The sequence below is a fragment of the Bradysia coprophila genome, unplaced genomic scaffold, assembly GCF_014529535.1.
Source record: "Bradysia coprophila strain Holo2 unplaced genomic scaffold, BU_Bcop_v1 contig_93, whole genome shotgun sequence".
Lineage (NCBI taxonomy): Eukaryota > Metazoa > Arthropoda > Insecta > Diptera > Sciaridae > Bradysia > Bradysia coprophila.
In genome coordinates this window covers 468,012-533,968 of record NW_023504021.1, presented here as the reverse complement: position 1 = coordinate 533,968, position 65,957 = coordinate 468,012, and the positions used below count along the sequence as shown (strand labels likewise).

Genomic DNA, 65,957 nt, shown 5'->3' with positions numbered 1-65,957 from the left:
TCCGTCCGTCCGTCCGTCCGTCCGTCCGTCCGTCCGTCCATCCGTCCGTCCGTCCGTCCATCCGTCCGTCCGTCCGTCCGTCCGTCCGTCCGTCCGTCCGTCCGTCCGTCCGTCCGTCCGTCCGTCCGTCCGTCCATCCGTCCGTCCGTCCGTCCGTCCGTCCGTCCGTCGTCCGGTCCGTCCGTCCGGTCCGTCCGTCCGTCCGTCCGTCCGTGACCCTCTAGCTTGAGTAAATCACAGCCTTTTCCAAAATTCTTTTTTTCCCCGATTGGTATCGACAAAAGTAAGGTCAAGTTCGAAAATGGGCATGGTAGGGTCGGCCCTCCAGAGCTAGGGCCCTATAGGTGTTTTTCAGTCTTTCGACGATATCTACCGAAATACGCACGCAATAGCTACTTGTGATATATCAAGTGAAAGGTATTGACGAGTAGAACAAAGTTGCTGAACATTGTTTTTGGGTAAGATGCAACGTGGGCTTGTTGGGAGGGCTCAAAGGTCGTTACTCGGCCCTAAGTGTTTTTTGCACATAAATCGAGTAAATCTCATCCGATTTTGCTAGATTTAGTTTTTTATAGAAGATAATTGAATACCGAAAAGAACGTGGCAAAAAAAGTTTCAAATTTGGGCCCTTGGACTAAGGCCGCTACTCGGCCCTAAGTGTTTTTTGCACATAAATCGAGTAAATCTCATCCGATTTTGCTAGATTTAGTATTTTATGGAAGGTAATTGAATACCGAAAAGAACATGGCGAAAAAAGTTTAAAATTTGGGCCCTTGGACTAAGGCCGCTACTCGGCCCTAAGTGTTTTTTGCACATAAATCGAGTAAATCTCATCCGATTTTGCTAGTTTTTGTTTCATTTGAGAGATAATTGAATGCCGAATAGAATGATGGCAAAAAAAGTTTCAAATTTGGGCCCTTGCACTAAGGCCGCTACTCGGCCCTAAGTGTTTTTTGCACATAAATCGAGTAAATCTCATCCGATTTTGCTAGTTTTTGTTTCATTTGAGAGATAATTGAATGCCGAATAGAATGATGGCAAAAAAAGTTTCAAATTTGGGCCCTTGCACTAAGGCCGCTACTCGGTCCTAAGTGTTTTTTGCACATAAATCGAGTAAATCTCATCCGATTTTGCTAGATTTAGTATTTTATGGAAGGTAATTGAATACCGAAAAGAACATGGCGAAAAAAGTTTAAAATTTGGGCCCTTGGACTAAGGCCGCTACTCGGCCCTAAGTGTTTTTTGCACATAAATCGAGTAAATCTCATCCGATTTTGCTAGATTTAGTTTTTTATGGAAGGTAATTGAATACCGAAAAGAACGTGGCGAAAAAAGTTTAAAATTTGGGCCCTTGGACTAAGGCCGCTACTCGGCCCTAAGTGTTTTTTGCACATAAATCGAGTAAATCTCATCCGATTTTGCTAGTTTTTGTTTCATTTGAGAGATAACTGAATGCCGAATAGAATGATGGCAAAAAAAGTTTCAAATTTGGGCCCTTGCACTAAGGCCGCTACTCGGCCTAAGTGCTCTTTGCACATAAATCGAGTAAATCTCGACCGATTTTGCTAGTTTTTGTTTCATTTGAGAGGTAATTGAATACCCAATGGAAAGTTGGCAAAAAATTGAGGGTTTCTAAAATAATGTCGTAAATTGTTGGTTTTATTTGAAAGGTACTTCGTACGGGCTTTCGTAATTGCGCTATGCGCAATTTTAAAAATGAACAGTTTCAGTAAATTTGACAATGCCCAACTTGACTTGCATTTTGGTAACAGACGCATTAGAGGGTTGTAGACGTATTAGGGTTCCGGGCTTATTAGGGCTATGGACGTATTATGGTTGCGGACGAAATAGGATTACGGGTTGTACGGGGCTAAGTCGCAGCAAACGCTCCGACTGTTCTGATGCCTTGTTTTTATTGCGGATTCGTCATCTATGAACATAACCAAATGCTTTGCCCTTACTGTCTGCTTCCAATTCGACGTGTTACAAACGGCATATTAATCTTATAAGCCCCCAGTACTTCGTACGGGGCTAAAAATGTCCGTCCGTCCGTCCGTCCGTCCGTCCGTGACCCCTCTAGCTAGAGTAAATCACAACCTTTTTTCAAAATTCTTTTTTTCCCCGATTGGTATCGACAAAAGTAAGGTCAAGTTCGAAAATGGGCATGGTAGGGTCGGCCCTTCCAGAGCTAGGGCCCTATAGGTGTTTTTCAGTCTTTCGACGATATCTACCGAAATACGCACGCAATAGCTGCTTGTGATATATCAAATGAAAGGTATTGACGAGTAGAACAAAGCTGCTGAACATTGTTTTTGGGTAAGATGCAACGTGGGCTTGTTGGGAGGGCTCAAAGGTCGTTACTCGGCCCTAAGTGTTTTTTGCACATAAATCGAGTAAATCTCATCCGATTTTGCTAGTTTTAGTTTTTTATGGAAGGTAATTGAATACCGAAAAGAACGTGGCGAAAAAAGTTTCAAATTAGGGCCCTTGGACTAAGGCCGCTACTCGGCCCTAAGTGTTTTTTGCACATAAATCGAGTAAATCTCATCCGATTTTGCTAGTTTTTGTTTCATTTGAGAGATAATTGAATGCCGAATAGAATGATGGCGAAAAAAGTTTCAAATTTGGGCCCTTGGACTAAGGCCGCTACTCGGCCCTAAGTGTTTTTTGCACATAAATCGAGTAAATCTCATCCGATTTTGCTAGATTTAGTTTTTTATGGAAGGTAATTGAATACCGAAAAGAACGTGGCGAAAAAAGTTTCAAATTTGGGCCCTTGGACTAAGGCCGCTACTCGGCCCTAAGTGTTTTTTGCACATAAATCGAGTAAATCTCATCCGATTTTGCTAGATTTAGTTTTTTATGGAAGGTAATTGAATACCGAAAAGAACGTGGCGAAAAAAGTTTCAAATTAGGGCCCTTGGACTAAGGCCGCTACTCGGCCCTAAGTGTTTTTTGCACATAAATCGAGTAAATCTCATCCGATTTTGCTAGTTTTTGTTTCATTTGCGAGATAATTGAATGACGAATAGAATGATGGCAGAAAAAGTTTCAAATTTGGGCCCTTGCACTAAGGCCGCTACTCGGCCCTAAGTGCTTTTTGCACATAAATCGAGTAAATCTCAACCGATTTTGATAGTTTTTGTTTCATTTGAGAGGTAATTGAATACCCTATGGAAAGTTGGCAAAAAATTTTGGGTTTCTAAAATAATATCGTAAATTGTTGGTTTTATTTGAAAGGTACTTCGTACGGGCTTTCGTAATTGCGCTATGCGCAATTTAAAAAATGAACGGTTTCAGTAAATTTCACAATGCGCAACTTGACTTGCATTTTGGTAACAGACGCATTAGAGGGTTGTAGACGTATTAGGGTTCCGGGCTTATTAGGGCTACGGACGTATAATGGTTGCGGACGAAATAGGATTACGGGTTGTACGGGGCTAAGTCGCAGCAAACGCTCCGACTGTTCTGATGCCTTGTTTTGGTAAAATTTTGGTTGTTTCCAGTCAAATTTTTTTTTTGTAAAAATTATTTGGCAGATGATGAGAAAAACTAAGCCAGCTTGTTTGAACTAAAATTGGGTGTAAAATTTAATTTTTGCGTAACGAAGCTGAAAGCGTCAACTCTAGCGATATCATTCATTTTAGAAATTGTATTTCAAAGACTGCGTCACCCTTTTCTCGAAGAGATTTTTGTTGGGATAGACCTGAAGTGTAATTTTTGAATTAAACTTCTAGGTAAGTAATTTTGACATCCGAACACCGAGGTGCAGCACAATGACAAAATGAAACATGAAAATGATGACGAAGTCGGTAGACTATAATCACGTTCTATGGCTCTAGACTACGGGACCCATAATGAAAGCTATGCATATCAACCTGTCTGTGGTGGAAATAGAATTCGTTTCACTTTTACAATCGAAAATGGTAAAAGGGTTTTGTGGCTTAGGCTAAATAATTAGAGTGTGCTGCTCTGTTCTGCCAAGTAGACTACAAACAAATGTTAAATTCATACGAAAAAGTGGTACTCTAAATAGAGTATTGAAACTGGACTGTGTCTCATACACATTTTGACACTGTAAAAAATGTGGAAGAAGTGTTCATACAAAATAGTACTCCGAATGGCAGCTGTCACTCGAAGCACTTTTGCTTCAAGTGCGTTAACGAAAGTCATTAAAGAAACAAGAAAAACGGCCAATATTGCCGTTGTAAGTAACCGAATCAAAGATTGCTCTACAGCTACTGAAAGTGAGCCATTTGTGAGTTTGTTTCATTGAACTTTATAACGAGATAATGTCCTTTTCACAACGCAGGATAGAAATTTGTCGTTTTCTCCCCTCCGCTGATACTTGGAAGCCTTTGCTGTGAAAAACCGTTGTTTCCTGTGAAAAAAGTTGGAAATTGCATTTTATTGGGTGATTTGTGACCCTCGCTACGCTCTGGCGACAAATACCACCACCGAAATGCAATTTACAACTCAGTGAGTTTTGTTGACGACTCTCTTCCCGCACAATTCACGTGTTTATCCGAAGAATAGTGGAACTGCATCGAGAGAGGAAATTTTACAGATGAAACAATGGAAATACAATGACAACGGCTCTCTACACGTACAATTCACTTACATAGTGTACAAGTATAGTTTTGGTAAAACAATTGAAATTAGTGAAAGAAAATGTTGGTTCTTCCGAAAACAATTCGAAGTAGAAGCTCAACTGTAGTTGTGCTTTTGTGAAAAGTGTTTTTTTTTTAACAACAATATATATTGAAAATCAAAGTTGTTGCGAAAGACCACTTTCATTGTTGGTTTTGTGAACAACAACAGAAGGTATACGATTGCAGGTCTGAAACGCCAATAGGAAACATCTTTTGCTGTTGTTTCGGTGTATATACCACACCGCACCCTATCTTGCTTTAGTTTTTAATTCTGTATTGGGTAAGGAACGGAGCCGCGGCTTATCGAAAAACAATCTGACCTAGAACCAGCCGTCGTTTGGGGGGCTAATTTTAAAACAGATAGAATTTAAACAGAACCAACAGTTCTGTACTGTTGGATAGATGTTTTCATACAATTAGTGGGAAATTATCGGTTTTCCAGCAAAAGACGCTAAAAAATGACAGCTCCGTGTGTATGTGTGTGAAAAGGGCCGTAGATTCAGGGCCTTTTATAACATACAAGCTCGGAGGAAAATCCACCCCAGTCCCACATCGTTCCACCCCACTTTTTATAAATCCACCCCAGTGCATATTTTGTGAAAAAGTGCTCGCTGCGCGGCATAAATTCTAGAATTTTATTTCAGTATTAGGTACTTCTATGCTTTTGAGAGCTGTTATGATGTGTTCATCGATAGATAATCTGATTCTGAACCGGAAAATAATCGCAATTAACTTAGTAAGTTTTTAACATCTATTTTTTATTGATGCAGAACGGTTTTCTGATAAAGAATTATACTACGGCGTGCCTCAAAAATATTTTTCAAATAATAATGAAATGAAATCAACGATAGTTATTTACGTATTTGTTGTGGACGGTTTATATTAGGCAATTTCGCGAGTGAAAGTGCCTAAGATAAACCGTCCACAACAGATGCGTACACAACTTTTCATGCTGAGGGCCTAAATTACGAGAAAAATTCCGTAATTTATTGCCAAGGTATGAAAGGGTGTTGACCTTGTCGTGTATTAGCCCCAATTATTACAGAAAATGTTGTTTCTGATTCATAGTTCCCGAATACAGATCTGTGTGTTTGGAAAAATATGGTCTAAGATCTTCACTAATCTCCACAGAAAAGAATTTTTTTTTTGAAAAAATTCGATTTTTTATACATTTTTCATAGTTGGGAACGGTTGTGACCTCTTGGGAAGTACAAAGTACATCTTGAGTGATCATTTATTGACTGCAAATGAATGGCGAACGGTTCTGTTCATTGTATAAAGTCAATTTAATGAGGTTTTCCACCTTCTACGAAGTAGGACGAAAGCTACATTTTCAAGGCCAATGATGGGATCGGACCGTTTTGGGCTAACATGTAATTTTGACCTTACATTTTCATCGCTTAACTCCTGTTTCACGACCAAAAATAAGTTGAAAGCACTGAAAAATATGGGTCTACTGGTCAGAAATTTTACTTCGACTACATTTTTGACTTGCACCACAATTTATTTGGGGTGTATTATACATCGAACGAAAGAGGCTAAGTCGAGCTACACTTCCATGGAAAAGCCAGCAGGAATGTCCAAACGTTTACCATATTTTGAGTCAAAAGTCTAGAACGGGCTGCGACGCTTACCGATGGTTATACTTTTAATGAAGGTTTACTAGAGGCCTATGTTCCTACAACATTTCAACTTTTAGAAACATTTCTATCTCGAGCTATCACAAAGAAACTGTTTTCGCGATCCCTTGACATGTTACTACTTTTCACGTGTTCACTCTGAAAATGGGAAACTAACACAAAAAGTAAAAAATACCTATTTCTTAGAATTGAAAGTCGATTCAAACGAGCCCGGATCGCCGAACCATTGTACCCGATTTTCACCGAAATTGGTTGAAGGCGATAGGCGATAGGTTTTTTCCAAGGTGAAATGAAATGTGAAACCGTCATCCATAGAGCCATAACCTCAACACTATTAACAATGTAATTGTCAAAATAACAAAGAAAAATAAGTTGTGGTTATTGTTCTATGGGTGACATCGGTTCGTGTTCTGTTCATTTTGTTCGGCTTAACCGTTGCTTGGAAGAAACCTATATCATTCTTAATAGTAGATTATTCACCTTTGTCCTCATTTTTGTTTAGACACTTGGGGAGTTATTGCATGAGCCGAAGGCGAATGTTATAACCCCAAGTGTCTAAACACACATGTGGACAGATCTAGTGGATCAATCGTGTGGAATGAAAAAAACAAGCAGAAGCGAACAGCGTTATGGAAAGATGTATCGAATTTCTACACATTTAACAACGAGTCGGAATCCGGATTATTTAACTTGATCCCAAAGATTACTCCTGATCACATTAACCCAACACGACGTAAAATGAAAGTCAGTCTTGCTACGCAGGTGTTCAGTGCAACGTGTGGAAGAAACATGTAATTGTGTGCGAAGCGAAAACAGTTCAAGAACGACTGTATCGGAACTGCTGCTATTTTGATCTTATTCAACGCGCTTTTTGATACTGTGTCAAATTGAAGCCTGTCTAAATTCTCGCTCATTATGTTCAATTAGCGATGACTTAAATGATTTGAACTATCTAACACCCGGTCATTTCATTTTTGGAGAAGCTCCAATCACTGTGCCCGAACCTTGCTTGATCCATGGCAATGTCAACCGTCTCAAACGTTGGAAGTTGGTCCAAAGAATGTATCAACAGTTTCGGAATTATTGGTCCAAGGATTATCTATCAAAGCTACAACAAAGACCGAAGTGGGAACAACAACAACAAAACGTAAAAGTTGGTCAACTCGCACTTTATCGTCCGTACCTCAATGAAGTACTTATAGTTTGAAAGAAACAATTACAATAACATAAATAGTTGTTGCTGTTATTCAGCTTATTAAACTTCTAAACCGGCAGTAGATTTTAAAAGTAGATGTAAAAGACAATTAATTGGTTTGCAGATTGCTAAAATTGGAAAATATGAGACCAAGTCGAAGTTGCTAGTTCTAAACTTATAATTGCTTTATCATTCTGGAAGGTTTATTGCAAGCTCCTCTAATTTTTCGGTTCTTTTTTTGCGAAAAGAAAAATTCGATGTAAATAATCTCTGCAAAAATTTTCTAACTATTTTGTAAACAAGGCATCAGAACAGTCGGAGCGTTTGCTGCGACTTAGCCCCGTACAACCCGTAATCCTATTTCGTCCGCAACCATAATACGTCCGTAGCCCTAATAAGCCCGGAACCCTAATACGTCTACAACCCTCTAATCCGTCTGTTACCAAAATGCAAGTCAAGTTGGGCATTGTCAAATTTACTGAAAGTGTTCATTTTTAAAATTGCGCATAGCGCAATTACGAAAGCCCGTACGAAGTACCTCTCAAATAAAACCAACAATTTACGACATTATTTTAGAAACCCAAAATTTTTTGCCAACTTTCCATTAGGCATTCAATTACCTCTCAAATAAAACAAAAATTAGCAAAATTGGATGATATTTACTCGATTTATGTGCAAAAAACACTTAGGGCCGAGTAGCGGCCTTAATCCAAGGGCCCAAATTTAAAACTTTTTTTGCCACCATTCTATTCGGCATTCAATTATCTCTCAAATGAAACAAAAACTAGCAAAATCGGATGAGATTTGCTCGATTTATGTGCAAAAAACACTTAGGACCGAGTAGCGGCCTTAATCCAAGGGCCCAAATTTAAAACTTTTTTTGCCACCATTCTATTCGGCATTCAATTATCTCTCAAATGAAACAAAAATTAGCAAAATTGGATGATATTTACTCGATTTATGTGCAAAAAACACTTAGGGCCGAGTAGCGGCCTTAGTCCAAGGGCCCAAATTTAAAACTTTTTTTGCCACCATTCTATTCGGCATTCAATTATCTCTCAAATGAAACAAAAATTAGCAAAATTGGATGATATTTACTCGATTTATGTGCAAAAAACACTTAGGGCCGAGTAGCGGCCTTAGTCCAAGGGCCCAAATTTAAAACTTTTTTGCCACCATTCTATTCGGCATTCAATTATCTCTCAAATGAAACAAAAACTAGCAAAATCGGATGAGATTTATTCGATTTATGTGCAAAAACGACTTAGGGCCGAGTAGCGACCTTAGTCCAAGGGCCCGAATTTGAAACTTTTTTCCCCACGTTCTTTTCGGTATTCAATTACCTTTCATAAAAAACTAAATCTAGCAAAATCGGATGAGATTTACTCGATTTATGTGCAAAAAACACTTAGGGCCGAGTAACGACCTTTGAGCCATCCCAACAAGCCCACATTGCATCTTACCCAAAAACAATGTTCAGCAACTTTGTTCTACTCGTCAATACCTTTCATTTGATATATCACAAGCAGGTATTGCGAGCGTATTTCGGTAGATATAGGCGAAAGACTTGTGATGCCTTGGCATCACACTCAATACACGCTATGAATTATTAGCGTTTGAGTCGCTCGTGAAGAACAATTTCGTCACAAATTGTATCGATATTGGCAACGATACATTCCAATAAAATATTGAAATTATAAACATAGCTTGGTCAGGAACTTAAGTGTGTCGCACAAGCGACTGAAAATGCTTAAAATGCAATTCTGCATTACAAGCATATTCAGCCGCTCGATAAGTGGGACATTTGGGTTCGTCGCCAAGTTGATGTCTTAGCGTTATGAGCAAAAATTCAGTCAGTCTTTTTGGAACCGCGATTGAGATTAGTTCTTCTTTTGGAAACGACAGTAAGTCTAGTTTTGGTATTTAATAACAGCGACGGTAGTGAAGTAGTGAAACTAAATTTGGTGAATTACCGCGAGATTAGTAAAAGAGAGAAATTATTGTGAAGAGTTAAGAAATCAAACCAAAATAAAGTTTTGCGTTTATGTTAAGAGTATTACCGTGAAAGTAGTACAAGAGAGAAATTATTGTGAGAAGTTAAGAAATTAAGTCAATGTAAAGTTGTGTCTTTATGTTAAAATAGCCAAAGTTGCAGAATCAAGTTCAGTATCGTATAATATCTGTAGTAAATCTTATAAATCATAAAATCGTATCAAATAAATGTTCAACCGATAAACCAGTGACTTTGAATTAGAAATCTTAATAACATCTTGGCACACCTTTGGATTAGAGGACATAGAAATTTGTCTCCCGCCGGACCCGGGGTACGACAGTGGCATCCCTTGTGATCTTTATCCAAAGATAAAGGTAAGTTTTTGAAAATAAAAATTAATTTTTTCGTTGTTGAAAAATAACTTTGTCGTTGAAAATAAGTAAAATTGTCTTGAATTAAGCGAGTCGTAAAACCAGTGTAAAAGCGTAAAGGGGTAAAGTGTGAAAGTGTGAAAGTAAAAGCGGTTTCGCTATTGTCAAGAAGAGTATCATTGAAGAAAGGTCGTTTGTGAACTGGTTCCACCAAAGTTTTATGAAAACGAGGTGATAATTGAGCCTTTTCACATTCAAAAATCCTAACTGATTTGAAAATTTCTCTTCCGCGAAGAGCGAGTGTCGGACAATTAGTCGACACACGAAACAGAAAAATCATTGAATAAAAATTAGTGAGACACAGTAGCAAGGAAAATTTCCTCTTTCGAAGCCAGAAGAGACAAAATTGCAAAAAGTAATAAAAACAGCGTTACTGACTAGTAGAAGGGGGTTCAATAAACCTCGCTGTAAATAATTACAGACTGCAATTTTGGAGTGCTCAGAAAAAAAAAATAGAAAAATTGTGAAAGTAGTTGAAGCAGCGCTACTAACAAGTAGAAGGAGGTTCAATAAACCTCGCTGTGTCAACCACTGGCTACAATTTTTGAACGAATTCAAACTTGAGAAAATTGACTTCCCTGAAAAAGAGCTTGAAATAAGGAAATTGTGAAAGCGTCCGTTTCAGCGCTATTAGGAAAATAGAAGGGAGTTCAATAAACTCCGCTGAAACGGAATACTGGCTACAATTACACCAAGCTAAGGCAAGATAAATACTCGGTTGACCTGGCAAAAAGAAAGAATTGAACTGTGCAAAGAAAGAGGTGAAATTGGAAACGATTGAGCGGTAAAAAGTTGGATTAGATTATTACAGAAATCTGTGGAAAAGCTAGATAAGAGTGTGTCACAAAAAAGCGAATTAATGAAAACGGGAAGTGTAAAAAGTTACGTTCAAAAATTTGGGGGGCTACGATTGTGATATCTCGGATATCACAATTTCTCTTGAATTAGCGCGAAGTGAAGAGCTACAACTTTTGCATGAACTTAAGGTAAAGTCCCGTTAAAATTTGAATAAAATGGTGTAGATCAGCGCTAAAATTGGGAAATGGAAGTTTTGTTCAAGTTCATGAGGTTTTAAGGGAAAATGCGAAAAGTTAATTGTGGAATATTTGGTTAAGTTCTTAATTTGGATTTAGACGGTTTCATAAGCGACATAGCCAGTCATTGCCGAAGTGAATGGGTTTCTGGAACGTTCCAAATATTTGTATCCGTTTTGGTTGGGGGAATATGGGACAATGACCAGGTTGAAAGATGAAAACTTGGCGGAAAATTCAAGAAAATCTGAGAATTTTGAAGTTGTTCACGACAAAATTGATGAAGATAGTTTGAAGCTATGCAGGAAAGAAGTTGTAATTGGTACGAAAATCATAAAGAAAATTAACAAGTCAAAATTGGAAAAGAAGGGAATGGCAATCCTGAAAAACTGCATGAAATTAGTTGAATCCATTAGAGTTGTTTTGAAGCAGAATTTTCTTGACGGAAGTGAGGTGACAAAAGTGCATAATTTTGGCTCACCGAGCAAAATGATTGTATCCAAGTTGTTGAAACGACGAATTGTGTCAGGCATTCCGAGAAAGAGAGTTAAGCTTCGACATTGTGTCTCAGTCAGCCTCTCAATCTGAAGAAAATTAGAGAAATCAAAATTTCCGCAAAATAATGACGACATTTGCAAAAAATTATGACTTTCTATTTGAGTTAGCTTATGCACAATCGTAGAATAAGAAAAGTTAATATTTAGATTTATTTTTGAATTGAAGTCGACGATTTTTTTTTGGTTCCAAATCTGGCTAATGACCTTTTTCAAGCACATAGTAATTTTTTCATCAGTTGAGGGACGATTTCATGATGGATCGACGACAAAGATCGAACTTTGATTTTGAACGGTAGACAGCTTAGACAGTAGACAGAGCGATTTCGATGATGTGAAATTTCCTTGAATTTTTCGAGTTTTAGAAACTTTAGAGATTTTAGATGAAAGGTGACGAGTTGGGGGACGAGTTGTTGCCAATGAATTGTCAAGGGGAAAGCCGTAATTCGTTGTATCGTCACTAGGAGTGAGGAGTCCGTAAGTCGGGAGGTAATCGAGTGTTGAGAATGACAGCCAGAGGATGGCAGTCCTGGGTAATTCGTAGTATCGTCATGCCAGGGGGCATGATGTATCCGTAAAACCGCAGGAAATGCCACCGAGATCTGTTTACGTATACGTTGCATCGTCAGACCCGGATGAATCCGTAAGTCGGAACTGATCGTCGCTGTTATTGGGCTAGGATGTGTGATTGGTTCTGAAAATGGTGGCCGTCTTAGTTCGTTTGGACGCAGATGAACAAAGAGGAAACACAAGGCATATTGGACGCAAATTGCCTGATAAACCACCATTGGAAAGTTCTTGCTACATATCAAAGGTCGCTGACTGCCGGGTCATAGTGTTAGTTGTTTTGAGTGAGCGACCTAGCCCGGGGGGAAGAAATATTGGCAACACGTCATATTTGTTTTGAGATAATATGAAATTACCGTGAATTGTATAAGCTCTAGAGATTTTAGAGTTTTATAGGTTTTTAGAAATTTTGCAATTTTAGAAGATTTTAGAGTTTTTAGAGGTTTTACAGATTTTAGAGTTTTTAGAGATTTTACAGTTTTAGAGTTTTTAGAGATATCAAAGTTTTAGAAGATTTTAGTTTTTTTATTTTTTTGAAAGATTTTAGAGTTTTGGGCGCTGAAGTTCTAGAAGGTTGGAGAGATTTTTGAAGATCTATGAATCGGTTTCTCAGGCTGATGAAATTGTGCGAGAAAGTTTTATGAAGTAAAAATTAGTATATGCACTCTGAGTTTTATTACGACCTCAGAACTCCTGGGGGCCTATGAGTGTGATGTTATGACATCACACCTTTTGAGAGATGAAAAGGTTTAGCAAGACATGGTGTGAGAATTAAAAAGAAATAACATGAAATTGATTACATTTTTTTTTAGCACATTACACGCACAGTATATTCACGGTCGGCACATGCACCACCGCACTTTTTACGTTAAAATTTTTGTTTATGTAGCTTTAGGTGGGTACCATGATAGCCTAGAATTTAAATAAGGACGTATTTTACTGGAGAATCGAGTTGGAGGGGAACGTCACTCACCAGATGAGAGTGAAATGGATCAGGTTGACTCTCGGCACAGAATAATGGTGGCTGACACTTGACTTCGTAATGATTCTAATCGGATTCTAATTGGAATAACGGAAGCGTCATTGGAATGGAATCGTTGACCAAGAGGGAGCTCACGGAGCATACATGCGGTGTATGAGAACTCTCATATGTGTCTGGGTTGAAGTAAAACGACACCACCGACGGAGTAAGGTAAATTTAATCGTGGAACAAAAATTTTGGTATATTTCAGTTCAGAACTATGAGAGGCAATTGCATTGGAGTTTAGTGACTACAACCAGTTCCACAAAATCACAATACATGGCGAATTTGTGTCAATCTGACTCAAATCAGTGTGACAGACAGTACGACTAACATCACCTTTGTACTAGTAAACATCAGGGCACATGCAATCAGTGGCAACAGTTACCGTCCCATAGCACACCATTGGGGAAGACAGCTACCATCACACAGTCTAAGGCAACAGTAACCCGCACACCATTGGAAAAGACAGCTACCATCACACAGTCTAAGGCAACAGTCATTCATTATACTGCGCTCAAAAGGAATTGTGGTAAATGTACGAAAAGGCGAAAAGGAACATCAAGAATCAGAACGGACTCCAGGTGAAAGTAGATTTAAGGAAATTGAAAATTAGATAATTATCACAATAGTACACGAAAAATTTTGAGGGTTCTAGAAACCATTAAATTCATTATGCTTAGAAAAAGTTTTTATAGTCACAACCAGAGGAAGAACTTATCTATACTATACAAGTCTAAATAGTGTTGCATGGAAAAAAGAGAAGGTGACGAAAATGTTCCCACTACGAACAGTCTCAAAAAATAAACATAAGTCCACCAAACTTCGAAGAGCGCAAAAGATATGCTTATTGAATGAAACAGGGCTTTGTTCAAGTTAAAACTTGGAACCCCGTGTGAATGTTAGTTGAGACTAGGTACCAGGAACCATAAGAAGTTGAAAATTCCTGGGGACCTACGAAGAAGTATTAGCTCAGAAATTCCTGGGGACCCACGATTGTGATGCCTTGGCATCACACTCAATACACGCTATGAATTATTAGCGTTTGAGTCGCTCGTGAAGAACAATTTCGTCACAAATTGTATCGATATTGGCAACGATACATTCCAATAAAATATTGAAATTATAAACATAGCTTGGTCAGGAACTTAAGTGTGTCGCACAAGCGACTGAAAATGCTTAAAATGCAATTCTGCATTACAAGCATATTCAGCCGCTCGATAAGTGGGACATTTGGGTTCGTCGCCAAGTTGATGTCTTAGCGTTATGAGCAAAAATTCAGTCAGTCTTTTTGGAACCGCGATTGAGATTAGTTCTTCTTTTGGAAACGACAGTAAGTCTAGTTTTGGTATTTAATAACAGCGACGGTAGTGAAGTAGTGAAACTAAATTTGGTGAATTACCGCGAGATTAGTAAAAGAGAGAAATTATTGTGAAGAGTTAAGAAATCAAACCAAAATAAAGTTTTGCGTTTATGTTAAGAGTATTACCGTGAAAGTAGTACAAGAGAGAAATTATTGTGAGAAGTTAAGAAATTAAGTCAATGTAAAGTTGTGTCTTTATGTTAAAATAGCCAAAGTTGCAGAATCAAGTTCAGTATCGTATAATATCTGTAGTAAATCTTATAAATCATAAAATCGTATCAAATAAATGTTCAACCGATAAACCAGTGACTTTGAATTAGAAATCTTAATAACATCTTGGCACACCTTTGGATTAGAGGACATAGAAATTTGTCTCCCGCCGGACCCGGGGTACGACAGACTGAAAAACACCTATAGGGCCCTAGCTCTGGAAGGGCCGGCCCTACCATGCCCATTTTCGAACTTGACCTTACTTTTGTCGATACCAATCGGGGAAAAAAAGAATTTTGAAAAAAGGTTGTGATTTACTCTAGCTAGAGGGGTCACGGACGGACGGACGGACGGACATTTTTTTTATTGCGGATTTGTCATCTATGAACATAACCAAATGCTTTGCCCTTACTGGCTGCTTCCAATTCGACATGTTACAAACGGCATATTAATCTTATAAGCCCCCAGTACTTCGTACGGGGCTAAAAATTCGATTTAACCGTTATAATATAGACTGAATGAAGTGAAAAAACTTAGCCGAAACCGTGAGTGTAAGTGGGAGACGATTAACAGGGGTTAGTGGGAGAGGTATGCATGAATCGATTTTTTTTAAATTTATGAAATGTCTTTTTGTGACGGATAATGCATAATTCTACTGTAATGGTTTAATTATTCTAATAAGAAACTCTAATTGCAACGTTGCTATACTACTGGTACAAAGTAAGGCTCGGAACAGGTCGACCGAACCTGACCTGTGACCTGAAGTCGGGTGATTGATCAGGTCAGGTCGGGTTCAGGTCGTTCAAAAAAAATGACCTGACCTGACCTGACCTGATTTTTGAAATACTTGAAATGACCTGGTCAACCTGAATGACCTGATAGTAAAATTTGTAATCTTGACCATGAAACCGAAATTTATCGACATTTCCGACCTATTCACTGACCTACAAAAAAGATTCGTACAAATTACTGTGAGTTCTATATCTTAACAATTTTTGATGACTAAAATTGTTGAATAAAACGTTGCAAAATTTCCAAACGTCGCTTCATTGTTTCGCATCATCATCTTCAGGTTCACCATTACTTGGATTTTCAGTATTATCCTCATCATTTTTAGAGTCTTGTACAATGTTTTGTGGATCTTCAGCCTTATTACTAACGGTGCGGTGTGGTTGCAAAGTAGTTTTCTTTCCTAATTATTATTGGTAATGATCTCCTGATCATTTTAGACATAAAGACCACGCATCACATGCTACTGACACCATAGACATATTTTTCATCAACTTTACTTTAAACATCACTAGGCCACAACAAAAAAATTTCGACTCTTCCGGAAAGGTGGTATAGTATGTTGAATTTAGACTCGGTCCCTGATTCTGAAATTCTATACCATTGGTCTGAAAGACGGCTACTGCGTCCAGAAGAAGGACTAAAATTTAGATTTAGGGAAAAACTAAAGTTGTTAAAGTGGCGGATGTTGAGTATGCCGCGTCCAGATATGAATGTAGGGCGACAGAACAAGGATGTAGCTACCTTAAAATCCTTGTTCTGCCGCCCAACAATCATATCTGGACGTGATTCACATCCGCCACTCCATAAAATTCAATTTTATTTCAATTCATTCTACAATTCAATTTATCTCAAAAACCGCCCGCCGACTTTTTTCTTTCTTTATGCCTAAAACGATCAGGATAATAACCAATAATAAATTAGGAAAATAAACTACTTTGCATTACACTTTTAATTAGACTTTGTTCAACCACATCGTGTACTACTATCAAAACATTGAAAGTCTACAGAATCATCAGAAAACTCATCCATTTTTAAAGTGTTTACGAAGTGTTTCGCTTGAATATCAAAAATGCAAACCACAATAACTTTATACTTACACGAATTATTGAATAGGCCAACTCAAAAGTACCTTCGGAATATTTTAGACAATCGCACTAAAATGAATATGTTCTAATCTGATCTCAAATAGCAACTCACAAATTTGTAGGAGTCAACAACTTTCACATTAGCAATGTGTGTATACATTAATGCTTGTTTAAGCTACAAACGTAAATAAGACGTCTCATAATCCCTATAATATGTTACATCGTAAAAGAAAGAATTGTTCAACGGGCTATAAGTTATCACAATTAGATTTAATGAAAAGAGACAACATCTACAAGTGCACTAGATTCTGTTACTTGGAATATAGCATTTAGGAGATCGTTTTTCGCGTCAAAAATTGAAACCAGATGTCTAATATACAGCTTTTAAATAGTGAAACAGCTGAATTGCACGTTCTGCTATATTTATTCTTCAGGTCAATTAAGGTTGTTCAGGTCATTCAGGTTTTTCCAAGATCAGATTTTCAGGTTTCCAGGTCAATCAGGTCAGGTCAAAATTTAACAAATCAGGTTTCAGGTCAAATCAGGTTCAGGTGACCTGACTTAGGTTTCAGGTCGACCTGACCTGATTCCGAGCCTTAGTACAAAGAAGTAATCAAGAATAGTGCTTGTGCCAGATATTAAAATTTTTGAACACAGAAAGTTTGATAAGCAACATTACGTGCAAATCGCAAATGTATCTCTCGACTGCTTTGTGTTTGTGTGTCAAATTTCAGGGTACCAACTGGTGCATAATAAATGAAAATACAAAACTTCAACGAACGAACGAAGTTGAAGTTTTTTCTACCGAGTGTGATAACATTTCTGCCCTAAAATGAACAACCGAAATCCGTTTGCCAAGAAAACATTGGGCCGTATTCGTCGCCGTCCTAACAGACAGAGACAAACCGAACGACAGCTACAAGAAGCGTGTAAGATCATAATCCGTCCGACTTTTTATTACATGAAGTTTTCTGAAAATTTTCTTAATTACAGTAGCCCAAATCGAACATTTGAAACAAATGAAAGGGACAGGTATTTGCTTGTCAACTGTTTCCAAGACAGTCAACCAAAAGCTTGGCGAAGGCGATTTCAGTGGCGCCATGAGAGTTTTATGTTCCAAAGAAATGATAGCAGAGATAAACGTTGAAACGCTGTCAAAATTACAATCAAAACATCCATAGGATACATTGCCAGTCATAGACAAACATACACCCGAAGAAATTTTGCCAATAACTTCAAGTGAAATAATCTCGAAGAGCATTTCCAGTTTCCCGATAAGCTCATCAGGTGGTATTGATGGTCTGAGACCTCGCCACATTAAAGATTTAACGTCGTTCACTTGTGGCGATGCAGCTGAGAAACTGAGAAAATCAATAGCCAAACTGTCTGACTTGGTGAAGAACGGAAAAATAGATCAGAATGTTGTTCGAATAGTCTACAGTGGACGATTAGTCGCTTTCATAAAAGACAATGGCGATATAAGACCGATTGCGGTTGGAACTTTTTGGCGTAGACTGGCCGGAAAAGTAGAATGCGGTGACATTATTGATCAGCTTTCTGAAAAAATAAAACCATTCCAACTTGGTTTCGGTGCTAAAGGAGGTGCAGAAGCAATAATACACGCTGTCCGATCATTTATTTCCAATTCATACGATGAACCAATGATACTCCTGAAATACGATTTCTCAAACGCCTTCAATGAACTTAAACGACAATACCTACTGGACGAAACGAAGAACATTTGTCCGAGCCTATATCCGATGATGAGACAAGCTTACGGCAGCTTCACTAACTTATACTTCAACCATCAAGTAATTTTATCCAGAAGAGGGGTCCATCAAGGAGATCCATTAGGTCCAGCGGGTTTTTGTATCGGAATATCAAAGCTAGTCCACTCATTGTCATCCCGTTTAAATGCATGGTATCTCGATGATGGAACAACCGGAGACAACTTTAAAAATACCATGGAAGATGTTAAACGTATCAAAGACTTCCGAGAGGTTTCAGGACTGACACTTAATCCATCGAAGTGCGAAGTACATTTCATAAACGCAACCAAAGAACAGAAAGATGCCATGTACGCTGCTATATCAGAAGAATTACCCGGCATTCGTCTGATGGAAGAAGTTGATCTTCTCGGATCGCCAATACATAATTCATTAATTCCAAATTTCATTAAACAGAAAAAAGACATTGTACAATCGATGTGCGAAAGACTGAAACTCCTAGATGTCCACCCCGCATTGTGCCTGTTCCGATATTGCATGTCATCGCCGAAATTCATCTATCTGTTACGAACTTGTCCAACTTTCATGTTTCAAAATCTTCTGGAAGAAGTTGATGAACTTTTTCGACAAACATTGGAAAATATTTGCAACATTAAAATGACCCCGAAAGTTTGGAGACAAACAACGTTACCTTATTCGTTGGCTGGAATTGGCATAAGAAAACTTGAAGATTTGGCGATTCCCGCATATCTTTCTTCAATTTTTCAATCAAAAAATTTATCAAATGTTTTATTAGGTCAACTGAATTTGGACATCGTTGACACCGAAATCAAAAAATTGATCGATGATCTGCCGTCCAGCCTGGTACCAGACACAGAAGCAAAACGTGAAAACCAAACAAATTGGGATTACCCGAATATGAAATTAATTTTCGAAACATTGTTGAGCAATGCTGACCAAACAGATAGAGCGCGCTTACTTGCATCATCCAAAAACGAATCGTCAAAGTGGTTGCAAGTGATACCGTCGTCTGAGTTGGGCCTACTTTTGAACAACAATACAGCTCGAATTGCGATTGCCATACGTTTGGGAGGGAAAGTATGCGAAAAACACACTTGCCGATGTGGAAAAACTGTCGAAGAAAACGGCCACCACGGTTTATCATGCATTAGGAGCGCTGGCAGAATTCCGAGACATGTAGGATTCAATAAAATAACCTTGAATGCCTTATCTAAAATCGATTTCCCGAGCATGCTTGAACCGCCTGGAATAAGCAGATCGGACGGAAAGCGCGTTGACGGTGTAACCATCACTCCATGGGAACGAGGAAAATCTTTGGTTTGGGATGCTACAGTTAGCGACACCGTTGCTCCATCATACCTGGCCCAATCAGCGAAAATCGCTGGCTCGATCGCAGATCAATCAGAACGTCATAAACATAATCACTACATGGCATTGAAACGAGACTACATATTCACTCCTATCGCTTTCGAAACGTTCGGGCCAATGGGAGAGGACACTAAGAAATTCATAAATAAAATCGGAAAACTGTTGCAACAAAAAACTGGAGAAAAGCGCTCGACAAATTTCTTGATACAACAATATTCAATAGAAATTCAGAGAGGAAACTGTGCATCAATTTTGAAAACGTTTGAAAATGACGATGCTAATGCCGTTTCAAACATATTTGATTTGTTATAAATCTAAAAACTAATTAGAATAATTTCTTTATAAAAAAAAACTGTGGTCTTTAACATCATGTGTAATTACCAGTGGCTACATAACCAAACAGCTGAAATTACTGCATCGTCAATGAATTTGCAAAAATTTCATTGAAACCACACCGGCAATTTTCCATAGTTCCTACAGCCTAGATTCATGTGAAATCCACTTAAAAACACTAATTAGCGTAAAAAGCGATAATCTGTCGAAACAGAGAGAAAAATCGAATCCCCAAAATCTCCTCAAAAAGGTAAAAAAAATGTATTTATAACCGCTGTGCCGGCAGCGGAGCGTCCACTACCAAAAATCATATAACAAAAAAATGCCATCCGAAATGGCCAAACGGCAAGCAAAAATATTTTTGCTTCACTGTGCTTTCGAGTAGCTTCCAAGTGGCCAACTTGAAGAGTGGTAGCGTGGCCGAAAACATCACCACCACGCCGTGTGAGGTGTCTAAGCTCAGGACCTGCTCTATCGAATAGAGAAGAAATCCCGTCACCACACTCAACCTGGTCCGCACAGCAAGTGCGGAAGTGTTACCGACCCTAAGTTTCCTTTTCACTTCCAAAGTGTTTTCACCCAAAATTAAAACCGTATCATATCGTGTGTGGTGTCGTTGGATAGGTCTTGAACGCGCCGTCATTTTGACCGACCGATGCACTGGCGGAAGAAACCGAAGATAGACCAATAATAAGAAACGTGGGATCGGAGGATATGCCCGACATAACTGTTGATGAAGTCAAAGCTGCAGTAGCCAAGATGAAAAACAAAAAGTCTCCCGGAGAAGATCGTGTTCCAGTGGAAGCCATTAAACTAGGTGGAGACTCATTATTAAAGGCAATCACGGCTTTGTTTAATCAATGTCTCCAATGGGAAGAAGTACCAGAAGCCTGGGAAAATGCGGTAATTACATTGCTGCATAAAAAAGGAGACATAACAAAGCTGGAAAATTACCGACCCATAAGCCTATTGTCAACACTCTACAAGTTGTTTATGAAAATCATTACGAAGAGGAACACTAACAAGTTCGACTTCTATCCAATGAAATTCATAACGACAAGAATAGCAAGAATGAGAGCAAAATTCACAACTATTGACACAAGTGCAAAAAACGATAACCCAGGCAATAATTTACCAAACACATTACAAACTATAAACCCAAGAAACGCACAAAATTTAACGATGAACATATCCAATGAAGAAAAACTAGAGGAACATTGGGTCCCTCTACCATACATTGGAAACATATCAAACAAAGTCGGTGGATTCCTCAGAAACAGGCTAAAATGGAAAGTGACCTTTACACCAGGCATCAAAGTCCAAAATATGCTAAATGGAATTAAGGATAAAGAGAAAAATGAACCAGCTGGGGTATACAATATACCATGTAATTCTTGCAATGAAACATACATCGGAGAATCGAAAAGAGTTATCCAAAGATTAGAAGATCACAAAGGAAACGTCCGTCGAATGAATATAACAAATCAACAGTAGCGAGGCACACAATCAGAAATAAAGGACATAAAATTAATTGGCAAAACTCAAAATTAATAGTCAGAGAAAATAATTTCCATCTGCGAAAAATCAAAGAAGGTTTGGCCATTCAACAAAACCAAGGTCAATTGATGAACATCGATAAAGGTCTGGTCCTAAGCAATGCATGGAAACCAATATTACCAAAAATATCAGACATCACACATACACCAAAACCAATAGAACAAATAACATAGCAACACGCACACATACAAACAATCATAGTAACCGATACAATACATTAGTTCCCTGAAGAAGATTACTGACTGTAATCGAAAGCTCGGAAAAAATAAATTATCGAAAGATCAAACCACGTATCCAATTATTAAAAAATGAAAGTTCGACTTCTACCAACCTGTTGAACAAGCTGCTTTCAGATCTGGTTTCAGCACAAACGACCATTTGCAGGTGATGAGAACGCTTATTGAGAAGGATAGTAATAAACGGGAGATATAAAAATCAAAAAAGGAAATATAAAAATCAAAAAAGGAGATATAAAAATCAAAAAAGGAGATATAAAAAACAGAAATGGAGGTATAAAATTAAAAGTCGAATATAAAATATTTGAAATTGCAGATAAATAATTAAAAACAGGAGATAATAAAATTAAATTTGGAGTCATACCGTCTCCTTTTTTGAATTTAATATCTTCATTTTAATTATTTTTTATCTCCATTTTTGTAATATCGTTATCTCCAATTTTTAATTTAAAATTTTCATTTTAATATATATTTATCTTCAAAATTAAATTTTTTATCTGTAAAATATATTCATTTATCTCCAAAACTAAATTTTTCATTTTCAGAATTTAGTTTTTTATCATCTTTTTTATTTTATTTATTTCCAAAATTAATTTTTTTAATTCCAAAATTTAGTGAAAATTATCTCAATTTTTGAATTTTATTACGTCATGTAATGTGCATACAAATTTTTGAAACTTGAGTCAGTTTTCATAGCAAGCGCTCTAATTGTGCAAAATTGTAGTGGCAGGCACAGTGCCGCATCCAGCATATTCAGCGCCCTGGACCATTTTGGTTTCTAGGGCCTCTTTTTATGAAACACCTTTTTAGTTTTCATGATGTAAAATAGATTGAGGAAATTGCTCTCGTCACTCCTTCGAGTCAGTCTTTCCAATGTCCATACAATCCGGAGGAAATAGCGATTTTATCTAAAAAATTCACCTCTCAATTAAAATCATTGAAAGGTGAGTTTGTTTATATGAAATTGCTATTTCCTACACTCCATAGAAATTTTGACATTAGACCATACCTGGGAAATTCCAGCGTAAGTCATGTTACCAAAACAGAATTTTGTCTCTTTTCAATGTACGAATATGCACCAAAGAAGATGCGAAAAAACACACCGTAAGTCATGTTACCAAATGTGAAAATGGATATTGTAGAGCGCTATCGCTACAATACAGTGGTGATGTTGTGAGAGTGAAAGAGAAAAATCACTGTCACAAAATACGTGGATTTACCCACCTATTGAGTATACTTTCATTGGGTTTTTACTGTACGATGAAAGAAACCTATAAACAGTTTTGTTTTTATATTTGGATTAGCTTAAAAACAGCTGAAGCAAATTCATCCTGAAATTGCATTGTCTCTAACTGTATTGATACAATATAAAATTTCTAAGAATCACCTTAAAGTATTGGTTTTAGTAATAGTTGTTCGACTTTATAAAACGCCTAAACTTTTAAAGTTTGACCCTCACCGCAAAATCTTACAGCGAACGACATCTCAAATGTCTCACTGTCATTTTTTTCAGAGAATGTCATTGTGAACTTGCAATGACACAATAAAATTCTCAGAAAAATTTAACAGTGAGACATTTGAGATGTCGTTCACTGTACTTTTTTTTCTTTTTTCGTTTTTGTAAAAAAAAGTTGAAGATCGTTATCATTAGAGACGAATCTAGCACACATGAGTGGTAAATCGAAAAATCTTAAAAAATTAGCCTGCAGCGCTTCAAGTTGTTTACTTGAGTTAGAACAGTGGAACTATATATCTTAAGATGGATATTAAGGTGAATTGTGTTAACCCATTCACAAGGGTTTGTATCTGGATTTTGAACAACGACTCACATTTGTAACTATTTTATCTTCCTTGAGTTCGAAAACTAGAAAACAGACCGCAGCTGAAATGAAGTTGCAACCTTACAACTCTTCAATAACTAGTCTGCATCCCGTGGCACTTCGTGCCACGTCGCATCCTAGCAAGCTAGACCGGGCAGAAACCTGTTATTGAGAAACACCTGTTCGAAAGCAACTCTACATTTGCTTAAAAGAGATATACGAAAATCGAGGGGGTGGTCAGTAACACACAATAGCTCAATAGCTTACACTTTGGTCCCTTCCACACAACCACTCTTTCAATACAGAATAATTCTTTGCCGAAGAAACTAACTCTGCATCTGCTCGAGGGAATGGTCACTAAAAGCTGACTTTGCTTTATGTAAAAAGGCCCTTTAAGGGTTTGTGACTAATAAACACTCCATCTGCCAGTCGCAGTAATTTCAGCACATTTCTGCCCCGGAAAAATTATTAGACGAAGCGAGAGAAAAAAAATTAACACCTAAGTTACCGACACCGTTCCGGCGCCCGGCTCGCATTGAGGCGCTCCGGGGCAATGGGCCGGATCGCTCGGCGTGTTAAAACGCTTTTTATTTGCAATGAGTTACACAGACTAATTATTAGACGAAGCGAGAGAAAAAAAATTAACACCTAAGTTACCGACACCGTTCCGGCGCCCGGCTCGCATTGCGGCCCTCCGCTTCGCTCCGGGGCAATGGGCCGGATCGCTCGGCGTGTTAAACACCTATTATCGAAAAACACCTCGTTCCCCGTAGACATTTTTCCGTTTCACGTACACATTTTTCCATTTCCCTTTGTTGAAAACCATCAATTTGGTGAAACCCGTACCCTTCTACACCCCACACCACAACCACTGTTTCAATACCGAACAACTTTGCCGAAGAGACCAACTTTCCATCTGCTTCACACAAAAAGTTAAAAAAATCGAGGGGGTGGTCACTATTACATAGAAGCGTACACTGTGGTGTGGTCACTTTCAGACAACAACTTTGCCGAAGAAACCAACTTTCCATCTGTCAAACCGCTCCACAATTGTAAACGCGTTAAATATTTATCTGCAATTTCGAATTTTTTATCTTCGATTTTTACTTCCATTTCTAATTTTTTTATCTCCATTTTTTAAATTTTATATCTCCACTTTGAATTTATTTTATCTCCATTTTATTAATTTCGGTATCTCCCTTTTTAAATTAAATATTTCCATTTTAATATATATTTATCTCCTCTTTTATGTTTTTTAACTTCATTTTCAATTAATTTATCACTTTTACTATTTTAATTATTTCCAAAATTTAAATATTTATCTCCAAAACGAAATTATTATCTCCAAGATTGTATTTTCTATCTCGAAATTTGATTTTTATATCTCCTATATTAATTGTTTTTAACTCCTTTTATGAATTTCATATCTCCAACTGTGAATTTTTTATCTCCAAAAATATTTCCCTTTTTGATTTTTTTATCTCCCGGTTTAATATAATCCTTATTGAGAAGTGTCGTGAATACAACATCGACATAGTCTTGCTATTCATAGACTTCGAAAAAGCTTTCGATTCAGTGGAAACATGGTCGATATTGGACGCATTAGACGAATGTAGAGTAGACTCAAGGTACTCCAACACAATTCGATATGTGTACAAAAATGCTACTTCATGTATAAAACTTCATAAGAGCACGGAGAAATTCAGAATTGGCCGAGGTGTAAGGCAGGGTGACACCATTTCACCGAAATTATTCACGGCGATTCTGCAGAGTATTTTTAGGAAGTTAAACTGGAGTAAAATGGGAATAAAGATAAATGGAGAGTACCTGAGCAATCTCCGCTTCGCTGATGACATTGTACCGATAGCAGCGAATCTAGGTCAGGCTCAGCTTATGCTACAACAGTTAAGTGAAGAGGCGAGCAAAGTTGGCCTCAAGATGAACTTATCGAAAACAAAAGTCATGACCAACATCGGGGACGATAGAGAAATCAAAATTGGTGACACTGTCATTGAACGAGTCGACAGCTATGTATATCTAGGACATAAACTGAAGTTAGGTCTGGACAACCAAACTGCAGAAATAAGACGTAGGATTGGTCTTGCATGGGCAGCGTTCGGAAAACTCAGACTAATTTTCAAAAGCAAAATGAATAATAGTCTGAAACGCAAAGTTTTCGACACTTGTGTCCTTCCAGTGCTCACTTATGGAGCGGAAACGTTAACTTTAACAAAAGCATCCGAAGATAAATTGAGAGTGACACAAAGAGCCATGGAACGGAGTATGCTTGGAATAACACTCAGAGACAGAATGACGAATCAATGGATTCGACAACAAACCAGGGTCGTTGATGTCATGGAAAGAATAGCATCTCTGAAATGGAGCTGGGCGGGACATATTGCAAGAAGGACAGACGAACGTTGGACCAAAAAGATCAGGAACTGGCGACCATATAAAAGACGAGCTATAGGTAGACCACCAGAGAGATGGACAAACGGAATTAAGAATATTGCAGGTACAAACTGGCAGCAAATGGCAATGGATCGTACGAAATGGAAAGAAGTTGGAGAGGCCTACATCCAGCAGTGGATAGAAACAGGCTGAAAAAGAAGAAGAATAAGAAGAAGAAGAAGATGCACTGGCTGCAAGTTGTTAAGTTGAAATCGTCATATAAAATTTTTTTAGTTGGTGCTACAGGAAAATTTTGATCACACCGCCTTCGTGATCAACTTGAAAGTGTCTTAACCTGTTCTTTCTGACATATGGATTTGTTGAGTCATATATGGGTCGATCGGGCGGGATCAGTAGATTCTAAGATGAAAATGTGAATAAAAATGTAGGACCGATTTTTGAGCCAAAATTTTTAAAATGACCAAAATCAATTTTTGAGTAATATCTCCTTGAAGATTACCCCAAATGGATTAGTGTTTGGTATCTAATTGTTGGTCATGAAAATCTGCGTCGATCCATGACATCTCCAGGTGCCGACGCACCCTTGCATAAATTTTCGATTTAAGCTGTATTTCACTCATTTTCACTGAAAAATGGTAAAAAATGTTTTTTTTCACATTTTTTTCGCCACTATCATGTTGGACGATTTTGTTGAGGATCCACTATGCAATGAAATTCATTTAATTTGTTTATAAGAAAAGCAACCACTTTCTCGATACAATTTTACTTATTCATTCTGTGGAAATTGGCTGAGCATAAAGAACTGTTAATTTATTGTCTTAGAACTTTTCCTTGATTCATCGAATCTTAAATCCATTAACAGATTTCCGCCCGACATTATGAGACATAGTTAAAAAAATGAAAAAAAATCGGTCCAAATAATTTCACCCAAATTATAGTATAAATCCCATCTCGCCCACCCAACGATCACGCCCAGGTATGTAGAAAGAGTGTAGAAAGTACTCCGGCCTGAGGCCGTCGTACAATAGAGGTACCATCAAACGCCCATTAAACAATAGAGGTGCCATCAAACACCCATTAACATTCCGAACTATTCGACTAAAACAAACACAAAATTTGAGGTGCAACATTGTGGTCAATACATGAATGAGCTAAGAAACCTAAGAAACGTTTTTCATGGTCCCAAACGAGAAAACAAGTGTTTCTCTACCGATTACAATTCGAATTTTAATTGAGTTGATCAATAAACAGTGCGGTAGGATGGATAATGCAGGGGCTATTTAGTTGAATTTTTGGCGAATTTTTACGAATTTGGAGCATTTTAGCAAATTGGTGACGTTTGCAGCTCGAGCCGGAGGCGAGTGCTGGAGTCAAATTCGCTAAAAATGCCTCTTAGCATAAGTTAGGAACAACGTTTTTCCTAAACGACGTGGGAAATGAGCGACGACGTCGAGATATTTCAACACTAGTTAGGAAAAAGTACTTTTAAGTTGCTCCTTCCTCAGGTTATTGCTAAAAATGTGTTTTGACACATTACAGTGGCAGATGATTTGATTTTCTTCCGTAAATTCTTACAATACATTTTTAACCATTTTCCTAACAATAAGTTCCTCAACATCTGCCACTTCTGACGCAAATTTCTTGTTGTAAAAGTTTCTTTTGGAGAATTTTAGCGAATTTCGGTTAATTTGGCAAATTTTTGTGAATTTTGATGAATTGGGCGAATTTCGGTGAATTTGGAGAATTTTTACGAATTCGGAGAATTTCAGCAAATTAATTCAACTAAATAGCCCCTGCTCGTGGCCCCATTGCACCAGCGAACTGTATTTGGTGATCGTTCATTGTTCTGCCACACTGCCATTCACACTCCAGCTTCTCTTCGTCTTTTGAGGCTAAAACGATAGGGGTACTCAGTTATGAGAGGGAGGTCACCTTAACAGTCTCTATTCTTCATCTGACTGTGCTGCCAATGTGACTGTCGATGTTGATGACTGTCGATGTTGATGACTGTCGATGTTGATGACTGTCGATGTTGATGACTGTCGATGTTGATGACTGTCGATGTTGATGACTGTCGATGTTGATGACTGTCGATGTTGATGACTGTCGATGTTGATGACTGTCAATGGCAAAAATACCGATGGACTATGGTGTTTATTGTCTTATATTTGGGACCGTGTCGTAAAGACTTTTTTGAAATGACCCTCCTCATCCACAAACAACCATCTCCCTTGAAATGGAGACCTGTACCTGTGTCGATGTTTCTAAAATAAAGTCAAAAATATTCAAAGTGACAATTCTTACATTTTTCATAGTTATTATTTATTATTTCGTATGGTATTTTACATGAATATAAGTAATTATCACATCGCATGCTATCACACTGATTCAAAAAAGAACAAGAAAACAAGATTAAGAAAAATCTTTTAGTCAAAAAAGTAAAAGCTCGAAAAAAGAACGGTCCAAACCATCATAACCATCATTTTTCATAGTGACACTACGACAGCGGGTATGGTGTCCGTGTTGCTGTAACTGCGTAGTATATCATTTCTTTATTGTTATTTAAAGTTGAAAATCGGAATAGCTCAGAAAAACCAATTTTATTTGCCAAATATTTCGGTCTCAAATCGGGACCATCATCAGTGGCTGTAACAATAATTCAGTCACAGTGACAACAATAGCAAAATCATAAAACTAATCACCTCATTGTGACTCCACAAAGGAAATTCTACGAGTAAAAACTTTCTCGATCGTCAAAATAAATTTCCAATTCTAAAACTAAACGATAATTTACATTAGAAACCTATCAAGAAAAAACAAACTTAAAGCTTCGTCTTACATAGAACATAGTTAGTCACGATGATATCGATAATAACAACAAAAATGTTCTCTTTTAGAACAGAAAGAATTCGAAAAAACGAAACACCGAAAGTGGTGAACGTCACGCAACTAAAGACTCTAAATTACATGCATCATATCTCGATAACATTATTGTAAGCCGTAGAAAGCATAATCGAATCAGTCTGTTTATTCAGACAATTTTTAGTCTTTTTTATGGCAATCATTTCAAGCACTTCTCTCTTCTTCTTCTGACTCTCACGTTGAACAATTTTAACATCAGCCCAAAGAGGTGTATGGCCGGTCTCGATAGCGTGTGCACACAATGCACTATGTTCTTTTTTCTTAATAGAAACATTGTATTTGTGTTGGTAGATCCGAGACTTCAACCATTGTTTAGTAGTGCCGGTGTAATTAAAACCACAAGCGCAAGGAATTCGGTAAATCAATTCTGATTGTAACAACTTCGGAGTTTTGTCTTTCAGCTTGCTAAACAATGACTTCTTCAAGTTGTTTTCGCCTTTGCCGACCAAAGTCAGTTCTTCTTTGCATACCGATCTTAAACGTTCGAAAAGACCCTTGACATATGGTATCGCCACAATGGGTTTCTTTTCAACTGGATTCACTTTAGTGGTGTTTCTGTGCGTTGTAGCAAACTTGTCCCGAGTTTCTTTGATCAAACGATCAACCAAATAAGCTGGATATAAATTGTCCAACATCGTTGCTTTCAGTAGGTCGAAATTTCTTTATTGTAATTGTTCTGATAAACCGATTCATTTTCCCCAAGCGTAAAAATAAAGTAACTATCTCTAAAATCACCTCATTATCATTTCAAGCATTCGTCCTTTTCTCATTCGTGGTCACATTCATTCATAATATGCTATAGGTCTCACCTTTCAGCAATAAATAAATAAATAAATAAAATGCCTTCATATCATCAACTTTGATGGTTCATTGTTCAGCACGCGTAATTCATTCATTGATAAAATTCAACTAAACGTATACATTCGTTTTCCCAAACAAGGGAACCAATCGGCTATTTTAGCGCTGAAACGACCCCAGTTATTTTCACGCAAAATGACCAAACTCAATTCAATTTCTTCTAGCCCACAGCACTTCATCATTCAGTTGGAAATCCAACTCACTACTTAATTGAATCATCAAACAAAACTTACTTTTATACCTTCTTGACCATCTTCTTCTTCTTCTTCTTCTTTTTCAGCCTGTTTCTATCCACTGCTGGATGTAGGCCTCTCCAACTTCTTTCCATTTCGTACGATCCATTGCCATTTGCTGCCAGTTTGTACCTGCAATATTCTTAATTCCGTTTGTCCATCTCTCTGGTGGTCTACCTATAGCTCGTCTTTTATATGGTCGCCAGTTCATGATCTTTTTGGTCCAACGTTCGTCTGTCCTTCTTGCAATATGTCCCGCCCAGCTCCATTTCAGAGATGCTATTCTTTCCATGACATCAACGACCCTGGTTTGTTGTCGAATCCATTGATTCGTCATTCTGTCTCTGAGTGTTATTCCAAGCATACTCCGTTCCATGGCTCTTTGTGTCACTCTCAATTTATCTTCGGATGCTTTCGTTAAAGTTAACGTTTCCGCTCCATAAGTAAGCACTGGAAGGACACAAGTGTCGAAAACTTTGCGTTTCAGACTATTATTCATTTTGCTTTTGAAAATTAGTCTGAGTTTTCCGAACGCTGCCCATGCAAGACCAATCCTACGTCTTATTTCTGCAGTTTGGTTGTCCAGACCTAACTTCAGTTTATGTCCTAGATATACCATATGAATTCAAAAAGAAACATTCCAAATCCAATCGATTCCATATTCTTTCTACTGCTTCCACTTCGTTGTAGTCAGTTTCCATTTTCGTTTTCCGTGACTTCCTCGTTTGTAATTACTGCGACTTCCTCGACTGCTTTACACATTCCTACAACCGTATCATGGCTTCCCGCACAACCGTATCACCATTTCAACTCTACTGACTTCCTTAACAAAACATATAATCAGGAAACATCACCACCTTCCTCTCCTCACTCGGGAATTCACAACCAAAATTCACTAGTTTCATATTAATTCCATTTTGATTACATTCTCTCAACAATCAAACATAGCATCCGATGAACCTATAGCATCAGCCATACTAGAATAACTGAAGCAAAACAGTACTCTAACTAATACAGGCATCACGATAATTTTCTCCTCCATTTTAAAAATACGAAATTACAAGTATCGATGCAATTTCCCCCAACGAAATTGTAGCCTAAGGATAATTCTAACTAATTATAACACATAGCATTCATTTTCAGGTCTGTTTCCATGTTCCATCAATAAAATTCTTCTTCTTCTTCTTCTTTTTCAGCCTGTTTCTATCCACTGCTGGATGTAGGCCTCTCCAACTTCTTTCCATTTCGTACGATCCATTGCCATTTGCTGCCAGTTTGTACCTGCAATATTCTTAATTCCGTTTGTCCATCTCTCTGGTGGTCTACCTATAGCTCGTCTTTTATATGGTCGCCAGTTCATGATCTTTTTGGTCCAACGTTCATCTGTCCTTCTTGCAATATGTCCCGCCCAGCTCCATTTCAGAGATGCTATTCTTTCCATGACATCAACGACCCTGGTTTGTTGTCGAATCCATTGATTCGTCATTCTGTCTCTGAGTGTTATTCCAAGCATACTCCGTTCCATGGCTCTTTGTGTCACTCTCAATTTATCTTCGGATGCTTTTGTTAAAGTTAACGTTTCCGCTCCATAAGTGAGCACTGGAAGGACACAAGTGTCGAAAACTTTGCGTTTCAGACTATTATTCATTTTGCTTTTGAAAATTAATCTGAGTTTTCCGAACGCTGCCCATGCAAGACCAATCCTACGTCTTATTTCTGCAGTTTGGTTGTCCAGACCTAACTTCAGTTTATGTCCTAGATATACATAGCTGTCGACTCGTTCAATGACAGTGTCACCAATTTTGATTTCTCTATCGTCCCCGATGTTGGTCATGACTTTTGTTTTCGATAAGTTCATCTTGAGGCCAACTTTGCTCGCCTCTTCACTTAACTGTTGTAGCATAAGCTGAGCCTGACCTAGATTCGCTGCTATCGGTACAATGTCATCAGCGAAGCGGAGATTGCTCAGGTACTCTCCATTTATCTTTATTCCCATTTTACTCCAGTTTAACTTCCTAAAAATACTCTGCAGAATCGCCGTGAATAATTTCGGTGAAATGGTGTCACCCTGCCTTACACCTCGGCCAATTCTGAATTTCTCCGTGCTCTTATGAAGTTTTATACATGAAGTAGCATTTTTGTACACATATCGAATTGTGTTGGAGTACCTTGAGTCTACTCTACATTCGTCTAATGCGTCCAATATCGACCATGTTTCCACTGAATCGAAAGCTTTTTAAAATTCATTTATACATAATTCAATACCCCTAAATCTTACCCTCTTCCGGCGAGCATACCATTGCAGTCCGTTCCTCTGGCTTACCGCTTTAAAGCTCACCATTACAATACCATTTTTCCCTTTGCACCAATATTTATCAAATTTCGTATTAGCTTCTTCGATCGAGACGTTATTACCACATACTTTCATTCTCCTTCGTATGATTCCATTTTTCTGCAATGAACTTATGAATTTAATTAATTCCGTTTCTCTGAAATTACCTTTTTAGTAATTCTTGGTTGTCGACGCAACATCCTCCCATGTAATCAAATCCATTTCATTGTTGACAATAGAGTTCACTGTTGGCCACTTTTCAACTCCCAGGAAATCTTGAATCTCGGTCGAGTCTGTAGCATTTGCACCAAAGGTTCGGGGTTGATCACCTCTGAGTTGATCACGAAGGAGGTGACACCAATATTTCTCTGTGGCGCCGTCTACGTTTATGAAAATTTATATGATGACTTAAAATAACAAAAATAAAAAAAAATAAAAATTATTTTGTTTAAGTTGAATTTTTACACAATTTGTAATGAGTGTGTTTAACGATATTGGTGTCACCTGCCTTCGTGGGTGTCTTAATGCTTGATTTCCTCTTACCAAAAAAGTACTTCGTGTGAGAGACAAAATTGAATTTTTTCAATTTTTACTTTGTTTATTTGACAGCTCGCTCTCTCACTGAGTAATTTTTGTTGAGTGAAAAGGGCACTTAACCTGTTCTTTCAGAACCTTGGTGTTGTGCTTCTATAAAAAACGAGCCATCAGAACAGTCGGAGCGTTTGCTGCGACTGAGCCCCGTACAAACCCGTATATCTATTGCGTACGTTATCCTAGTGCGTACTTTGACCGTAAGTCTATTGCGCCGGTTAATATAGTTAAATATAGTTAAAATTATTATGTAATGTAAAGCGCATAGCGCAATTACGAGCTTCGTACGACGTTCCTTTCAAATGAAACAAAAATTTCAAATAGCCCTAAAATTTTAATTTATTGAGTACAAATACACATAGGGACTAGTATCGGCCTCAGTCCGAGGACCCAAATTAAAAAATTTTTCAACTACATTCAATTCGGCCTTCGATTACCTTCCAAATCAAACAAAAATTACGAAAAACGGATGAAATTTGCTCGAGTTATATGTAAAATACACATAGGGCCCTAGTAGTGGCCTTAGTCCAAGGACCCAAATTTAATTTTTTTTAACAACATTGTATTCGGTGTTCAACTACCTTTTAAATGAAACAAAAATTAGGAAAAACGATCAAATTTACTCGACTTATATGCAAAATACACATAGGGCCGAGTAGCCTTTCACTTCTAAGGTGAAACTCACGGTCCACTCACCCGATTTTAAAAAACTTTTTTTTCCTGGATTGGTATTAACAATACCTATCGTTTTCCGTGCCATTTCTATCGTTCCATAGATTTCCATCGATTATTTTGCCACAAATATCACCAAAAGACCTTAAATCACTTAGGTGGCCCTAATTCACGAAGGGTCGACCCGTATATGCCCATCTTCGAACTTAGCCGCACTATTTCGAGTATCTTTCAGGGAAAAAGAAAATTGAAGTCGGATTTGATTTACTCAAGATATCGACGTGACAGAAGGACAGACAAAATGTTTATTGTGGATTCGTCATCTATGAACATAGGCAAATACTTTGCCCTTACTGTCTGCTTCGAATTCTATCAATTACACACGGCATCGTAATCCTATAAGCCCCTTCGTACTTCGTACGGGGCTAAAAATCGTTTTGATGATCATCATTCGACGCAAAAAATAAGCATACAGTCATGGCCACACAAAAAACATTTTATTGAAACATCCAATGAATCAGTCAATTTACTGAACAGTCATTTCAATCGCATGATCGTCGTATGTGCGTCGGACTCTTCTCTCCCTTCTGCTACGCCTCAACGAGTATCTCAATTTTTTCAAAAACCATGGGTCGTCCCATTTCAAATATGTATTTGCACGCAGATATGCCTGCATTTCTTTAGCGCCATTTTCAACATCGTCATCGCTGACATCACCATACATGACCATAATGATATTGGAGCGTCTTTCATTATTCGCTTGAACTTGTGCTGCTCTGAACTCAGCAACACCCCATGTTGAACGTAAGAAGTTTCCACTCAACACAATGATTGTATATCGCGAATTGTGTACGGATTCGTAGATTTGTTCCATTATAGGTGCTGCAATCCAGTCACGCGTATGAATGCACAATCGATAATGTTCCGGTCCATTTTCTAGAGCTGGTACGATATGGTTGAATACATAATTACAGTCTGGTTCTGCGTATGAAATGAATGCATCGAAGGGTTTGTCGGATAAATATTGACCGATCGACCGTCCAAATTTGCCATAGAGCCATACATTAATCAATTCACGATATTTATAGTAAAATGTGAAAAGAAGAGTGACGAAGAGAGCAGATAAACATAGGACGATAATGGCGATGTTACGATCTCTGCATAAATCTATGTCCAAAAGTGATTGTCCTGCCTTGTTGGCACAGGTGATTTCAAAATAATTGGGTACTCTGGTTGCCTTTGAAAAAATGAACATTTGCATCAAACGTGTATCGCAACTACATTCCCATGGATTGCCACTCAACCACAGTTTCTCCAACTTTTTACTTTCATTCCAAGATCTTATCAAATCGTTGTCGAGTGAAACTAGTTTGTTGTTGGACAAATCTAACCTTTGCCAATTGATAAAAAATGTCTCAAATGAAAAACGTTGAATGTTGTTGTTGCTAGCATTGATAACAGTTACTGTTTCCATCCCTGGAACTTGGCTTAGATTCGGGAATTCAGTCACATTTTGATTCGCGAAGAGCAATTCAATATATTTGTAACCAAGTCCGGTAGTATTAGGAAAACGATCTAAGTGGCTCAATCCTTCCTTAGTGCAATTCATAACGAGCATTTTATCTTCGCGTCGGAAATTGCAATCACACGCGCGTGAACAATATACCGAACAAAAATCGCTTTTCTGATGGACGATATCATTGAAGTAAATTTCTGACAGCTGATGTTTCTTTAAATCAGAAGGTGTAGAGCATTCGCCATCAACAACTTTAAATTCCAACAATTTATTAGGATTTTCCATGTGATGAATGAAATCTAGTAGTCTGTCGTCGCAATTAATAGGATTTCCATCTAAGTGCAGTTCGATCGTCTTATTGTTTGAGACGTACAGGTTGTGCTGGATATCGGAGAACTCAATTGTTGTTATGTTGTTGTTGGTCAAATAAATCGATGACGGTACATTAAACCTCAAATCAGCCGAACTAAATCGATCAATTTGGTTATGGCTCAGATCCAAATATTCCAATAATGGAGCATTGACAAGAATGGGGTATGTCTTTAGGTTGTTTCGACTTATATCCAATGATTGAAGTGACCATAACTCAGACACCAGAGATGTAGATAATCTTGTAAATTTATTGTTTGCCAAATTGATTGTGGCTAATTCATTTAAATTACGAAATATCCTATCCGGTAAAAACTCCAATTTATTGTCTCTCATGTCTATGGAGGTTAATTGATTCGTTTTTTCGAAGTAATCGCCGGGAATGGTTACAATTGATGTGGATGACAAAATAAATTCAGTCAAGTGTTTGAGGTTCACTAGTAAATCATGTGGCAGTTCTTTTAAGTCAGGCTCAATAATCATTAATGTATTTAAGTGGACATTAGAATGAAATAATACAGCCGGCAATGTTGTCAAATTGTTTTGCACCATTCTTACGTCAACAACATGAAGGAGCAACTCAAATGCATTAGATTGAAGTGTATTGACGGACTTTTCTATGTAAAGCTGACTGATCGAAGAGAGATTGGTAAATAATTCTTTGGTAAAATCTATAGGCGTTTGCCTTAACCTTAATTTTTCTAGTTTTCGTTGGTTTTGAAATAATTCACCATTCATGTCTCGGAAATTAGGAAGAGTCACGTCCAGCATAGTAATGTTCGCAACATATTGAAAAGTATTTAATGATAGCGTTAACGTTTCTGTACTTCTAACGACTAGTCTATTAATTCCAACGAACCCGTTAAAATGTTCACGATGAAATTTATGATCAAATGGTAGAGACTCATCGAGGAACAGCTTGTCCGGCTTTATCGTACCATTGAATTTTCCAACAATATCCTCGAATCCGTTAGGCGGTATTACACAATTTTTAATAACAAATTTCTCACGACTGAAACCATAGTAACCTTTGATGGCCGAAAGATTTATTGAAGGTATCGCTTCGTAATCCTTCACACTCATCGCTTTATCACATTCCAATTTGATGTAGTCAAATGTCAATGACACATTAATTTTTACATTGTTTTTTTGCGGACAATAAAACTGGAGAAGTTCGTCACCGATCTTTTCACAGTCGCAAGTGATATTCCATGATTTTGGACAAATTTCGATGTCATTCCCACTGATGTTATTTATGAATTTAATGTAAATTGTCAGTAGCAACTGGTACTTATACATCCTGATACCATCTCTTATTAAAGCTATCAAATACCGTACAACCAACAACGTTCTGTTGTTAATTCAGACTGAGTAAATAACATTAAAACGGTCGTTTAGGTTTCTGCAATTTTTTTTAATCGCTAGAATTACATATACTCTCATTATAGCACTGATAAGTTGCTCGTGTTAGACTTGTGTCACATGCGCAACTACGATCTAATATTTAAAAAAAAATTGTGTTGTAGTCGGAACCATTACAGCAACGTTTCAATTATTACCCTTTAACTTCAATGACCCACATGGGGACACAAAATCTTTGTTGGACTGGGATGGGTTTCATCGCGATTTCGAGTGAGTATCGCTCATCAAAATGCAAGATATGGTCGAAATCTCTCGGCCCGAGATAATAATTTTTAAAGGTTTTAAGTTCGCATACAAATTGAAGAAATTCTAGCCTAAGTTAGTTAGTGTTTAGTATGAAAAGTTGGTCGTCAGCAACTTCTAAAACCTTCCGAGCATTGGTGAATTATATGTGATCAAAACCAACAGAAGTAATGGCTGAAGGCTCTGTAGCTGGAGCATATGCTCTGGGAACTGAAGAAGATGACGTAGTCTAGTTCAAACAAAGTTGAGTTCACTGCTTTCCGGCAAAAGCATTGTTGGGATAACCGGTATTCGACTTCTACTAGTTTCGCTCATAGTACCTGTGAATAGTTTCCAAGAAATACTATTCGCAGATGGACAGAGTGACGATTTTGCCCACATTCGATTATTTAACTTACAATTGTGATAACCTTTCGCCATACCCGAAACTAGAAAAATCCGAAGACAAATTTCTTAGTGATAAATTGTTCACTTCCACACCCAAACATATTGAAAGATAACTTTCTTCAAAAGGTAGTCGCTGAAATATTAAAAAAATTGTCAGCTCAAGCGGTATCAGATCTTTTGCAAATAAAATATTTAAAACCTTCGTCATGTTTACACTTTAAGAATTTTTGTAATGATTGAGTTATTTACAAATAGAAATGATCTAACGAAAACAAAACATAAGAAGGGACCCGTACGAATGCTGTACGCAATAGTTACTGCATCGTTAGACCAATGCTCTGTAAAGAATCGAACCAAACTGTGACATAAGTCAAATAGAAGGCCAGCATGGATATGAACGATTTTTCTTAGAACTGTCACTGAATGACACTGATGGTCGGTCTTCTGTCACCTCATCAGAACAATATTTTCATAGACAATTTGATCGAAAATGTAAATATATGCAAATGAATGAATCATTCAGAATGTATTTTTAAATTTTGGACATCAAAAGATCGAGTTGCGGCAGTGTCATCGCTGCATCGGAAGTCACGAGATCAATTCCCACAATCTGTTCTTCATACAGCTAATATTCAAAAACGAGAAAGCACAGCCAACTCGATTTTGGCCCACTATCCGACTTATGTCACAGTTAGCTTCGGTGTCAGACATAGCATTGTTGAGACTCATGTTGGACGTGATATAAACATGGTACTTTAACGTATAAAAGACACCACTGCACTTCGTACGGGTCTAATAAAGCAGTTATCATTTATTATTTCCGCAGAATGTTTATAAAATTGATAATACACTATATATAGCAGAGTATTCGGAAAAAAGAATAAGGCAACACAATTTTTGTTTTTCATCAAAATAACATTTAATTCTATATTTACAAGCGTAACTATGTATTCAAGATACAGCCGTTGAAAAGTGAAAACTAACATGTTTTCTGTTTTGGGATTAGTTTTGGGTTGAATCGTGGGACTAAAGAACTTAATTAAATGAACAACGGCGGCGCTAGTTGTCCAGCAAAGTTTCTACTCAATATAATTCTGACACTTTTGATTATGGGTGCTCACATACGCACTATAAAAAAAATCAAGCGAGCAGTTAAAAAAATCAAGTTCATAAATGTAAATATTTTATGCGATGCTAACCGTTTCCAAGAATTGTTGAAATTGTATTTTGAAATTCAAACAAAATATCATATTTATTTCTGAAATATAAAGTGAAATTGTGTAATCTCGATGCATTGGTGGTCCCGGAACGTGCAGAAATGTGCGGGTCAGAGCTCGAGGATTACCGGGGGCGAGCAAAGTAAAGCTTTCATACTCACCAACCCGCAGTAGCAAGCGTGGTGTTTTAATGCTAAAAACCTTCAAACGAAGCCATAACGAATTATACATTGCCACATATAATGCCAGAACATTGTCGACAAGACAAAAAATGCAAGAAATGGAAGAAGAGCTAGAAAAGATAAAATGGGATGTTGTGGGAGTGAGCGAAGTGAGAAAACCTGGAGAGGAATGCCTGCCCGGGTGAAAATGTCGGTCTCATGAGACCACGAAATACGTATTCTCAACGGTCTAACTCCAGTCTCAAAATTGCTGGAATTTTCATTTCGGTCTCAAAATATTTTTTGTGTGCTAAATACATTTTGGATGAACGAATGAGAATGCTGTAGGCTGAACGAGTAGTCTCCTTTCGATAAATGTCTTTGCCAGACCTTGTGAGGCTGAATGAGTGGTCTCATTGCTTATATGTTTTCAGATCGCTTCAGACGGAACGAGTAGTCTCTTTGCTAACATCTATGCGTGATCTGTACGAGACTGGATGAGTGGTCTCGTAGCAGTTATATCTCCAGATCGCTTGAGACTGAACGAATAGTCTTTTTGCTAACATTTATTTGTGAACAGTGCGAGACTGAATGAGTGGTCTCTGTGGCAGAAAATATTTTTTTGAATTGTGGAGACTGACTGAGTGGTCTCACGATGGAAAAAATATTTCTTTGGACTTGTGAGACTGGACAAGTGGTCTCATTGTAGTTATGTTTTCATTTCGTTTTTTCTTGGACTTGTGCGCCCGGTTGAGACGTCTCATTTTCAGAATTTTTTTTCCGTTTCTGAGACCGGTAGAGACGTCTCTTTGCTAGAATAATTTTTGTTGGACTTGTGAGACCGGTTGAGACGTCTCATTGCTAGAATAATTCTTGTTGGACTTGTGAGACCGATTGAGACGTCTCATTTTCAGAAAATATTTTTTTCCGTTTCTGAGACCGGTAGAGACGTCTCTTTGCTAGAATAATTTTTGTTGGACTTGTGAGACCGGTTGAGACGTCTCATTTTCAGAAAATATTTTTTTCCGTTTCTGAGACCGGTAGAGACGTCTCTTTGCTAGAATAATTTTTGTTGGACTTGTGAGACCGGTTGAGACGTCTCATTTTCAGAAAATATTTTTTTCCGTTTCTAAGACCGGTAGAGACGTCTCTTTACTAGAAAAATTTTTGTTGGACTTCTGAGACCGGTTGAGACGTCTCATTTTCAGAAATTATTTTTTTCCGTTTCTGAGACCAGTAGAGACGTCTCTTTACTAGAAAATTTTTTGTTGGACTTGTGAGACCGGTTGAGACGTCTCATTTTCAGAAAATATTTTTTTTCCGTTTCTGAGACCGGTAGAGACGTCTCTTTGCTAGAATAATTTTTGTTGGACTTGTGAGACCGGTTGAGACGTCTCATTTTCAGAAAATATTTTTTTTCACTTCTGAGACGGTGGAGACGTCTCTTTAGTAGAAAATATTATTTCGGATTTTTGAGATCGGTTGAAACGTCTCTTTGGCAGAAAATATTATTTCGGATTTTTGAGACCGGTTGAAACGTCTCTTTGGCAGAAAATATTATTTCGGATGTTTGAGACCGGTTGAGACGTCTCATTTTCAGAAAATATTTTTTTTCACTTCTGAGACCGGTAGAGACGTCTCTTTGCTAGAATAATTTTTGTTGGACTTGTGAGACCGGTTGAGACGTCTCATTTTCAGAAAATATTTTTTTCCGTTTCTGAGACTGGTAGAGACGTCTCTTTTTCGTGTGGTCTCACAATGGAAATTTTTTCAAACTAGTGAGACTGACTGAGTGGTCTCATGATGGAAGAAAGTTTCACGTGAAGTCCACTGTAAATTCAAAATGAAACGCACAACAGCTAAATCAAATCGTTGAATTTAATCTACTCGCTTCATTGTCATTTATTTTTTGATTCATTGGTTCATCATTCAAATTCTGAAATGCGCTTATAGCGTGAAGATTAAAAAATTTTCTTCAGAACTGTGAGACTTGTGGTCCACGATGGAATTTTTTTTTTTAATTTTGTGAGTGTTAGTGCGTACAAACAATCATTCAATCAAAAAAAAACGAAAATTGTACTTCGTGTTTTGAAATCGAAGTGCAGTGTAGAAATAACAACAGAGACATTCAGTCTGTGCAAGCTTTAGCGAACGAACTAAATAATTTTTGTTCAATTTACTCAAAGTTTTGCTTTCTTCCATCATGAGACCACTCAGTCAGTCTCACTAGTTTGAAAAAATATTTCTTCCATTGTGAGACCACACGAAAAAGAGACGTCTCAACCGGTCTCAGAAGTCCAACAAAAATTTTTCTAGTAAAGAGACGTCTCTACCGGTCTCAGAAACGGAAAAAAAATATTTTCTGAAAATGAGACGTCTCAACCGGTCTCAAACATCCGAAATAATATTTTCTGCCAAAGAGACGTTTCAACCGGTCTCAAAAATCCGAAATAATATTTTCTACTAAAGAGACGTCTCAACCAGTCTCAAAGATCCGAAATAATATTTTCTACTAAAGAGACGTCTCCACCAGTCTCAGAACGGAAAAAAATATTTTCTGAAAATGAGACGTCTCAACCGGTCTCCGAAGTCCAACAAAAATTATTCTAGCAAAGAGACGTCTCTACCGGTCTCAGAAGTGAAAAAAAACATTTTCTGAAAAAGAGACGTCTCAACCGGTCTCAAAAATCCGAAATAATATTTTCTGCCAAAGAGACGTTTCAACCGGTCTCAAAAATCCGAAATAATATTTTCTACTAAAAAGACGTCTCCGCCGGTCTCAATAATCCGAAACAATATTTTCTACCAAAGAGACGTTTCAACCGGTCTCGCACTGTCCACCCATATTTATTAGCGATGAGACTACGCACTTAGTTTAAAGCGATCTGGAAACCTAACTACAATGAGACCTTTCATCCAGTCTCAGCATTTGTAACAACGGTTCAAAAATAGAACTACCAGTACATATGTCAGATTTAGCAGCAAGCGTAAGGTCGTTGGCGGTCCGCACGGGAAAGTTAAGCATCATTGGTCGCGGTTAGTACTTGGATGGGTGACCGGAAAAAACATCACGAAATAAAAAAAAAGGTAAAAATAAAATTCATAAATTCATAAAATTTACTAACACTTCTCTACATTTACAATAGCGAATTATAAAAAAAATGAAAAGTGGTGGCCATCTGTTGACTCAATAAAGAAGTATACGAACAAAAAACTCGAAAAATGAGAGACGTCTCAAACAGTCTAAAAAAAACTCGAATATGAGAGAAGTCTCAAACAGTCTAAAAAAAACTCGAATATGAGAGAAGTCTCAAACAGTCTAAAAAAAGCTCGAATATGAGAGACGTTTCAAACAGTCTAAAAAAACTCGAATATGGGAGACGTCTCAAACAGTCTAAAAAAAAACTCGAATATGAGAGAAGTCTCAAACAGTCTAAAAAAGCTCGAATATGAGAGACGTTTCAAACAGTCTTTTTTTTTCCTGTCTTTAAAATAGCAATTCGCAATGAGACCACTCAGTCAGTCTCACCAGGTCTAGCAAATCCAAAACGAGACCACTCAGTCAGTCTCACCAGGTCTAGCAAATCCAAAACGAGACCACTCAGTCAGTCTCACCAGGTCTAGCAAATCCAAAACGAGACCACTCAGTCAGTCTCACCAGGTCTAGCAAATCCAAAACGAGACCACTCAGTCAGTCTCACCAGTCTAGCAAATCCAAAACGAGACCACTCAGTCAGTCTCACCAGGTCTAGGAAATCCGAAACGAGACCACTCAGTCAGTCTCACCAGGTCTAGCAAATCCAAAACGAGACCACTCAGTCAGTCTCACCAGGTCTAGCAAATCCAAAACGAGACCACTCAGTCAGTCTCACCAGGTCTAGCAAATCCAAAACGAGACCACTCAGTCAGTCTCACCAGGTCTAGCAAATCCAAAACGAGACCACTCAGTCAGTCTCACCAGGTCTAGCAAATCCTAAACGAGACCACTCAGTCAGTCTCACCAGGTCTAGCAAATCCAAAATGAGACCACTCACTTAGTTTCAGGACGTCTCGCAAATTCAAAACCATTCTCGAATGAGACGTCTCACCATTCTCGGATGAATTCCGATGAACAATCTCGATGAATTTTCGGTCTCAAAGGTCAAAAATACGTTGTCTCACTGCCATACAAGCGAACCGGTCTAAAATAGGTCTCAGAGACCACTTTTTTTTTCACCCGGGTGAAATTACAATCAGGGCATACATTCTTCTACCGAGGAAGTGACAGTCAGATGCTGATGCACGGTGTCGGATTGTTCATAAACAAGCGGTGGTCGGATCGCATAATTCACACGAAAAGCATATCCGATCGAGTGATATACGTAAGCCTGAAGATAAATAACAGATACAGTGTCAAATTAATTCAGGTTTACGCACCCACGTCCACTCATGATGACGAAGAAGTAGAAAGATTCTATGAAGATGTCGAGAAAGCTCTGGACGAAAACCCTTCACATTACCAATATCTAATCGGTGATTTCAATGCGAAGCTGGGAAAACGAGAAGAAGACTCCGAAGTTTCTGTTGGTAGTTTTAGCAACGACCAAAGAAATGAGCGTGGAAATACTTTACTCAACTTCTTACAGCAACACAATTTGTACGCAATGAATTCATTTTTTGCAGGAAAGCCTCAACGGAAATGGACTTGGGCTAGTGCAGATGGTGTAACGAAAAATGAGATCGATTGCATCATAGCTGGTTGTAAGTCAACCGTTAAGAACGTTACGGTCCTAAACAATTTTTCAACCGGTAGTGATCACCGAATGGTTCGTGCAAGAGTCACGTTAAATACCAGATTTCAAAGATCACAACTAGTTCAGAAAAGTGAAAGGATTGACGTACAACGGCTTTACACACAAAATGAAGAATTTGCTACGAAAATGACTGCCGAATTAGATAACGTCAACAATCAATGTGAAACATTGGACGAATTGAATACCAAAATCGTCGATACAATAATGGATTTCATGAAATCCAAATGCAAATCCGTCCAAGGGAAAGAATCAAAACTCAGCAGAGAAACATTAGACCTGATCGCAAGCAGAGCAGAGTTGGTAAAAAACGGAGGACGAGATTCGGTGGAATACCGGAACTTGTCCAAAAGTATCAACAAAGCAAGGAGATTTAATCAGATTAAAGAAAATATAATGTCCAATTGGCTCAAAACATAATTGAAGCTAACTGCAATATGAAAGTCCTACGGAGAAAAATGACAAACGCCAAAAAAGAAATCTTCAAACTACGAGACAAAACAGGAACGATCCAAACGGATCGAAATGCGATATTAAACATTGCAACAGAATTTTATGAGAATTTGTTTTCTTCAGCAAGACAGAGCCCAACGGAAGAAACCGAAGATAGACCAATAATAAGAAACGTGGGATCGGAGGATATGCCCGACATAACTGTTGATGAAGTCAAAGCTGCAGTAGCCAAGATGAAAAACAAAAAGTCTCCCGGAGAAGATGGTGTTCCAGTGGAAGCCATTAAACTAGGTGGAGACTCATTATTAAAGGCAATCACGGCTTTGTTTAATCAATGTCTCCAATGGGAAGAAGTACCAGAAGCCTGGGAAAATACGGTAATTACATTGCTGCATAAAAAAGGAGACATAACAAAGCTGGAAAATTACCGACCCATAAGCCTATTGTCAACACTCTACAAGTTGTTTATGAAAATCATTACGAAGAGGAACACTAACAAGTTCGACTTCTACCAACCTGTTGAACAAGCTGCTTTCAGATCTGGTTTCAGCACAAACGACCATTTGCAAGTGATGAGAACGCTTATTGAGAAGTGTCGTGAATACAACATCGACATAGTCTTGCTATTCATAGACTTCGAAAAAGCTTTCGATTCAGTGGAAACATGGTCGATATTGGACGCATTAGACGAATGTAGAGTAGACTCAAGGTACTCCAACACAATTCGATATGTGTACAAAAATGCTACTTCATGTATAAAACTTCATAAGAGCACGGAGAAATTCAGAATTGGCCGAGGTGTAAGGCAGGGTGACACCATTTCACCGAAATTATTCACGGCGATTCTGCAGAGTATTTTTAGGAAGTTGAACTGGAGTCATCAGCGAAGCGGAGATTGCTCAGGTACTCTCCATTTATCTTTATTCCCATTTTACTCCAGTTTAACTTCCTAAAAACACTCTGCAGAATCGCCGTGAATAATTTCGGTGAAATGGTGTCACCCTGCCTTACACCTCGGCCAATTCTGAATTTCTCCGTGCTCTTATGAAGTTTTATACATGAAGTAGCATTTTTGTACACATATCGAATTGTGTTGGAGTACCTTGAGTCTACTCTACATTCGTCTAATGCGTCCAATATCGACCATGTTTCCACTGAATCGAAAGCTTTTTCGAAGTCTATGAATAGCAAGACTATGTCGATGTTGTATTCACGACACTTCTCAATAAGCGTTCTCATCACTTGCAAATGGTCGTTTGTGCTGAAACCAGATCTGAAAGCAGCTTGTTCAACAGGTTGGTAGAAGTCGAACTTGTTAGTGTTCCTCTTCGTAATGATTTTCATAAACAACTTGTAGAGTGTTGACAATAGGCTTATGGGCCGGTAATTTTCCAGCTTTGTTATGTCTCCTTTTTTATGCAGCAATGTAATTACCGCATTTTCCCAAGCTTCTGGTACTTCTTCCCATTGGAGACATTGATTAAACAAAGCCGTGATTGCCTTTAATAAGGAGTCTCCACCTAGTTTAATGGCTTCCACTGGAACACCATCTTCTCCTGGAGACTTTTTGTTTTTCATCTCGGCTACTGCGGCCTTGACTTCATCAACAGTTATGTCGGGCATATCATCCGATCCCACGTTTCTTATTATTGGTCTATCTTCGGTTTCTTCCGTTGGACTCTGTCTTGCTGAAGAAAACAAATTCTCATAAAATTCTGTTGCAATATTTAATATCGCATTTCGATCCGTTTGGATCGTTCCTGTTTTGTCTCGTAATTTGAAGATTTCTTTTTTGGCGTTTGTCATTTTTCTCCGTAGGACTTTCATATTGCAGTTAGCTTCAATTATGTTTTGAGCCAATTGGACATTATATTTTCTTTCATCTGATCTCCTTGCTTTGTTGATACTTTTAGACAAGTTCCGGTATTCCACCGAATCTCGCCCTCCGTTTTTTACCAACTCTGCTCTGCTTGCGATCAGGTCTAATGTTTCTCTGCTGAGTTTTGATTCTTTCCCTTGGACGGATTTGCATTTGGATTTCATGAATCCCATTATTGTATCGACGATTTTGGTATTCAATTCGTCCAATGTTTCACATTGATTGTTGACGTTATCTAATTCGGCAGTCATTTTCGTAGCAAATTCTTCATTTTGTGTGTAAAGCCGTTGTACGTCAATCCTTTCACTTTTCTGAACTAGTTGTGATCTTTGAAATCTGGTATTTAACGTGACTCTTGCACGAACCATTCGGTGATCACTACCGGTTGAAAAATTGTTTAGGACCGTAACGTTCTTAACGGTTGACTTACAGCCAGTTATGATGTAATCGATCTCATTTTTCGTTACACCATCTGCACTAGCCCAAGTCCATTTCCTTTGAGGCTTTCCGGCAAAAAATGAATTCATTGCGTACAAATTGTGTTGCTGTAGGAAGTTGAGTAAAGTATTTCCACGCTCATTTCTTTGGTCGTTGCTAAAACTACCAATAGAAACTTCGGAGTCTTCTTCTCGTTTTCCCAGCTTCGCATTGAAGTCACCGATGAGATATTGGTAATGTGATGGGTTTTCGTCCAGAGCTTTCTCGACATCTTCATAGAATCTTTCTACTTCTTCGTCATCATGGGTGGACGTGGGTGCGTAAACCTGAATTAATTTGACACTGTATCTGTTATTTATCTTAAGGCTTACGTATATCACTCGATCGGATATGCTTTTCGTGTGAGTTATGCGATCCGACCACCGCTTGTTTATGAACAATCCGACACCGTGCATCAGCATCTGACTGTCACTTCCTCGGTAGAAGAATGTATGCCCTGATTGTAATTTCAGGCATTCCTCTCCAGGTTTTCTCACTTCGCTCACTCCCACAACATCCCATTTTATCTTTTCTAGCTCTTCTTCCATTTCTTGCATTTTTTGTCTTGACGACAATGTTCTGGCATTATATGTGGCAATGTATAATTCGTTGTGGCTTCGTTTGAAGGTTTTTAGCATTAAAACACCACGCTTGCTACTGCGGGTTGGTGAGTATGAAAGCTTTACTTTGCTCGCCCCCGGTAATCCCCGAGCTCTGACCCGCGCATTTCTGCACGTACCGGGACCACAGTGCCTATCAAAGTGCACAGTGCCCGACGGGGTAGTGTTACTCTTTTTGAACATTCTTTTCCATAAAGCTTTGCCCATTCTTTTGAACCTATCTGAGCAAAAGGTTATTGACGTGTTTTAAAGGACGTCGTTGAAAAGCTTAACCTAGTAGCTAATAAGAATTCTGGGATCGTTCTATCCTTGGGCTTCCTGATCGTGTTGTTTCGCCTCAACGTTGGTCCCTTAACCCCAATTCTTTCGGCTTCCAACTCACGATTCATTCAGCCTTAAGATTGATCTATCTAATCCTATCTTATCTACTGCTACGTCCTCGTTAAACTTCATTCCCTCCACTCTTTTTCAAACTGGCTTGGGACAGTCTTTGGCGGTGTTCGCTGATGACATTGTACCGATAGCAGCGAATCTAGGTCAGGCTCAGCTTATGCTACAACAGTTAAGTGAAGAGGCAAACAAAGTTGGCCTCAAGATGAACTTATCGAAAACAAAAGTCATGACCAACATCGGGGACGATAGAGAAATCAAAATTGGTGACACTGTCATTGAACGAGTCGACAGCTACGTATATCTAGGACATAAGCTGAAGTTAGGTCTGGACAACCAAACTGCAGAAATAAGACGTAGGATTGGTCTTGCATGGGCAGCGTTCGGAAAACTCAGACTAATTTTCAAAAGCAAAATTAATAATAGTCTGAAACGCAAAGTTTTCGACACTTGTGTCCTTCCAGTGCTCACTTATGGAGCGGAAACGTTAACTTTAACGAAAGCATCCGAAGAAAAATTGAGAGTGACACAAAGAGCCATGGAACGGAGTATGCTTGGAATAACACTCAGAGACAGAATGACGAATCAATGGATTCGACAACAAACCAGGGTCGTGGATGTCATGGAAAGAATAGCATCTCTGAAATGGAGCTGGGCGGGACATATTGCAAGAAGGACAGACGAACGTTGGACCAAAAAGATCATGAACTGGCGACCATATAAAAGACGAGCTATAGGTAGACCACCAGAGAGATGGACAAACGGAATTAAGAATATTGCAGGTACAAACTGGCAGCAAATGGCAAATGATCGTACGAAATGGAAAGAAGTTGGAGAGGCCTACATCCAGCAGTGGATAGAAACAGGCTGAAAAAGAAGAAGAAGAAAGATGCATTGAAATTGAAGCTGCTGGTTACATTTTTCAATGGTACGGTAATGAGCAGCCAAAATTCAAATGTCAGAACAACTGTTCGGGTTCGTGTAGTATTGTTCTCGCATTCATTATTCTTGTGTCAATTAGATTCGGTTGTGATGTGAACATATATTTCTGATAAACTTTGTGCATTATTCGCGATTTTTCAGTGCGTTAAACATTGTAAATATTTTTTGAACGGTTAAAAGTGTTAAGGAAATTTCGGAAATGTATACGTGTGCGGAAGATACACATCAAAACATTGCTGTTGGTTTCAAATTTAAACATCCACAGTCAATGTTTTGATCGTGTTTTCCCATACAAATGATACGAAAAGTGAAATAATAAATTGATTAAGTACTTCTTTCTTCTTCTTTTTCAGCCTGTTTCGATCCACTGCTGGATGTAGGCCTCTCCAACTTCTTTCCATTTCGTACGATCCATTGCCATTTGCTGCCAGTTTGTACCTGCAATATTCTTAATTCCGTTTGTCCATCTCTCTGGTGGTCTACCTGTAGCTCGTCTTTTATATGGTCGCCAGTTCATGATCTTTTTGGTCCAACGTTCGTCTGTCCTTCTTGCAATATGTCCCGCCCAGCTCCATTTCAGAGATGCTATTCTTTCCATGACATCAACGACCCTGGTTTGTTGTCGAATCCATTGATTCGTCATTCTGACTTTGAGTGTTATTCCAAGCATACTCCGTTCAATGGCTATTTGTGTCACTCTCAATTTATCTTCGGATGCTTTTGTTAAAGTTAACGTTTCCGCTCCATAAGTGAGCACTGGAAGGACACAAGTGTCGAAAACTTTGCGTTTCAGACTATTATTCATTTTGCTTTTGAAAATTAGTCTGAGTTTTCCGAACGCTGCCCATGCAAGACCAATCCTACGTCTTATTTCTGCAGTTTGGTTGTCCAGACCTAACTTCAGTTTATGTCCTAGATATACATAGCTGTCGACTCGTTCAATGACAGTGTCACCAATTTTGATTTCTCTATCGTCCCCGATGTTGGTCATGACTTTTGTTTTCGATAAGTTCATCTTGAGGCCAACTTTGCTCGCCTCTTCACTTAACTGTTGTAGCATAAGCTGAGCCTGACCTAGATTCGCTGCTATCGGTACAATGTCATCAGCGAAGCGTAGATTGCTCAGGTACTCTCCATTTATCTTTATTCCCATTTTACTCCAGTTCAACTTCCTAAAAATACTCTGCAGAATCGCCGTGAATAATTTCGGTGAAATGGTGTCACGCTGCATTACACCTCGGCCAATTCTGAATTTCTCCGTGCTCTTATGAAGTTTTATACATGAAGTAGCATTTTTGTACACATATCGAATTGTGTTGGAGTACCTTGAGTCTACTCTACATTCGTCTAATGCGTCCAATATCGACCATGTTTCCACTGAATCGAAAGCTTTTTCGAAGTCTATGAATAGCAAGACTATGTCGATGTTGTGTTCACGACACTTCTCAATAAGCGTTCTCATCACCTGCAAATGGTCGTTTGTGCTGAAACCAGATCTGAAAGCAGCTTGTTCAACAGGTTGGTAGAAGTCGAACTTGTTAGTGTTCCTCTTCGTAATGATTTTCATAAACAACTTGTAGAGTGTTGACAATAGGCTTATGGGCCGGTAATTTTCCAGCTTTGTTATGTCTCCTTTTTTATGCAGCAATGTAATTACCGTATTTTCCCAGGCTTCTGGTACTTCTTCCCATTGGAGACATTGATTAAACAAAGCCGTGATTGCCTTTAATAAGGAGTCTCCACCCAGTTTAATGGCTTCCACTGGAACACCATCTTCTCCGGGAGACTTTTTGTTTTTCATCTCGGCTACTGCGGCCTTGACTTCATCAACAGTTATGTCGGGCATATCCTCCGATCCCACGTTTCTTATTATTGGTCTATCTTCGGTTTCTTCCGTTGGGCTCTGTCTTGCTGAAGAAAACAAATTCTCATAAAATTCTGTTGCAATGTTTAATATCGCATTTCGATCCGTTTGGATCGTTCCTGTTTTGTCTCGTAATTTGAAGATTTCTTTTTTTGCGTTTGTCATTTTTCTCTGTAGGACTTTCATATTGCAGTTAGCTTCAATTATGTTTTGAGCCAATTGGACATTATATTTTTTTCATCTGATCTCCTTGCTTTGTTGATACTTTTAGACAGGTTCCGGTATTCCACCGAATCTCGTCCTCCGGTTTTTACCAACTCTGCTCTGCTTGCGATCAGGTCTAATGTTTCTCTGCTGAGTTTTGATTCTTTCCCTTGGACGGATTTGCATTTGGATTTCATGAAACCCATTATTGTATCGACGATTTTGGTATTCAATTCGTCCAATGTTTCACATTGATTGTTGACGTTATCTAATTCGGCAAATTCTTCATTTTGTGTGTAAAGCCGTTGTACATCAATCCTTTCACTTTTCTGAACTAGTTGTGATCTTTGAAATCTGGTATTTAACGTGACTCTTGCACGAACCATTCGGTGATCACTACCGGTTGAAAAATTGTTTAGGACCGTAACGTTCTTAACGGTTGACTTACAGCCAGTTATGATGTAATCGATCTCATTTTTCGTTACACCATCTGCACTAGCCCAAGTCCATTTCCGTTGAGGCTTTCCTGCAAAAAATGAATTCATTGCGTACAAATTGCGTTGCTGTAAGAAGTTGAGTAAAGTATTTCCACGCTCATTTCTTTGGTCGTTCCCAGCTTCCCAGCTTCGCATTGAAATCACCGATTAGATATTGGTAATGTGAAGGGTTTTCGTCCAGAGCTTTCTCGACATCTTCATAGAATCTTTCTACTTCTTCGTCATCATGGGTGGACGTGGGTGCGTAAACCTGAATTAATTTGACACTGTATCTGTTATTTATCTTCAGGCTTACGTATATCACTCGATCGGATATGCTTTTCGTGTGAATTATGCGATCCGACCACCGCTTGTTTATGAACAATCCGGCACCGTGCATCAGCATCTGACTGTCACTTCCTCGGTAGAAGAATGTATGCCCTGATTGTAATTTCAGGCATTCCTCTCCAGGTTTTCTCACTTCGCTCACTCCCACAACATCCCATTTTATCTTTTCTAGCTCTTCTTCCATTTCTTTCATTTTTTGTCTTGACGACAATGTTCTGGCATTATATGTGGCAATGTATAATTCGTTATGGCTTCGTTTGAAGGTTTTTAGCATTAAAACACCACGCTTGCTACTGCGGGTTGGTGAGTATGAAAGCTTTACTTTGCTCGCCCCCGGTAATCCTCGAGCTCTGACCCGCACATTTCTGCACGTTCCGGGACCACCGTGCCTATCAAAGTGCACAGTGCCCGACGGGGTAGTGTTACTCTTTTTGAACATTCTTTTCCATAAAGCTTTGCCCATTCTTTTGAACCTATCTGAGCAAAAGGTTATTCGTCCTTTAAAAGCTTAACCTAGTAGCTAATAAGAATTCTGGGATCGTTCTATCAATAACATTCACGTTTTAGTTACCTGCTGGTGCTGCTGTTATTGTTGTTGTTGTGGTGGTGGTCGTCGTCTGTTAGAATCAGTAAAGTCTTCAAGCGTCGGTGAAAATAAAAGATTCTTCTTTAGAAAACAGATTGTGCGTTAGGGGTGTGCGATGGTTCTGGGATCGGGACGCAAGGGGTCCACGAAAAATTCTTACCATACCTTTGAGTTTGGACGTTGAACAGAACACACGCACTCTTCGTATGTGCTATCACTCGATTTCTCTCAATTTTAGTTTTTGATTCTTTTGCGACTGCTTTGTGTTTAGAACTTAGCAGTGAGGTTGAGGTTGAGTGCTTGTCCCTTGGCCACGTCGTATAACACCATGTGTTACCCGAGCTAAAGTGCTACCTCACAGTTGACTAATCTTTGTGCCTAAAAATGGATTTGTGCCGCAAATGTTTCACGGCGTTCAATTTTATGAGCAGATGTTTTTCATGAACGAGCATGGTCGGCTTTATAAATTAAATAAATTAATTTAAAGAAAGGCTACGTTCCCAGTTTATGTTATCACTTCTGCCTATAAAAGAATTGAAAGTTGTCGTCCTTTTGTTTCGAATCTTACGATTCATTTTGTTATTGCGCAAGGTTTGCAGTTAAAACCGGTCTCTCGAAACTCGATGTGTATGTGTAGGATTAGTTCGGATGATATGGTCTATACGACGGTAACAAAGAGCAAGAGTAGTGAAACGGAATGTTTTTGTGATGAGGCCGAGTAGATTAATGTTGTTCTTAAGAGCAAAAATTTCGTTTCATTTTGTGTTGTTACTTTTTGCTTCGTCCGACTCCAACCCCCCGCAAATTCATGACGATGCGAACAGGCCACTGAAAGGAAATATATGGCGCGAATATGTGTTCTTTTTGTGTCATAAATGCTGTGGTTGTGCAACTTACAACTAAAACGTATTTTCTTTTCGCTTAAATTCTGTCTTACCCCTTTTAAGATAGTGACAATTGTTGTGTTGACAATTTTTGTGCCAGCACAAAAAATTTGTGCCAGCACGAAATTTTGTGCCAGCACGAAATTTTGTGAAATTCGTCAAGTTTTTTCGTTATAACACAAATTTTTGCGTCAGCACAAATATTTGTGTTCAGTTCAGTTGTTCAGTTTCAGTAAATATTTTTGCTAGCACAAATATTTGTTTGGTTCAGTTATAGTAAATATTTTTGCTAGGAAAATTTCTTTAATTATAAAATAAATAAGAGTAAATTACCATCTAGGGAAGTAATTAGGTGTCTCGAAGTACTTTTATTTATTTTGATACGATATATCCAATTACTTTCCGTGTAATAGTAATTTACTATTAATAATAAAATTAGAGATGAGATCATGTTTTCCACTTTTCATGGTATACCTCCTCGACGACAGTCATTATTGAAAATCAATAATAGTTATTTACGCATCTATCATAGACGGTGGATTTTAAGCAATTTCGCGAGTTGTAGCCCGAACGAAGTGTCTAAAATCAACTGTCCACAACATATGCGTACAAAACTTTTCATTCAGAAAGACCAGAATTACAAGAAAAACTCTGTAATTATGACCTGTATACTTATATTAGTGAGTCGTTCTAGGTTGAAGTCACGAATTACTTTGAGATGAAAGTCGTTAGTTGAGAGATTTCAAATCAACTCCCAACTGAACAGCTTTCAACTAAAAATAAACGTGGTGTTTTTACACAGATAAAAATTTGGGATTAAGTCGTAATTCCCAATTTTAACCCCCAAATTTTTATCTGTGTAGCTGCTGTGTCCACTAACACAGGCACAAGCTGAAATTGAATATTCGAATACTAATTGTAGGTAAACGTTCTACCAAAGTTTGGGAAAATATGTAAGATTACCGGGGGCGAGCAAAGTAAAGCTTTCATACTCACCAACCCGCAGTAGCAAGCGTGGTGTTTTAATGCTAAAAACCTTCAAACGAAGCCACAACGAACTATACATTGCCACATATAATGCCAGAATAATGTCGTCAAGACAAAAAATGCAAGAAATGGAAGAAGAGCTAGAAAAAATAAAATGGGATGTGGTGGGAGTGAGCGAAGTGAGAAAACCTGGAGAGGAATGCCTGAAATTACAATCAGGGCATACATTCTTCTATCGAGGAAGTGACAGTCAGATGCTGATGCACGGTGTCGGATTGTTCATACATAAACGATGGTCGGATCGCATAACTCACACGAAAAGCATATCCGATCGAGTGATATACGTAAGCCTGAAGATAAATAACAGATACAGTGTCAAATTAATTCAGGTTTACGCACCCACGTCCACCCATGATGACGAAGAAGTAGAAAGATTCTATGAAGATGTCGAGAAAGCTCTGGACGAAAACCCATCACATTACCAATATCTAATCGGTGATTTCAATGCGAAGCTGGGAAAACGAGAAGAAGACTCCGAAGTTTCTATTGGTAGTTTTAGCAACGACCAAAGAAATGAGCGTGGAAATACTCTACTCAACTTCCTACAGCAACACAATTTGTACGCAATGAATTCATTTTTTGCCGGAAAGCCTCAACGGAAATGGACTTGGGCTAGTGCAGATGGTCTAACGAAAAATGAGATCGATTACATCATAACTGGCTGTAAGTCAACCGTTAAGAACGTTACGGTCCTAAACAATTTTTCAACCGGTAGTGATCACCGAATGGTTCGTGCAAGAGCCACGTTAAATACCAGATTTCAAAGATCACAACTAGTTCAGAAAAGTGAAAGGATTGACGTACAACGACTTTACACACAAAATGAAGAATTTGCTACGAAAATGACTGCCGAATTAGATAACGTCAACAATCAATGTGAAACATTGGACGAATTGAATACCAAAATCGTCGATACAATAATGGATTTCATGAAATCCAAATGCAAATCCGTCCAAGGGAAAGAATCAAAACTCAGCAGAGAAACATTAGACCTGATCGCAAGCAGAGCAGAGTTGGTAAAAAACGGAGGACGAGATTCGGTGGAATACCGGAACTTGTCCAAAAGTATCAACAAAGCAAGGAGATTTAATCAGATTAAAGAAAATATAATGTCCAATTGGCTCAAAACATAATTGAAGCTAACTGCAATATGAAAGTCCTACGGAGAAAAATGACAAACGCCAAAAAAGAAATCTTCAAATTACGAGACAAAACAGGAACGATCCAAACGGATCGAAATGCGATATTAAACATTGGAACAGAATTTTATGAGAATTTGTTTTCTTCAGCAAGACAGAGTCCAACGGAAGAAACCGAAGATAGACCAATAATAAGAAACGTGGGATCGGAGGATATGCCCGACATAACTGTTGATGAAGTCAAGGCCGCAGTAGCCGAGATGAAAAACAAAAAGTCTACCGGAGAAGATGATGTTCCAGTGGAAGCCATTAAACTGGGTGGAGACTCCTTATTAAAGGCAATCACGGCTTTGTTTAATCAATGTCTCCAATGGGAAGAAGTACCAGAAGCCTGGGAAAATGCGGTAATTACATTGCTGCATAAAAAAGGAGACATAACAAAGCTGGAAAATTACCGGCCCATAAGCCTATTGTCAACACTCTACAAGTTGTTTATGAAAATCATTACGAAGAGGAACACTAACAAGTTCGACTTCTACCAACCTGTTGAACAAGCTGCTTTCAGATCTGGTTTCAGCACAAACGACCATTTGCAGGTGATGAGAACGCTTATTGAGAAGTGTCGTGAATACAACATCGACATAGTCTTGCTATTCATAGACTTCGAAAAAGCTTTCGATTCAGTGGAAACATGGTCGATATTGGACGCATTAGACGAATGTAGAGTAGACTCAAGGTACTCCAACACTGTTAATTTTCGTGAATAATAAATGCTCAGGTTAAGTTTAACAAAGTCAATTTAATTATTGTGTAAAGCGATTGTACATCGAACGTTACTGATCAACGATTCTAACAAGACTAAAAGGCAAGATGTGTCCGTAGAGATAATTATTCGTTAACATGTAATGAGGAAGAGGATAGAGTGAGACAAATATATTCAACACACCCTCTATTTGCTCACCCTCGTAAGAACTACTGGACATTAAGAGGCACCGGCACTTAGCTAAAATTGTAGCCTACATTTGCGTGTTTCGTATTTCATTTTTGTTAATATCTTTTCATCAGAATCCTTTTTGAAAAATGTGCGACCGCAATTCCGACCACGAATGTGTTAGCTTTCAACAGAAAATAGTTTTGGTTGTAGTCGTTTGACCAGCTCTGAGAAAAGTGAGCAGTTTAATGAAATTTTCATAAACTGCTCATTGTTCTCAGAGCTGGTCAAATTGCTGCAACCAAATCTATTTTCTGTTGAAAGCTAACACATTCGTGTCGGAATTGCGGTCGTACATTTTTCAAAAAGGATTCTGGTGGAAAGATATCATCAAAAGTAAACTAAAATCCAGTATTTAAAAATCGCCCTAATGTATGCTTTTCGGCAAAGTACCGGTGCCTCTTAAAAGCAAAAAAAATGAACCAAAAACATTCAAATCGGACACATCCCCATAGACTTTCGAAAAAATTCAAACTTTTGCCTTGCCAACGGCTTAGTGAAAACATCAGCAAGTTGTTCATTAGTGCTTACATAACTCAAACGAAAAAACCCATCGTCGAATTTCTCTCTAATAAAATGATACCTGACCTCGATGTGCTTTGTTCGCTTGTGAAACTCTGGATTTTTCGTTAGCTTTATTGCTCCTTGATTGTCCATATGCAGGATGGGTTTTCCCATGTTCACATTCATGTCGCTGAGCAGTCGTTGTATCCATACCAATTCTTTGACCGCCTCTGAACCAGCGATGTACTCTGATTCCGTGCTTGATAGCGCAACGCATTTTTGACGGTTTGAGCCCCATGAAATCGAACCGGTTCCAAGCATGAATACGAAGCCACTTGTGGATCTTCTCGTGTCAACGTCTCCTGCATAGTCTGCATCACTAAAGCATTTGAGGCTGAGTGCAGCATTTGATTCGAAACGGATGCCAAAGCTTAATGTTCCCTTAATGTATCTGAAGATCCGTTTCACCGCATTTACGTGATTTTCGGTCGGTTCGTTGAGATATCTACTTGCCAATCCAACAGCAAATGAAATGTCCGGTCTGGTTGCAACCGCGAGATACATTAGACTTCCAACGGCTTCTCGATACGGAAACGTTGTCGGTTTTCCATTCACAAGGCTCGAAAGGTATTTCGTGTTTGCATCGGCGGGAGTGTCCACTGGGCAGGCATCCATCATGTTGAATTTTGTCAACACCTTTGTCGCGTATGTTGATTGACTCACGTGTATTGATCCATCATGTAAACGATTAATTTGCAATCCAACAAAAAAACTTCCATCGGCCACCTTGATTGCAAATTCTCTCTGGAGAAACGAAATCAACTCAGCGATGTCTTGTTCAGTTGAAGCTGCCACCAATCCGTCGTCGACCCATATTGCTAAGAATATTCTTCGACCAGCAATCTTCCCAACGAATACGCAATTGTCCGACTCACAGATTTGGAATTGAAACTTTTGAAGAAAACTGGTGAATTTCTGGTTCCACACACGAGACGCCTGCTTCAACCCATACAGACTTTTCCTCAACTTGCAGACGCGACTCGTACGATCTTCATAGCCTTTCGGTTGGCACATATAAATTTCTTCATCGAGTGAACCATACAAAAAGGCTGTCTCCACGTCGAATTGCGTTAGTTTCAGGTCTTCTGATGCAGCAATTGCGAGAATCAGTCTCACGGATGTCAACTTGACCACCGGGCTAAACGTTTCCAAGTAGTCTACTCCATACTGCTGGGTAAAGCCCCGAATGACCAACCTCGCTTTGAACCTCACAGCTTCACCTGCTGAATTGTGTTTTAGTTTATAAGTCCATTTGTTGTCAATTACCTTTCTGCCTTCTGGTAAGTCGACCAAGTCCCAAGTGTGATTTTTCTTGAGTGATGAGATTTCGCTGTTCATTGCTTCGATCCATTTTTCGTTTTCCAAACAATTCATCGCCTCTTGATACGATTTTGGTTCGCTCGATTCTAGTACGAAAGCACATCCTTCCATCATGTTGGCCCAGAAACTTTCACTTGGTTCGCCTGCGTGGCAAAAATTCGCATCGGAAGCGTCACTTGTCCAATCCGGGTCATCGGGGTCTGGAGTCCATGTTGGATCGTTCGCATCGTCCTCAGTTTCGATACTCTGGAACGTGTGGTCACCATCTGCAGTCTCGTCAATTTCAATGACCGACTCATCTGATTGGTCCAAAATTTGCACAGCAGGATTATTTCGGGTTTGACTTGACTGTTGGTCAATAGATGGAGATGCATCACTAGGTGGCAATATCGAGAAATTCCCATCCGATTTTTCTTCGATCGACACCGTTCCTTCTTCTCGAAATACAACGTCTCTTGAAATTCCAATTCTCTGTTGTTCCGGAAACCACACGCGATAACCTTTGGTGTCATCGCAGTAACCAACAAAAATGCCCCGTTCTGCTTTCGGATCCCATTTTCGACGCTTTTCTTTTGGCACATGGATGAATACTTGAGATCCGAAGGATCTTAAATGACTGATTTTTGGCTTCCTCTTGAACCAGAGTTCGTATGGCGTTTTTCCTTTTACTGGACTTGAACCAGTTCTGTTCAATACGTACACAGCTGTGTTAACGGCCTCAGCCCAGTACTTCAACGATAGGTTCTTGGAGTGAATCATTGATCTTGCTGCTTCAACCACAGTTCGCATGTCTCTCTCGGCTCGTCCGTTCTGTTCGGGAGTGAATGGCACGGTCTTTTGATGCTGAATCCCATGACTGTCGGTGAACGTCTTCACTTCGATATGTGTACAAAAATGCTACTTCATGTATAAAACTTCATAAGAGCACGGATAAATTCAGAATTGGCCGAGCTGTAAGGCAGGGTGACACCATTTCACCGAAATTATTCACGGCGATTCTGCAGAGTGTTTTTAGGAAGTTAAACTGGAGTAAAATGGGAATAAAGATAAATGGAGAGTACCTGAGCAATCTCCGCTTCGCTGATGACATTGTACCGATAGCAGCGAATCTAGGTCAGGCTCAGCTTATGCTACAACAGTTAAGTGAAGAGGCAAGCAAAGTTGGCCTCAAGATGAATTTATCGAAAACAAAAGTCATGACCAACATCGGGGACGATAGAGAAATCAAAATTGGTGACACTGTCATTGAACGAGTCGACAGCTACGTATATCTAGGACATAAACTGAAGTTAGGTCTGGACAACCAAACTGCAGAAATAAGACGTAGGATTGGTCTTGCATGGGCAGCGTTCGGAAAACTCAGACTAATTTTCAAAAGCAAAATGAATAATAGTCTGAAACGCAAAGTTTTCGACACTTGTGTCCTTCCAGTGCTCACTTATGGAGCGGAAACGTTAACTTTAACGAAAGCATCCGAAGATAAATTGAGAGTGACACAAAGAGCCATGGAACGGAGTATGCTTGGAATAACACTCAGAGACAGAATGACGAATCAATGGATTCGACAACAAACCAGGGTCGTTGATGTCATGGAAAGAATAGCATCTCTGAAATGGAGCTGGGCGGGACATATTGCAAGAAGGACAGACGAACGTTGGACCAAAAAGATCATGAACTGGCGACCATATAAAAGACGAGCTATAGGTAGACCACCAGAGAGATGGACAAACGGAATTAAGAATATTGCAGGTACAAACTGGCAGCAAATGGCAATGGATCGTACGAAATGGAAAGAAGTTGGAGAGGCCTACATCCGGCAGTGGATAGAAACAGGCTGAAAAAGAAGAAGAAGAAGAAGAAGAAGTAAGAAAACGTTCACCCACAAATAGTTTGAGATGAAATAAGATGAATAAAATGATATAAGATGATGGTGGTGAGTGAATAAAAGTACAAAATCGTCTACAAGTGGAAAATTTGAATTAAATTTAATGTTTTTGCTGATTAAGTCATCGAGATATTATATCAAAATATAAGTATTGAATTTCGTTCAATGTTAAAAAGGTTATTTAAAAAAGAAAAGACAATCTTCTTCTTTCTTCTTCTTTTTCAGCCTGTTTCTATCCACTGCTGGATGTAGGCCTCTCCAACTTCTTTCCATTTCGTACGATCCATTGCCATTTGCTGCCAGTTTGTACCTGCAATATTCTTAATTCCGTTTGTCCATCTCTCTGGTGGTCTACCTATAGCTCGTCTTTTATATGGTCGCCAGTTCATGATCTTTTTGGTCCAACGTTCGTCTGTCCTTCTTGCAATATGTCTACGGGTGTGAAAATACATGTCGTTTTACTTGAATTCATTTCATATATCTGCACTACTCTAACCGTATACAATTACAGTGGTCTCACTTCTGGTATTAGCACTAACAATGAAGTTGGTGACCTATTGTTCAATGCAAGAGATTCAATTTTATATAGTGGCAAATTTTGATATTTTTTTTTAAATAAAATTCAACAAACTTTTACATTAGAGATTCAATTATACCATGTGATTTTTCTCTTCACATTAATTATACAATCAAGAAATCATTAATAGATTTGTGTGCCAACGATGTTTTTTTTTGGATAATGCATTTGGTGGCAAAGGTTTATAATCATCGAGTAACTTCGAACGTTATTTGTTCGATGCAATTACTCAAATTTTTAGAATGGCATCGGAAGATGCCAAATTAATGTATATAAATGGAATACTTAGTTTTTAAGGTACATCCTATCAATGAAAGTATAAACCTACCTTGTGTTGACGTTCATTGCATCCTATGCTTCGGGTGTGTAATTCCTTACATACATTCTGGGATAGGGGACGATCTATAAAGAGTGCCCGCTTTTTGAGATATTTTTTTTTATTCCTCATGAATGAAAGCGGTAGGATTTATTTAACCAGTCATATAATTCAAATACTGGATAATTTGTAGAGTCTAGGTACGGGTGCAAGATTGATTTACAAACAATATTTTAAGTTCAAATTTTTTTAATTATTAAAATTTATTGTTTCACAAACAAATTAAAATTATTGGAATGCAATTTCGTATAAGGGCTTTCATAAAGTGTTTTCATTTAACGGTTACGGTGCCTGTACACAACATTAAGTAACGGGGCAAGGCGGGCAAGGTCAATTCAATTAAAAATTAAAATCAAATTTACAAAACAATCACAGTACAGATACATAAAACAAAATCCAACAAAAAGCTTTATGGCAACTGATGATTTTTTTGGATAATGCATTTGAAAGCGAAAATTAGGAAGCTTACTGAGAAAGCGGTGGAACAAATTTCCCAATATTTTTTTTCTTAGCTTTAAACTCTAAAGCTTTCTGTTGGATAATACATTTGGTGGCAACAGTAACGTTGCCACTTAAAATTCGATTTACTTGCTGAGTGAATCTTTCAATGACTTGCTTAGCTGCACATTTCCGCATTTCATTAACAAATTCTTTTCGATGAACATCGCATCCAATCAATTCAACATTATTATTTTCAGGCATACCTAAATTATGAAATAGATGTAAAATGAAGTCTGAGTTTGAGTCTGAGAAAATTGTAATAATTTTGTAAAAATTAAGTGAAATCATGAAAATTTCACAAAACTTTGGCGAAAATCTTCAGTTTCTATGCTCTAGTTTGGCAAACTTGATCTTATAAATAAGAGCAGTGCGAAAGATAAACTAGCAATTGTTATCATACCTGAAAATACCTTCGTCATCAAATTTTTCTCTGCACACAAAACTGGTAGCACTGTTTGTACATGCGACAATATTGCTTTGATGTTGTTAATGCATTCGATGTTTGGCAGAATAATATCACCAGAAGAAGACTGTTTACGCATAATTTCATGTTCGATACATTTGACTGGTTTCTTATTGGGAGTTACGGTGACGACGGTGGCAAAGCAAGTTTCACATTTGAATTTGGTCATCAATTGTTTGCATATTTTTGCAGATATGCAATTCTGGGCTTCGTCTTCGGCGAAGGTAGTATCGATAAGGGTATTCTGTGATTTTATCATATCAGCATCTTTGAATTGGTTTTGATTGTCACGAACTTCCTTCATTTCATGATCAACACATTCACTGATTTCGTCAATGTTGTTCGGACCAATTACAACGCTGTCGCTTGTGTCTTTATTGAAAAGAACATGTAAATTCGGGAGTACATAGTTGTCGTCATCAGCTTCACAATTGGCATTTATGGAATGACTGGTGATTTGGTTATTGAAAATTGATGTTGTGTAAGCGTTTCTAAAGTCTCGAGCATTTGGCTTAGGATTTGAACCGCAACATGAGCGTTCTGCGATTCTGCAGAGTATTTTTAGGAAGTTAAACTGGAGTAAAATGGGATTAAAGATAAATGGAGAGTACCTGAGCAATCTCCGCTTCGCTGATGACATTGTACCGATAGCAGCGAATCTAGGTCAGGCTCAGCTTATGCTACAACAGTTAAGTGAAGAGGCGAGCAAAGTTGGCCTCAAGATGAACTTATCGAAAACAAAAGTCATGACCAACATCGGGGACGATAGAGAAATCAAAATTGGTGACACTGTCATTGAACGAGTCGACAGCTATGTATATCTAGGACATAAACTGAAGTTAGGTCTGGGCAACCAAACTGCAGAAATAAGACGTAGGATTGGTCTTGCATGGGCAGCGTTCGGAAAACTCAGACTAATTTTCAAAAGCAAAATGAATAATAGTCTGAAACGCAAAGTTTTCGACACTTGTGTCCTTCCAGTGCTCACTTATGGAGCGGAAACGTTAACTTTAACAAAAGCATCCGAAGATAAATTGAGAGTGACACAAAGAGCCATGGAACGGAGTATGCTTGGAATAACACTCAGAGATAGAATGACGAATCAATGGATTCGACAACAAACCAGGGTCGTTGATGTCATGGAAAGAATAGCATCTCTGAAATGGAGCTGGGCGGGACATATTGCAAGAAGGACAGACGAACGTTGGACCAAAAAGATCATGAACTGGCGACCATATAAAAGACGAGCTATAGGTAGACCACCAGAGAGATGGACAAACGGAATTAAGAATATTGCAGGTACAAACTGGCAGCAAATGGCAATGGATCGTACGAAATGGAAAGAAGTTGGAGAGGCCTACATCCAGCAGTGGATAGAAACAGGCTGAAAAAGAAGAAGAAAGAAGAAGATTGTCTTTTCTTTTTTAAATAACCTTTTTAACATTGAACGAAATTCAATACTTATATTTTGATATAATATCTCGATGACTTAATCAGCAAAAACATTAAATTTAATTCAAATTTTCCACTTGTAGACGATTTTGTACTTTTATTCACTCACCACCATCATCTTATATCATTTTATTCATCTTATTTCATCTCAAACTATTTGTGGGTGAACGTTTTCTTACTTCTTCTTCTTCTTCTTCTTCTTTTTCAGCCTGTTTCTATCCACTGCCGGATGTAGGCCTCTCCAACTTCTTTCCATTTCGTACGATCCATTGCCATTTGCTGCCAGTTTGTACCTGCAATATTCTTAATTCCGTTTGTCCATCTCTCTGGTGGTCTACCTATAGCTCGTCTTTTATATGGTCGCCAGTTCATGATCTTTTTGGTCCAACGTTCGTCTGTCCTTCTTGCAATATGTCCCGCCCAGCTCCATTTCAGAGATGCTATTCTTTCCATGACATCAACGACCCTGGTTTGTTGTCGAATCCATTGATTCGTCATTCTGTCTCTGAGTGTTATTCCAAGCATACTCCGTTCCATGGCTCTTTGTGTCACTCTCAATTTATCTTCGGATGCTTTCGTTAAAGTTAACGTTTCCGCTCCATAAGTGAGCACTGGAAGGACACAAGTGTCGAAAACTTTGCGTTTCAGACTATTATTCATTTTGCTTTTGAAAATTAGTCTGAGTTTTCCGAACGCTGCCCATGCAAGACCAATCCTACGTCTTATTTCTGCAGTTTGGTTGTCCAGACCTAACTTCAGTTTATGTCCTAGATATACGTAGCTGTCGACTCGTTCAATGACAGTGTCACCAATTTTGATTTCTCTATCGTCCCCGATGTTGGTCATGACTTTTGTTTTCGATAAATTCATCTTGAGGCCAACTTTGCTTGCCTCTTCACTTAACTGTTGTAGCATAAGCTGAGCCTGACCTAGATTCGCTGCTATCGGTACAATGTCATCAGCGAAGCGGAGATTGCTCAGGTACTCTCCATTTATCTTTATTCCCATTTTACTCCAGTTTAACTTCCTAAAAACACTCTGCAGAATCGCCGTGAATAATTTCGGTGAAATGGTGTCACCCTGCCTTACAGCTCGGCCAATTCTGAATTTCTCCGTGCTCTTATGAAGTTTTATACATGAAGTAGCATTTTTGTACACATATCGAAGTGAAGACGTTCACCGACAGTCATGGGATTCAGCATCAAAAGACCGTGCCATTCACTCCCGAACAGAACGGACGAGCCGAGAGAGACATGCGAACTGTGGTTGAAGCAGCAAGATCAATGATTCACTCCAAGAACCTATCGTTGAAGTACTGGGCTGAGGCCGTTAACACAGCTGTGTACGTATTGAACAGAACTGGTTCAAGTCCAGTAAAAGGAAAAACGCCATACGAACTCTGGTTCAAGAGGAAGCCAAAAATCAGTCATTTAAGATCCTTCGGATCTCAAGTATTCATCCATGTGCCAAAAGAAAAGCGTCGAAAATGGGATCCGAAAGCAGAACGGGGCATTTTTGTTGGTTACTGCGATGACACCAAAGGTTATCGCGTGTGGTTTCCGGAACAACAGAGAATTGGAATTTCAAGAGACGTTGTATTTCGAGAAGAAGGAACGGTGTCGATCGAAGAAAAATCGGATGGGAATTTCTCGATATTGCCACCTAGTGATGCATCTCCATCTATTGACCAACAGTCAAGTCAAACCCGAAATAATCCTGCTGTGCAAATTTTGGACCAATCAGATGAGTCGGTCATTGAAATTGACGAGACTGCAGATGGTGACCACACGTTCCAGAGTATCGAAACTGAGGACGATGCGAACGATCCAACATGGACTCCAGACCCCGATGACCCGGATTGGACAAGTGACGCTTCCGATGCGAATTTTTGCCACGCAGGCGAACCAAGTGAAAGTTTCTGGGCCAACATGATGGAAGGATGTGCTTTCGTACTAGAATCGAGCGAACCAAAATCGTATCAAGAGGCGATGAATTGTTTGGAAAACGAAAAATGGATCGAAGCAATGAACAGCGAAATCTCATCACTCAAGAAAAATCACACTTGGGACTTGGTCGACTTACCAGAAGGCAGAAAGGTAATTGACAACAAATGGACTTATAAACTAAAACACAATTCAGCAGGTGAAGCTGTGAGGTTCAAAGCGAGGTTGGTCATTCGGGGCTTTACCCAGCAGTATGGAGTAGACTACTTGGAAACGTTTAGCCCGGTGGTCAAGTTGACATCCGTGAGACTGATTCTCGCAATTGCTGCATCAGAAGACCTGAAACTAACGCAATTCGACGTGGAGACAGCCTTTTTGTATGGTTCACTCGATGAAGAAATTTATATGTGCCAACCGAAAGGCTATGAAGATCGTACGAGTCGCGTCTGCAAGTTGAGGAAAAGTCTGTATGGGTTGAAGCAGGCGTCTCGTGTGTGGAACCAGAAATTCACCAGTTTTCTTCAAAAGTTTCAATTCCAAATCTGTGAGTCGGACAATTGCGTATTCGTTGGGAAGATTGCTGGTCGAAGAATATTCTTAGCAATATGGGTCGACGACGGATTGGTGGCAGCTTCAACTGAACAAGACATCGCTGAGTTGATTTCGTTTCTCCAGAGAGAATTTGCAATCAAGGTGGCCGATGGAAGTTTTTTTGTTGGATTGCAAATTAATCGTTTACATGATGGATCAATACACGTGAGTCAATCAACATACGCGACAAAGGTGTTGACAAAATTCAACATGATGGATGCCTGCCCAGTGGACACTCCCGCCGATGCAAACACGAAATACCTT

The 65,957-nt window shown here is 38.5% G+C and overlaps 1 protein-coding gene across 1 annotated transcript; it reads right to left on the bottom strand.

The window, feature by feature from the left end:
- Nucleotides 1–34,049: 34,049 nt before the first annotated feature.
- On the bottom strand, nucleotides 34,050–36,897 carry LOC119084774 (protein toll-like). Its single transcript, XM_037194838.1, has one exon. It carries the CDS (start codon nucleotides 36,798–36,800, stop codon nucleotides 34,143–34,145), a length of 2,658 nt encoding a protein of 885 aa, XP_037050733.1. The 5' UTR covers nucleotides 36,801–36,897; the 3' UTR covers nucleotides 34,050–34,142.
- Between the last annotated feature and the right edge of the window lie 29,060 nt (nucleotides 36,898–65,957).

Bases quoted from the DNA above. Each gene is read 5' to 3' on its own strand.
- LOC119084774 (XM_037194838.1), bottom strand. From the start codon at position 36,800: ATGTATAAGTACCAGTTGCTACTGACAATTTACATTAAATTCATAAAT.